The following is a 58,097-nucleotide window of genomic DNA, read 5'->3' as shown; positions in this document are numbered from 1 at the left end:
ACCTTATGCTATTGACCCTCTGGCCACGCCTTATTCCTGACATAGGATTTTAATTTTCCTATATATCTGCATGTTTAATTAATAATTAATAATTATCTATAATTGAAATTAAAATGTGGGAAATAGAAAGAGATAATATAACGCACCTTTCAATAGGGTACATCCATCGATATTGAATTGGGCCAGCAAGTGTTGCTTCTCAAACAACATGGACTGTAAGATGAACCATGACAGTGAAGAAAGAAAGAGAGGAAAAATCATCTCCAAATGACAAAGCATTAAAATTATTTTCTTTTGTAGTTGGTCTAGCTCTTCAGGTATTAAAACCTTCACACATAACTTTTTGAAAAATAAATACATCTCCACTAAAATCATAGAGACATCAGGAGGGAGTGTGTTTCTAAGTGCCAAAGGAAGTAATTATTGCATCAAAACATGCGAGTAATGACTCTTCAACCCAGTAACCTTTCGAGCCTGCAAATCAATACACCTTGAGATGTTGCTAGAATATCCATCAGAAACTTTTATTTTATTTAATGTTGACAGGAAGATATCCTTGTTCTGCTTTGTCAATATGAATTTAACTGGTTAGAACCTGTCATTATCATCAGGGCAAGCATCTGGATGAATTCCAAGGGCCTGTAAATCTTTCTTAGCAGAGAAGTGGTCTTTAGACTTTCCGGATTCGTTGAACAATGTGTATAGCACATTATTACACACATTCTTTTCGATGTGCATAACATCAAGGCTGTAGCGGATCAAATTAAATTTCCAATACAGAAGGGTGAAGAAGATACTTCTTTTCCACCACTGCATTGTCTGACCATCAAATGTGCCACAAGAATGTCGTTCGGCTTGTTCAACTTCGTCAATCTTGCCAAACTCAACATCAACACCCTCTTGTTGTTGAAATATATCCATGCCAGATAAAGTAAGAGGAGAATCTCGCTTTTCTTGTTTACTATTAAAGTGATTCCGTTGTAATCTAAATTTGTGCTTCAAATCAAGAAACCGTAGATGACCCATGAAGCACCATTTACGACTATGTAGAAGGCGCACAGGTTCGGAGTCAAAGTTGCACTTAGGACAGGCTGACCCCATATGTACGTTCCAATCGAATAATGTTTCCAACCCAGGAAAATCACTAATTGTCCACATTAATGTTGCGCAAAGGTTGAAAAACTTTTTCTCATATGAGTCATAGGTTTCCACATTAGTAGTCCATAGCTCGATCAATTCCTGTATCAATAGTTGTAGGTAGACATCTATATCATTTGTAGGGGCTTTCTTGCCAAGAATGATCATGGACAGCAAAAAAGAGATCGGTTTCATGCACATCCAAGGTGGGAGTGTACAAAATTAACACCACAGGCCATATACTGTAATTGGTGCTCATGTTACCAAAGGGATTAAAACCATCATTCACCAATGAAAGTTGGACATTTCTAGGATTGGCAGCAAAATCTATAAACTCTGAGTTGAATGCTTTCCATGGCTCAGAATCTCATAGATGTCTTAACTTGTCATATGGATTTTTGTCAACATCATGCCACCGTATATGCTCCGCCATTTTTGATAACATATATATATATATATATATATTCTCTACAGCTGCGGCTTTAAAGGAAAGTACCTAAGAATTGAAATATGAAAATATATAGTAGTTTATTAATAAAATAATTCTAAAAAAACAATGAAGCAAATATATTACTTTGGTAATAAAATAATTTTAAAAATAATAAATCAAATGTATTATTACCTCCTTAACGATATAATTTATAAAGAAAAATTAAAGCAATTATATTAGTTTATTAATGACATGATTGGTAAAGAAAATTAAAGTAATTATTATTAATTTAATAATGACATAATTTTAAAAAAATTTAAGCAAATATTAGTGCAACTAATACCTTAGAATCTTTATAGGTTTCTTCTTCTGCTTTTTTCCCTTCTATGTGGGCTTGTACCTAGATGTCTTGCACCTTATACAAGTCTCCCTGCTGGCATATTCTCCGTAATATAACATACAATCATTTGGGCAGGCATCAATTTCCATGTAGTTCAAGCCAAGCTGGTTAATCATCTTCTTTGCTTCATGAAACGACAATGGGAAATCCATATGAGGGAATGCATCTGTCAATAATTCCAGGAGCATTGACATTGGCTTGTCTGTGATACCGCATAAGCATTTTATATGGTATAGCTTTACCAAGAATGATAACTTTGAGTCCTTTGTACACCCATGATATAAAGGCTTATCTACATCATCCATGAGATCAAAAAAACTTTGAGCCGCTTCGTTTCTTAGGAACTCTGGTTCAGGTCCCTGTACTTCTTCAATTGATATATGTTCATGAATCCCAAATGCATCACACATAGCATCATTAATAGGGTCAAACTCCTCCGCTTCAACTCCCAATGGAGTTAACTGAGCAATCATATCATGTTGTTCACCATAGAAAGTGTATAATTTTGGGAGAAAGGCTTCAAAATTAAATAGTCTCTAACAACATCTTGTGGGTACCACTTATTAAAATTGCATTTATGACATGAATAAAGAAGCTTACCATTAGTAGTTGCATGCGCAGAAGCAAATTCTATGGACGAGGTTAATTTGGCCAAATACCGTTGGGACATATGTGGCAACTTGACCTATGACTTATCCATGATTTATGCAAGAGCAGGAAAAGATTTCAGAGAGAAGCTCAAATGGAAGTGTAAATTTAAGATAGTTAAAAGGAAGTAAAGCAACGATTGATAATCTGTAGCGGTTAAATAACTACTACAAAATGAAAAAAATCGCTATTAATGCCAACAGTCAAATATTTGGAGCGGTTAAATAACCGCTGTAAAATGATAAACCGATGCTAATGCCAACGATCAAATGTTTGTAGCGGTTAAATAAACGCTATAAAACAAGATGGCGACAAATTTCATAGGATTAAATACTAACAGCAACTTCCTCAGCCAGCTCAGATATAGGAGTGCCATCCCTATGCCTATGAAGCTATGGCCATATCTCATCATATGAGGGTGTTTGTCCCTCCTCCTGCTGCATCTTCCTTCCTTGTCAATTTATAATAAAACAAAAGAATATTTTTATTATTTAAATTCACATATATATGTACACATATATATAATTTGATTAAATTTGTAGTATTACTCACGATCTCATTATAGGTCACAGCAAATGTCTTCAAACCAGCCGTATGTTGGATATTCTGATGGCAGCGGCTCATGGTGTTTCTATGAGAAAGACGCTACAACAAAAATATAACAGATTTAGTTAACTTGTATGGCAATAACATAACAATAATGTAATAAATTAAAGTTATACCCTTTGCTTAGGTGTCTCCCTAAGCTAGACAAATGATGCCCAGTCATTGGCAGTGACACCATCTGGCACATCTGCCTGCATCTCCTCCAGGGATCTCGTCTCATCGCCTTTCTTTGCATTGTACAAGTGACCCCTCTAGTTCTTCCAGCCCTCTCCTAACTCCTTCACTGCATATGTCTTTATGTTATCCTCGACAACAAATTTTTTTGCAATTAAATAAGAAAATTATGATTTAATTACTAAGAAATCAAATTCATAATGTAACTCATAATTATTTTAAGGAAAATATTTAATCCTAACAGCAACTTATACTAAATAATTTCCTTCAACAACTCCTAGGCATTGTTCTTGTTCTTCTTTGACATCCTCTTCTAGTTTGGCTCGTAGATGGGAAACAACATGTACTGTCCACTTAGATAAGCCAGATACCGGTTGAACAGATGTCCTCCTAGCTCAATCGGTTGACTATGCTCATTCAGAGGAACTGTGACACGTGGATCCTATATGTAATGCATGTCCTTCATGTTCAGTCTCCTCGTGGACCTATTACCAGCTCGGTCTTCACAATTAAATTGATAATTAGATAACATCAATAACATTTAATTATTAATATTAAATAAATTATTTCACTTACCCACAACCTCCACCTCCCAACCGGTCAACCGTCCACTAGGTCAACGTGGCTGATTCTGCTGCTGCTGTTGGTGGTGGTGGTCCTCCTCCTCCTCCAAGCCCTACACCTCTCCCTCCACATCACTCTCAAATCTGCCTTCATCCCCCACCAAGTTGAGATTGAAATGCTCATCGATCTCATAATCTTCCACGCTAATCATGGGCCCCACATCCTCCTCTGTTAGCTCCTCGGACGGCTCAGGCTACCTAGGATGCAGGGGGCTCTTGTAGGCCTAATGGGCTCTTTACCGTGTCGACGAGTCATGCTACTTAAACCACAAATAATTAATTAAACAATACAAAATACAAAATTGTTTAAACATGACATTAATAAATTCTAAACATTTTACAATTACATTTAAAACCATAAATAAAAATTTAAAAATAGAAACCAACTTCAAGTTTCTGAAATTAAATAAAATACTGCAAAATGTAATTAAAATAATATCACTCCTAATATCTAATAAAATTAATTACTAAATAAAAATATTTTATCATTAAACAATTACAAATAACATGAAACTAAAAAAATTGAAGGCAATAAGATATATAATCGTCACAACCAACTAATTCAACAATCTAAATCACATGTAACTAATTAAACAAAATATAAAATACAAAACTGTTTAAATATGAATTTAATAAATTCTAAACATTTTATAATTATCTTCCAAATCATAATTAATAATTAAAAAACCAGTGAATTATAGTTTCTCGGATTAAATAAAATACAAAAAATTGTAATTAAAATAATATCACTCCTAATGTCATTTAAATTAATTACTAAATAAATATATTTTATTATTAAATAATTATAACTAACATGCAAACTACAAAAATTTAAAACAATACTAGATATAATCATGAAGTCAAACAATATCAATGTCAATCAAATAAGCAAACTAAAATAAATATTAAATTAATACAACACTAATTAAATATTTAAATGATGTAACTATTAAACAAATTAACTAATAAATGAACATATATTCGCACCTAGGTAGCTGGAATTGGATCTGGAGCTATAGTGAAATTTAGGAAAAATTTCAGCAGAACCTCCCTACACACACACGCCAAAAGTGAAACAAGGGGGAGCGCTTATATAGATGCCGAAATTTTGTAACGATTTTTACAAATGTTGATATTTGTAGCAGTTTGCTGAGAAATCGCTACAAAATTTAACACGTGTCGTGTCTGCGTTGAATAACTCAACACTTTATTCCAATTGATTAGAAAACCGCTATAAATTGCCAAAAAATTTGTAGCGGTTAACCTACAACCACTACAAATTTTCAAACCGCAACCACTACAAATATAAAATGGTTCATCTTCTGCCTATTGAACAACCACTATAAAGAAACCACTACAAACAATTTGTTGCAGTTATTATTACCGAACTGCAACTAATAAACCACTAAAATTGTGGCATCAATCTTCCGCCATGTGGTAAGAAGTTGGCACCAAATTTGTAGCGGTTATTTGAGCGGAAAACCGCTACAATGTGTGACACAAAGTGAAAGTTGGCCAAATCGATACAGATTTGTGGCAATTTTGTGTAAAACTACACCAATACCTCTGTTTTGTAGCGATTTAGGGTAACCGCTACAAAAAACTACTACAATTTTTGGTTTTTTTTTTGTAGTAAAGCCACCTACTTTGATCACATGAGCTTGGATACAAGGTTAGTAGGAGGTTCTATCTTGTTTATTGCTTTGATTTATTGGATTGGGTGGTTGGAAAAATGTTGTTCCCTTAAGGGGAGGTGCTGGCCGAATTGTGTTAGAGTTTGGAGAGGAAGATTTTGATGTTAAACCTAGTTGAAACACATTGGTTATAGCTTGTTTCAAGTGGTATTGTGTTGAAATTTAAAAGATTGTATGATATGGTTGTTAGGTGTACTGTTTGACCGACTCTGATTCTTTACCCTAGGATGTGATTTTGTGAGTTTTAATGCTTCCATTGGGTTTAAGATGGAAAATGGTATAGGATAAACCTAAAGAACAAGCTTTGGAAGCATTGGAATTAAAGTTAGAACTTTAGGGTTTTTATGTCACCCTATTCAGCCAGACCTATTTGGGAAGCAAGGAGTTTTATTTTCATGAATCCAAGCTCATATTTGGATTTTACATGAATAATTATATAGGATTGACCTAAGAGGATAATTTTTAGGTTAAAGGAAACAAAGCTCCAAAATTCAAAGAATTAAGGGTCAATGGTTACTTAAGTTTTCATTAAGTCTTGTGTGGTTTAAGTTGTAATGTGGTTGCCCCTTTTGTAATGTGATATTTAGAATTTGATATTTGTGGAGGGAAAAAGCAAGAACCAAGACCAAGGAAGCAATTGGATCAAGGTAGCAAGATTTAATTAACTTTAATGTTGATATTGCATTGATTGTTGATGCATGGATGATTGCTATTATGTGGTTGAGATGAATGTTTATGTGGCTACTCCTTACATTGAATGCCTTGGCTATTGCATGTTAAACATTGCCTATTTATGAGGAAGAATTAGTTCCCTAATAATAGCAAATGTTGAAATTCTTGATGATAGTGCATGTGTGATGTTATGGTTGATTTTACTTTGCTATTAGGATTTTAATGAAATCTCATTCCTTCCAAATGCAATTAATTTTTTTCGGCGCTGAACCATCCAGGAAGAAGAAGAAAATCATGAAAGAATGAAGTATATTTATGAAACCCCTTGACTTTTGATAATGTATATAAATGTATGCATGGATGCTGTAACCCTTTTGAACTGTTATCTTGGAGTTGTAATTTGACTATGTTTTTGGACGTATTAAATCATGAAATTTGGTATGATTATAGTTCATGTCGTAAACTTCAAATCAATAGGTAGAACGTTCAATTTGGATGTATGTGCGATTTATGGTGGTTTCTCAAAGTTAGGGTTTGAAATTTGAAAAAAGTTTCTGACCAATGGAACAATAGTAACTTTCGTACAAATCTGGCACCATTTCGCACTGAATTGGTCCTTAAAATTATATTTTTTCTTGAAAGAGAATTCAAAGAGCTTTCAGTGGAACTTGGAACTACTCTGTTTTGATTTTTCTAGAATTAATTATGAATTTTCAAAGTTGGATAAAAATTCTAAAATTACCAAATAAACAGTGAATCCATAAGTAACGTCCTAGATACGTTTTTCTTGAGGTTAAGGCCATCCAAAGTAGTTTGAATTGATATAAAATGAACTCTAAGGTATTATAGAAGTAACGTGTAACATTTGGTATGAGACATAAATGCTAAAAAATTTTCCTGGTCATATCAATATGGTCATGAAATTTCAATTTATTTATCTTTTATTTTACATCTAATGGATACCTAAACTAATACATGATTTTCTTTTAATCTTTCTGGGATCAGGTCTTGTATTAGGAAGTCTTTTTTACAAATGAAGACAAATTTCCCAACATATTTACTTCATATACCATAAAATCACTTTTAAAACTATAGGTTGATTTCTATCCAAAGACCCCATTGATCAAATATAAGTGTATTAATTTTATCAGACTAAATATTTTTCTTTTCAGTGAAAGGACAAAATGATAATACTAAGTGAACAAATTATAACAAACTACGAAAATGCCAATGGCTTTGTAGCCTAGTGAAATGTAAGTTCTATTTATAAGTGAGAGGTCATAGGTTTGATCCTGCTTGTAAGATCAGGCCGTTAGTGCATGCCCCTTTAATTTTTTAAAAAAAAAACATAGATAATACAAATGTGGAGTAAGTAGATAATTCAATAATACTAACAGAAAAAAGAAGGCTGTGAGATTTTGACTGTGAGATTCATCTTATAGAAATAGAAATACTCATCCAAATTTAGATAATTTTGAATAGTTCATATTTAATTTAATTTTTTCTATGTTTTGAGTAATTTTTATTTTAATAGATCTACAAAATTCAAAATGAAGATTATTTTATAAATGACACTTCTTAAAAAATATATTTATGGGTGAAAAAATTATTGATTAAAAAATTTTAAATTTTAAATATTTAGATTAAATTTTGGATGATCAAAATTTCATCACGCTATTTCATCACACTAAATGAGAAAGTCATAGGAAATGATAAGACTAACAATTTTAATATTCTCTTTCAAACATGTATCAAATTGGTATCAATCCATTACGCATACTATTTGCAAACTATGAAATATATTTGTCTTACTCTGGCTTTTTTTCTTTTTTTGCCATCTGTTTTAATCTTATCTCTATCTGTCTCGCCCAGTACATAAGATATAAACTCTAGTTGTAGTTTTTTTATTCAAAAAAAGTGGTTGGGGACACAAAGTCTATCTTAATAATCTTTACGTCTTTTAAAAAAGAATAGTTTCAGCCATTGACCAAATAATGATTCCTTTTAGGGACTGACCAAAAATGAGAAAAAAAACAGAAGAAGAAGAGAGATCACAACTCTTCCTATTTAATTCTAAGTATAATTATTAGAAGAGAGAGCTAGCCTTACACTTTTAAAATCCATGTTGTGAACTATTCTAAATTTTTCTAATATAATTATCTTATATGCGACACTGCTAAATAAGATAATTTGAGTGCGATCGAATTTAATTAACTTTCCAGGCGTAACTTTTTATTTTTTATTCATTATTGATAAAGTAATATTGATTGATAGAATAATAATAAGATGCTCCTTTGATTTTTACTATAAGAGCTACTTAACTAATTTGGATATATTTCAGCCCCAAAGAAAAAAACTAAGGAAAAATCCAAAAAAATTAACTGTTGAATTTCAAAATTCTAAATCAATATTGGTTACTCAACTTTTAAAGAAAATGACTACACTCAAAAAGTAAATAACAACACATTTTTGTAGTAATTCCTAATTTATCATTTTGAAATTCAATAGTCATTTTTTTGGGATTTTCCCAAAAACTAATTTAGATATATTAAGAAGGATGATACTTACATCAATTTCTTTATATCTATTATATCAAGTTTTTTAATTATACATGACCATGTGTCTTATTTTTGAAATATTAACTTTTAATAGCATTTAACTATAAATTCACACAAAACAAAACAAAAAAGACACATGTTCACATGTAATTGGAAGACTGGATATAAGAAACTTGACCTAAATTGTTTTCTATTAATAAATCTAAATTAATTAATTTAATTTTAAGAAGTATAACATGATGATCTTCCTAAAATACCTCAATCTAATATTAAATTATATATTAGTTTTTAAGTTAGATAAATCAGTTTGATGAATAATACTAGATTAAAATATTACTTTAGATTCAAAATTAATTCCATATCTAATTTTTTAGATTTAGAATCGGAGGAATACTAGTTTAAGTCACATAAAATTTTATTAGCCAGTTTCTTCACAAGTTGACGGTATGTTGCCGCCATTGTCTTTGTCAAAAGCTACTCTCTGTTTTTGGAAATTTTTATGGTTTGACTATTTCGCCTCTTATTCATTTTTTACTCTAGCTTATCCTGAATTGTGATGAGACTACTGACCCCTCACAAATTGTATTTTGTTCTACTTTTCAAAAGGAATATTGTTTTTCTATTATTCTACGATGTTTATTGTGTTTATGATTTAATAATTAATAATTATTAATGTCATATCATGAATTACTAGTAAATTAAAATTTCATTTTCCAATTTTTTAAATATTCCAACATATATGTTTTTGTAAAAGCAACTATATATATACTAAACTAATTTTAATATATTTCACTTCTTATGTAAAATATATTTATTCATTGTTGGCAAAGAAAAATATTTACTTACATGTTTCATAAAATTAAATATAGGTTGATTATGAATGAATTTATTGTATAGTATTTTCAAGTAATGTAATTATATATTTAATAATTATTTTATGAATAAAATATACATTAATTACGAATTTTATTTTTTTTCCTAACGTATTTGACGATGTATATCTATATATTGATGGATACGAATTTTATCAAACTGAGGTTGACTGTTATGCACGAAAATGAGTGTTATCAAATTAAGTTTATGCTCCATTTCAATCTTAAACAATGATGTTTAAAATTTCCAAACCTCAAAAGGCTCGATATATAATAAATATTGAGCCAAATTGATTAGATATTTTATTAATTAATTAAAATTCTTTGATTATTTATTATACTTTAAGCAGGTGGAATAAGTTTCAGAACATGAAAAAAATATTAAAGATTCATATTTCGGTGGCTATTAAATTATTTGCAGTATATTATCACTTGTTGCGCAAGTACTTTTGTAAGATTTATATAGGAAAAATAAAAAATGTGGATCTTGACAAAATAGTGCAAGATTCCTGTCAATTTCATTGATTAAACTATGAGACTTAACAATAAATTTCTTTAAACTCTTGTAATTAGGCAGATAATTTTTTTTACTAATGTTTTTTTCATTACTTATATGTACATTATATATTAAAGTTTTAGGGAGTATACATGTACCTCAAAGCGGGAAGAGTTATATGCACAGAAACATATAATTAAGAGGGTATATAATTAATGATTGAGATTTTTCCATAAAGAGTTGAAAGTTTAAAGGGTATCTTATTTTATTAAGTTTAAAATGTTAAAAGATTATTTGAAGTTCAAAAGTCAAGAGAGTTTCGTGAAGTTTAGCCTAAACATAATTAAAAAAAATTAAAGTATAAGATCATAAAGTGAAGGCTTGAGTTTCCAAGTTCACTTCAATTTATAATACCGGTCTTAAATGTAGAGGCAGTTATTAGGGAGTTGATTTTTACTTCTAAATATAAGATATGAATCCATTTTATTTCTTATATTTATCAAAATTTTCAAACTAATTTGATTATATTAGGAAAATTAAATAAGTTACTTAATTATAATAAATATGACATATCTTTTATAAAATACTATAATCATTTTTCTTAATATCCCCGATCCTTCTCCTACTTGATTACTGAGAGAGTATCACTACGAGTAATTTGAGAAAAAATTTGATAAATACAGAAAATATGTATTATATTTAGAATCAAGATTAACTTCACAATCAGATCATATAATAAGGACCAGATTGAAGAGTATAATTTAATATTACATAGGAGTATTTTAGGCAGATCATGTCACATTTCTTAAAATTAAATAATTTATTTAGGTTTTTTTAATTCATTCAAATTAGTTAAAGGATTAAGTTGCAATTTTGACCTTAATTTTATTTTTAAAGTACAATTTATCCCTGATCTTTTAGTCGCGCAATTTTGCCCATAAACTTATTTTTCAAATACAATTTTGCCCCTTATCTCTTTTTTTTAGGTGCAATTTTTTCCCTCATCTTTAGGTTCAGTTTTGCCTCTCAGGGTTAAAATTGCACCCAAAAAACAAGATCAAGATCAAAATTGCACTACTAAAAAGATGAAGAACAAAATTGTACCTGAAAAATAAGATCAGGGTTAAAATTGCATCTTAACCCTTAGTTAAATAGCTCTTATATTAGTAGAAGAAGTATCTTTTTGTCCCAAATTTTCTAACGGCTCTTTGAATCTATAGGTGACGTGCCTGAAATGCAACAGTTTTATTTTCGCTCTACGCTTGAATCACACCATGAGTGATGCTTCTGGTCTCGTTACATTTATGAGCACGTTAGAAGAAATCGGTCGCGGAGCGCGTCAACCTTCGACTCTCCCAATCTGGCGTAGGGAGCTTCTAAACGCAAGAGACCCACCACGGGTAACATGCATGCATGGTGAATACGAAGAAGTCTCTAATATCAAAGAAATTTAAACTATCATCCCCTTCAACAACATGGTTCAACGTTCTTTCTTCTTTGGACCTATTGAACTTGCTCTAATTGGCACTCAAATCCCTTATCATCTTCATCAATCTTCTTCTAATTTTGAAATCATCACTGCTTTCTTATGGCGGTGTCGTACCATGCCTCTGCAACTTAATGATAACGATAAAGTTCGTATATAATGTGCTGTGAATGCTCGTGCCAAATTCAACCCTCCCCTGCCGGACGGTTATTATGGCAACATTGTCGGCTTTCCGATAGCTGTGACCACCGCCGAGAATATTCTGAGCTACAAAAATAAGAGGCTTACTATTTTTATTATGTAATTTGTCATGTAATTTTCCTATTTAGAGGTTTGATTCAATGAATAAAGAGCATCAATTCATTCTCCTACTTTTCTCTCTATTTAATTGAATTAAGAGAAATAATCGAAGAGTCCTCCTTGAGTGGCCAAACGGTGAAAAACCAGTTGAGAAAAAGAGAAACCAATTAACTAAACAAGCTTGAAATTTTAATTTTGATTAGATTGCCAACGCACATGACAAAGGATAAGGCTTGACAAATATATCTTAATAAATTCGATATTCAAATTTCGGATTTCAAATTTTAATTTTGGTTAGATTGTTCTGTTCTGAATCTCTGGTCAGTTCTTATAAATATATAAATATAGTCATTTCGGGTGTGGTCTAAATGAAACTTGAGATACCGTTGGAAATTTATTTGTTTTATTTTATATTTGTTTGATTATATCCCATCATATACGATCCAGCCATTATCCCATAATTAAGCATTGTTGCATGAGTTTCTGTACTGTCATATCAGTGTAGTTTTGCATTTTTCCATGTTGTCACCTGTGAAGCGTGCCTAACTTTTAGGAAGGGGGTTATTATTTTATTGTTTAATCTGTCATGTGATTTGCTTATTTGAAGGCTTGATTAATTAGTGAAAAAAGAGCATCGAGTCATTCTCTACTTTTTTTTATTTTATTAATTCACCCAGAAGATAGCATAATGAAAGAGAAACCAAGAGTGCTTTTTTGATAGACCCGCGGTGAAAAATAGGGTAAGCAAGAAGTGAAACCAAGAGCAAGTACTAAGGCTTAGTGGCATGTCACCTACATATTATAAGTAAAAAAAATCATGAGTTTAATCACACTTGTAACACATCATTGTTAGTATCTATCTCTTAAAACAAAAAAGAGTCAATCAATTAGTCTTTATTTTACTACTTCCCTCTTGTTCAAAATACTACCTCTGGTTCTAACTATAAGACCTAGCTGACTAATTTAAAAAAAATTAAGGAATTTAGTTAATGGAAAAAAAACTATCACCTATTTTCCAAAAAATAACCCTTATGCAATTTTTAAAAAAAAAGCTCTACACAATAGCTTATCGCTCGCACCATTCTTCCAACTGTACCAAACCTCAACTTAACAGCACCTAATCAGATCGATCTCTCTAGTTAAAATTTAACAATTTGAGTTATTTATTTGTTTTAATAATTTAAAATTTTCTTCATGTATTTATAAAATATTAAAACTAACCCAGTCAAATTTTAATTCGATAGTTGAAATGAGAAGCGGAGAGAGAGAGGAAGTAGAGTTTCTCTATATGTAATAGTATCTCTTTGAATTATTGTGGTAGTATTTAATTATAGTTAATGGAATATAAGTAAGGGTAGTTTGGAAAATAAATAAATAAATACATAAGACAAAATGGATTGAGGTCTTATATTTATGATCAAATTAAGAGAAAAACTGGCTCTTATAATAATATTTTTTCACTGTTACCCCTTGTTAGTTGTTACAAGTAGAGGAGAGAATTTTAAATGTTGTAGAAATGAGAGAATTTTCTAATCGCATAATTCTTTAATAAATGTAAAATAGGTAATTTTTATCAATTTAAAACACATTTAATGACTTAATTAATTTTTCTCAGTTTGTGAGAAAGTTTAACTAACATCTTATATTATGAATACTATTAACCAAGGGTTTTTCACCAATTTCAATGCCTAAATTGATATATATATATATATATATATATATTTGCAGACATGCAATGTTAAACGACATATATACCATGATGGGTGAGATTAAACAGGAAGAAGGACTAACTGAAGAAAGTAGTGGGATAGCACCAAGATTTCTTATTATTTTTCATGAGAATTAAACTGGTGAACATCTCACGAGATGTTTAGAATGCACGAGTTTCTATATGAGTGGTTTTTATATTAGTTCTATGTGGTTTCCTGGATTGTTGTTGTTTAATTTTGACGTTGAATTTATCAAAGACGTTCCATTATGTAGGTAAAAGAGAGCAGAAGGGTTGATAAACGTAGATACAGCTGCAAATCTTTCTTTTTAGAGATATAAAATGAGCAAATAACATATCTTCTAATCTAGGGCATTCATGCACTAATTTGCAAAATGCCAAAATCCAAAATTTTGTATTTGATTTGTTTCAGATTTAGTTCACATTCTGCATGACCAAGTCTATAACATCCTAATCTCTTTGCAGATCAGAGAAGATACACAGAAGGGGGTATACGTGGAAAAACTTTCTGAACATAGTGTGGGAACTATCGGTGATGTTTCTCAAGCTTTTGTTACAGGTGGGGTTTGTTCAAACGTGTACAATTACAAACTATCTTAGCGCCAAACGTGGCTTAATTTTAACACAAGCCTGATTGAAAATTGATCCAATATTTAGGAGGGTTTATAATATATTGGACTTATTAGAAATAAACTGGCTGACAAATAAGCTAGGAAGAGGAGCTTATTCAAGTTACGGAAGAGCTTATTCGGGGACCAACATGGGTGTGTCAAAGAATTTATTGGGACAGCTTCTCTCTCCTTTTCTTTTTCCTCCGCTGCCATCCGCCGCTTCTCTCTCTCTTCCCCCGTCCCCCCCCCCGTTTCTCAGCCTCCAATATCCAATGGCTTGCTGACACGCTAAACCTCTCCCCTTTCTTGCTCTTAACACGTCTTTCATCAATGTCACGGGACAAAAGACAAACTTGAAAAATAGTAGTATTTCTAGTATTTTTGCAGAATTGATTTATTTTAATTCACTCATTAAATTTCACTTATTCATATTAAATTAATTTAAATTCATTATGTTATGTACATTCAATTTTTAATCACAATTCACTTTATATTTAAAATATTTTTTATTATTTCTCTAAAGTTTTAAAATTTAATTCACTCATTAAATTTTACTTTTTCATATTAAATTAATTTGAATTCAGTGTATTATGTTAAATCATTTTTTTAATCATCTTTTATTATTTATTAAAACTCATACCCATTTTGGTAATTTTATAAACAAATTTACTTTTACTCAATCATAATCTAAACAATTTTTTTACCAATCTTACTTTTACAAACTAACTTTTTTAAACTCCAATCTAAATACAATTCAGGTTATCCGATTTAACTTTTACCCAATCTTATTTTTCTAAAAATCAGATTGAAAATAAGCTACCTTTTTCACTGTCAATCCAAACGGACTCTTAATTAAAATCATAGGTTGGTGCCTGACCATGTATGGCATGCTCACATCATCCTAAATATTATCCACAGTCTTTAATATAAGACATAGTTAATTGACTAAACGAGTATATGAGCATCTACTCTTCTATTAGGTTAAACCAGATGAATGTGAAACTTTTTTCTGGATCTCCTCTATTTTTAAATTCATATGAAAATAGAGAACAAAAGCAGACCTTTTTGTAATAGTGTTAGTTGATTAATTTGAGAAAATGAAAGAAATTAAAAAATTAGGCAGTTATGGTGTGACGACTGTTCTTTCAAAACCCATTTAAATTAAATCAAACAATTTATTCAAAAGATTAACCATGATAGAAAAGAAGAAATCTTAAAATTTAAAATCATTATCATAGTTAAAAGAAATAAACTTATATCACAAGCAACATTGATCATTAACTTAGGCCTTGGACTTCCAAAATCCAGAAATATCATTAAACTATTAGCCCAAACCAAACTCATACCTTTAAATGTACTAACTGATAAATCATTTTAATATAAACTATAGAGTCCATTAGTCAAAAGTCAACACTTTAAAAGAGTGTCACATGCTGAGTCTTACAAGTCTCTAGCCTTCTAACGACCCTCTCATATCAGATAGTAGTAATTAAAAATATTAGTTTACAACATTAGAGTGGATAAGCTTTATGTAGCAATATATAATAAATAAGCACATAGAACAAAAGCAGGGAGGCTATACAACCTATAACAGCATGCTATACCTCCGAAGCCTTTCCTGATGGGCCACCACCTGAACTATCACCTAAAGATAATAGAAACCACGGGGTGAGACAAACACCTCAGTAACCAGCTTTCCAACTCACTATACATACTAACATGTGCTTGTGAAGTGTCAAGTGAGACAATTAGTAAATCTCAAAAAATATAGATATATCAATAGATATATAAAAATATGTAGATTCAGATAATCTCAATCATCCAAATCTTCATTACGGGGGCTAACACATAAGTCACATAAGTCTATCCCTCACTATAGGGGATCAATCAGACATATAAGCCTATCTCACACATTAAGGGACGAATAAGAAGTCACAAAAGTCTATTCCTCACTTTAGGGATGAAGGAAGCCAACCAATGTGTACTAGTGGTGGCCTTACCACGTGGGAGGATATGGCTCAATTCAAAATCCAAATAACAATCAATTATTCATAATATAATGAAAAATGTCTCACTATTTTATCAGTTCTATAAGATATAAATCATATATTTTTCCAAACCAGTCATTCACAATTCCAAAACTCCCAGAAGACAACTTTCATAGCTCAAAAGGTATAACATATTTACTCGAGTTCCAAATAACACGTTATTATTCTAAAATAGCAAAATACTCACAAATAACATATTAGCACATATAACAAGTGGAAAGTGGTTACCTCTTGCCAAAGCAATAAAAAAGATTACCACAAGGTTAATCATTTACTCAACCAATAATTAATCTACACAATTAATAACAACATATTAATATAAGCTAATTAATTAATAATTGAGCTTATATATTATTTAAATTTCTAATTAAATTAAAATAAATTAAACTTTTATTTTAATTTCCCACAGCTTTCATAACCCAAAATTAAGTATTTTATAATTGACTTATAATTTTCTAACAAGCCAAATTATTTATTTACATCCTCCAAATTATTTACTTTAATAAAAATAATTTTTTCAAAATTTCTAAATATCAAATTATTATATTCTAAATTCTAAGAAAAATATCATTTGAAATTTAAATCTCAAAACTGAACCATAAAAAATTCAATAATACTTCAAATATTTATAAATAAATAATCTAATTAAAATTTTAATAGTATAACTATCATATATATATATATATATATTTCATAAATAATAAACTTTTTAGCTAAAATAATTATTTTAAAACCTCTATTCATCCAATAAATAAAACTAAACTAATTAAAATCTCAATAATATGTCAACCAACCCAAATAATTTACTTAACTTAAATTTAATTGGCAAAAATAAGATATAAATCATATATAACAGATTTTTCAACTAGAAAAATTAATTTAAGTACTAAAAACCAACAAATAGACAAATCTAAACCGATTAAAATTAATAACTCATTTATTTCTAAATTTCTATGGTCATCTTTTATCAAAACTCAATACTTATATCATATATAAGTCTAGAACAATTTTCTAATCAGTATAGTAATACTACTATTAGGAAGCGTAAAATATATAGAAAATATTCATGAAGAAAGTTTGATAAAAAGAAGTAATTTTATATACCTAAATTATCTTCAAAACTTGTTCTCTCTTTCACTGGTGTGCTCCTCTTTCTCTGTCATGTACTATTTCTCTCTTCCTCTTTCTCTCTGCATACACCTCATCTTCTGCGTCCCCTCTCTCTTTTATTCTTCACTTTTCCAACCACTCATCTCTCATTTTCTTCTTGCATTTAATCCTCCTCCCTCAAAGTCTTCCTTCTCATTTCCATGTCTCAGCTTTCCACCGAATTCCCCCTTTTTTTAAATATATATTAAAATATTATTATTTTATTATAATAATAAAATATTATAATTTTTTTATTATATTTTTTGAAATTTTTTACTAAATCCTAAAATAAAATTTAAGATATTACATATGGCATATGTTATATAATTTCTTTAAAATACTTATATATATCATTAGATTATATAACTGCAAAAACACATGTGATTAGCGATAAAATTTGATGACAAAATTTTTATTTAGTGATAGAATTAGCGATGGATTAGCGACGGAATTGAATTAGTGACAATTTGTTCCGATACTATTTCTTTTGTTACTAATTGGATTAGTAATGGAATTTCAATTCTGTGGCTAATCCCTAGATAGATAAATAAGTGATTGAAGAAGACTATTCGGTGTTGTAGCAAAAGATGTGTCTTTGGTGGTACCAAGTTTGGGAATCTATTCCCAGCAATTTAATCAAGCTCTATTCTTGCCATCCAAATCCCAAAAAAAAAAAGGGATAAATAGGTGACCGGACTTTTTTTCCCCCAAAATACCTAGCTCTCTGGACTAAGCGCATTATTCACAATCAAATATATTCAACATAGCTAACAAGAATTGGTCCAATTAGTAAAAAGTCAGCTTATAACCCATAAGATTATCATTTCAAATTTCGTTGCGGATGTGAGGACATATTGATGGATGATGTGTAAGTATTTTTGTAAGTGTTCTTTGAACCTAAAGACATATCTTGATTCTGATGAGCCCCCAAGACCCACGAGTTTAATCTCATTTATAACTAAGAGGGTGAGAAAGAAGAGAAACCAAGGGACAAGTGTAAAGTGTCACCTTTTTAATTTATAAATAAAAATTCGCGAGTTTTATCTCATTTATAACATAGTGTTGTTAGTGTCTACTTTTTAAAATAAAAAAGCAATTCTTAATTCTTAATTCACTAATGGTTTTTGCACCAATATAATTTCAATGCTTAAATTGATTAAAAAAGTTTGGACTTGAAGTTTAATTTTGGTTAGGTTGCCCACCCGCGTGATAAGGGATAAGGGGCTACAAATACTCTGTCTCAATATTCGAAGTTCAAATATATTTGAAAACTTAATAAATGTATTACTATAATAAGTGAATGATAAATTAATGTTTTGATGGTAAGGTGACGGCGAAATTTTGGGTGAGTAACCCCCATAAAAAACTAACCTAGATCTAATAAATAAATAAATAAATAAATAGCTATATTACTATAATGACCAGTTGAACCACGCAACCAAGTACCAACTATAAAATTAGACAATTTAATCTTTTTTTAAAAAAAGTCATTTAATAATTTAAAAAATTTACTCACATGAAGCTGCTCTACTCTCCCTGGTCGTTATAAATGAACGCCCGGATGCTCTTTAGCAACCAACCAAATAAATCATCTCCTGAGCTTTAATTTATATATTCCATATATAATGAAGCCGCCAGATCTTTCATTCACAGTGCGTCGGCGTCATCCAGAGCTGGTCGGTCCGGCGAAGGCGACGCCACATGAGGTGAAGTTTTTGTCGGACATCGACGACCAAGGTATGCTTCTTCGATTCCAAATGCCGTTGATCCAGTTGTATCGTGGCAATCCTTCGATGAGAGGAAAAGATCCCGTTGAGGTTATCAGAAAAGCTTTAGCCGACACTCTGGTGTTCTACTATCCCTTCGCCGGCAGGCTCCGGGACGGGCCTAACCGGAAGCTCATGGTGGACTGTAATGGCGACGGCGTCATTTTCATTGAGGCCGATGCCGATGTTACTCTAGAGGAATTTGGTGATCTTCATCCTCCTTTTCCGTGTTTAGAAGAGCTTCTTTACAATGTCCCAGGAACTTCAGATATTCTTAACACTCCACTTCTCCTTATTCAGGTATCTTCTCTTCTTCCTTTTCAATATTATCTCCGGTCCTAATTATAAGACCTTATTTATAATATACAAATAAGATTTTATAATTAAGACTATATTATGCAGATATATAGTAATAGTCTTCTAAGTTTTGATATTACATGTATTTTATTTTCCATCGACTTGGGTCCGTGTAAAATCTTCTCAGATCAGAAGTTCGATGATATAAATAAATAAATAAATATATATATATATATATATATATATATAACAAAAAAGCTTCTTGGGCGGATTCTCATACAATTCCCACCATGTGCTCATTGCTGTCATAAAATCTGAGTCATTCAAAACCTAACGTAAATGATGTAGATTTAAAATTTTTAATATGCAATTTTTTTAATGGTACATTCATTTTTTTAAATTTGAATTTTTATTATGTTTTAAATAATTTTTTATTCTAATAGATACAAAATTGAAAATGAAGATAATCATATATTTATCACTTCCCGGTACATGGCCAAAATATCAATTTCAATACGACAGAAGGTACACACAATTTTATAGTACTTGTTTGATTGAGAAAAATATAGTCCTTAAATTCTAAATATAAGACTCATTTTGCAATATAACTTATATTATAAAATAAGTCTTGCATTTAGGATCAGAGGAATAGTTTTTTAACAAATTTTTATTATTAATATTGTTAATAATTTCCAGCTGTTGGTTAGATACTATAGATGCACACAAAATCCAAAAGATGTTCCTCTTCTAAGTAAAATGTCGCAAATTCAATGCTTATGCTCTCGGCCTATTAGTGTTCGATCTGACCTTTCAATTTAAAAAAGAAAGTGCACACAAAATTATTTTAATTCCTTTTAGCGATGACTAAAATGGGGTGGGGGGGGGGGACAAAAGAAGATCTGTGATCCAAATAAAACGGAGAGCTCAGGGACACTAATTATTATAATTATTGGGGAAGAGCTTGCCTTATACTTTTAAAACTATTGCTTTAAAATTTAAACCCCAAAAAGCTCGATTATAAAGAGTCAAATTATCGATTGGGTCTTATTAATTAATAAAAATTCTTTGATTATATAATTTGCTTTAAGTGGGTTGAAGCATTTTGAGCATGGAACAAAAATTAAAGATCCATATTTCCATGGCTATATTAAGTTATTTTAAGTATATTATTACAACTTGCTGCGAAGTATTTATATAAGATCTAAATAGGAAAAAATAGAAAACATGTGGGCTTGACAAAAAAATGCAAGGTTCCCGTCATTGATTCCGAGATGCCTCTATTTTAATTAGGTTGAAATTATGAAAAAGAAGAATCACGGCATCAAAACTGAATCTGGGTTGACTAGTTAGATTAATAGGCTGTTGAACCAGTAGGGTCAGTTTTGTAAGAGTATGGCACAAGTGACTGAGCTGGATTTTATATTTTCTTTCTTTATTTTCATTAAGTTTGAAAAGACATCATTTTAATTAAAAAAAAAAAGAAAGCAACAAATATTCTATTGACTTGTGTTTTCAAATTTACAATATACTACCTCCGTTTCTTATTATAAACACTTGTTTGACTTCTATTTTAGTCCTAAATACAAAATCCCAATCTACTTTATTTTTCATATTTATTTATTTTTTTTGAGGTAGTCATTGTAATAGTTGCACATATTAAAAGTTAATCAAATAGTAATTCTAGCTAATATACATAAGTAACAAAGGTATTCTAGGAAAGACGACACCTATTTATAACAAATAACTACCTCAACTAATTTTCTTAATCTTTTCAAATTAGTTAACTAGGTTTTATATTAAGTACTGAAAATAATATTTTGTCCCAAATAATTCAGAAATAAACATTTTACATGCTCTCCAAATCTATAGGTAACGCGCCTGGAATGTGGTGGTTTTATTTTCGCTTTGCGCTTGAATCACACCATGAGTGATGCTATTGGAATCGTTCAATTTATGAGCGCGTTAGGCGAAATCGCTCGCGGTGCGCCTAAGCCTTTAACTCTACCAATCTGGCACAGGGAGCTTCTAAACGCAAGAGACCCACCACATGTAACTTGCAAGCATGGTGAATATGAATATGAAGAAGAAGCCCCAGATATCAAACAAACCATCGTTTCCTTAACCAACATGGTTCAACGTTCTTTCTTCTTGGGACCTAATGAAGTTGCTTCCATTAGCGATCAAATCCCTTATCATCTTCGTTATTCTTCTTCTAGTTTTGAAATCATCACTGCATTCTTATGGCGATGTCGTACAATTGCTCTGCAATTTGATGATGATGAGAAAGTTCGAATGGTATGTGCGGTGAATGCTCGTGCCAAGTTCAACCCTCCTTTGCTGGACGGTTACTATGGAAATGCCGTCGCCTTTCTGATGGCCGTGACCACCGCCGGGAAACTACGAAGGAATTCGTTGGGATATGCTTTAGAGTTGGTGAAGAAAATGAAAGGTGAAGTGAGTGAGGAGTATATGCACTCTTTGGCAGATTTCATGGCAACTAAGGGACGACGTTGTTTCAAGATCAAAGGGTTTTGCAATGTGTCAGACGTGAGGCGAGCTGGATTCAATGACGTCGATTTTGGGTGGGGAAAGGCGGTGTATGGTGGTTCGGCAAAGGTAGACGAAGTAGGAATCATGTATCTACCTTATAAGAATGCTCAAGGACAAGAAGGTCTAATAATAATTTCATGTTTACCTAGTGACGCCATGGAGAGATTTGTGAAAGAGTGGGATAGAATACTCAAAACTAGATTGATCACTTCTTCCTTATAATAGGATTCTCTATACCTAGATTTAAGAGTTGAGTCGTGTAAAACAATAAAATACTACCCCCAGTTTTATTTATAAGACCTCATTTGTAGACTATAAACGATGTTTTATAATTAGAACCGGAAGTAGTATTTAACTATTTAGGTCCATATATAGTGACTAGTGAGGCATAAGTATCTCTTCAATTTATTATTGTAATTTGTTCAATCTTGCTTTTCGGTATGGTTCTTAATATGTTCAAATACTTTGTAAGGGGCATGCAATATATGTTTTGGAAGTTTGTAATATACCGCTATATATTGAAACAAAATTCATGGCCCATCCCACTATTGAATTATGATTCTTTCTCTCGCTTCACTCCTATTACAACAAAGTTAGGGTTTTTTAAGGGACGACTCTTCAAACAAACGCTAAAAGTTATGCAATCCAAAAATAATTTTTAGCGTGAATTACAAAATTTTGTCACTAGTGTTGAAAGGAAAGTCCCACCTTGTGTAAGACTGAGAGTCTTAATTAATATATACACTAGCTCTGGTCCTTAAGAGTTGGATATTGAATTTGGTCATAAAGATAAGATTTCAATTCAGTTTGTTTTTTAAATTTATAATTTATAGTGCTTTCTATAGAATATCCCTACTGATTGTAAGAGGTTCTTATCAAGGGAAAGTCCCGCCTTGTTTAAGACTGAGAGGCTTAGTTAGTATATACTACTACCTCTAGTGCTTCATAGTTGGAGATTGATTTAGTCACATATATCATATTTCAATTTATTTTGTCTCTCAAATTTATAATTATAATTTGTAATGTTTTCTATAAAATATCTCTATTAATTGTAAAGGGTTTCTACCAAGAGATAGTTTTAATGCACATGATTAAAGAGGATACTTTTAAAAAATCAAAATACATTTGTTATAATTAATCAATCCAACTAATTTTTTTAATCTTTTCAAATTAGTTATTTAATTTTTATATTAAAAACAGGAGCTAGTACCTGTTATGATTAAGCTTGGACTAGCAAAATCATAAAGAGAAGAAGCGAATTCACGCACAAGAAAATGCGACTAGTTGCCCAATCAAAGTAACAATAACATGCAAATTTGTTCAACTTTTTCCTGTTGATAGTAGAAATATCATTCCTCTATTTAGGCTTCCTTTTAATTAAACCCTAAATATACTTCACAAAGTTCAGGGGCAGCTCTCATGTGTGACTTTCTTGATTCCTTCATAAATTAACTTAATAATTGCACCATATAATTAATACCAAGTCGGATAATAGTCAAATGCTCTTCTAATCTTATTTATAAATTATTTCCAACATATTTCATATACACAAAGAAAAGTTTTCAACTTTACTAACTCTCATTTAGAATTCAATAATTTTCAATTTTATCCTTATTTAACATATGTAGATTATATCCTATGAGAATAAGGTCAACTCAATACTAAATACTCCCTCCGTTCCTTATTATAAGAGACATTTGATGCTTATGACATGTTCCTATATATAAGAGACACTTAAAAGTTGTCTCTACTTTTTTGTGTTGATTTCCTATTTTACCCATATTTATTGTCTCTAATTCACACACACTCTCTCTCCCACTTCTCTTTCTTTCAATAATTTAATTGTTCTCTCTCATGCTTTCTCTCCTTATTAATGAGGGTATTTTTGGAAAAAAGATTATATTTTTTATACATTGATTGCTCTTAACTAATTTTAACTGCTTTTTTGATCAACGTAATTCGGTTATTCGTCTCTTATAATAAGGAACGGAGGGAGTAAAGAATAAAATTATATATTTATATATATATAAAATTTCTCTTCTTACCCTATAAATAGGACCAAAAAATTTCTTCATAGATTAACTTAATACTCTTTTTTTATATGTATAGGTATCCTCTTATTGGAAGCAATCTTATTCAAAATATTGTTGGACACTAAATGTGAACATATCTTTCAGTAAGGATTCAAACCTTAGAAACAATCAGACATAACAATATTCTTATTAACCTCACATAGCTAACAGGATTCGACAAGCCCAGCTTGGTATTAATTAGGTCCATATCTAGATAACCACTTAGATTGTGCCACTTGTATTAATTAGTACTTCTCTGATCCTTAATATAAAACCTATTTAACTAATTTGATTAGATTAGGGAAGTTAGGTAAGTTAGTTAATTATAAGAAATATAATATGTTTTTCCTAAAACACCATAATCATCTTTCTTAATATCCCATCTCCCTCTTTTACTTGATTATAGTTGAGAGAGACCTATAGGGATAATTTAGAAAAAATTAATAAACATGAAAAATAGGTTTTATATTTAGGATCAAAATCAACTGAATATATAATTAGATTCTATGTTAAGGACCAAAGGAGTATTACGCATCCTTATTATTTAACCTGTTTAAACCATAGTTAGTCAGGGTAGGGACCGCGTGACTAAACATGCAAAGACAAAACCCTAGAACCCAATCGTATTAGGCGGAGTTTGGGAACTACAAGAAGCATCTGAAAAAAATATTTTCATTGAAGTCGAGACAAAATTCAATCTCAGATGCTTACCTCAAACATGATAAAATTGCTTTTCGAAAGCTAATCCAAAAACTAACTTCCAACTCCTAAAAGCTCATTCAAGTCCTTTGCCCATGTTTGGTTTAGAATAATTGACTTTTTGTTCAAAAGCTACTTTAAAATTAAAACAACTTTTTGGGTTTTTGGCTTTTGGCTTTTTTCCATATTTGAAACTTTTAAAACTGACTTTTCAATAAATTATCTAAATAAATTTATGTCAAGCCAACTTTTTTGTATAAGGAACTTGATGTAAGTATTGTCCTTTTATTTTGAACAATTATATTTTAATAAATGGAGAATCAAAAGAAAATTATTGCTGTAACTATAAATCTGTCAATAGTTTCTGTTATTAAAAATTAACAGAAGTCATAATATGAGTTATTTTGAGTGAGTTGGCTGATAACTTGATGAGGTGGCTAATGACTAGATAGATAAATTTGAAAATGTGTTTAATTGTATAAAATAAAGAAAAAAAATCTGTGCCACGTGAAAAACAATTCGTTGTTGCCATCTTAATTATTTTGCTCACCTCAGTTTTCTGGGACCTAAAACAGTGGTGAACAGTGTATTATTTATTTATTTATTTATTTATTGTTTAAATTGTACATGAACACTAGTGCGTAAACTCAGAAATTCATAAACTATTAGCAGTAGTACAAATTTAGACGTGGGAATATGGGCTAGTCCGGCCCTACTGGGCTAGTGGGTTTAAAAAGGCCGGCCCTACAGAGCTAAAATTTTAAAAATACCTCAATTTGCTAGACCCGACCCTTAAGCTAATGGGCTTAGGGTCGGTCCACGCGCTTTCAGCTCGTTTAAAAAAAATACTATTTTTTATATTTCTCACATTTTTTATAAAAAAATGAAAATAAACTAATGAAATTATTAATAAAAAATAAACATGAATAAAATTAAGTCACAAATACAAAATATCATCAATATAAATATCCATCAATATCCAAAAATATCTAAAACATTCATTAAGAAAATAACAACATCCAAAAGTTTTATCTATAGTGCAAATGTATAATAAACAAATATTATCATTAATCTTTTAAAACTTCATCATCACTATAATCAATTACTCTTTTTAATAAACAAATATTATCATTAATCTTTTAAAACTTCATCATCACTATAATCAATTACTCTTTTTAATAAGTTTGCCTTTCTTTCGTAATAAAAATATCAAGTTTTTCTTCTTTATAAGAATTTCACTTTTAAATTTTCTAGTCTAGCTATTATTTTACTTTAGTTTGAAAAACATTGTTGTTGAAACTCATAAATTTCTGATTCAAATTATAGAATTACAAGTTATATAAGTATAAAAATACTCTCTTATCAAATATATATAGTTTAAAAATATCAACACATATAATATAAATCAAATCATTATTAAAGTCTAAATTAACTCATTTTTTAAAAATTTAATTGGACAAATTATTGACTAAAACTAAATAAATCAAACCATTTCGTGAAACTTAATTTTAAAATGGTAACAATAACTAAATATTTAAAATATCATTAGCAATGTAAAAAATTAATACTATTAGAATTACATAAAAGAATTTAAAAAAATAAAAAAGTTATAAAAGGGCCCAAACAGGCCAGCCCATTTAAGCCCTCGGCCCTACAAGATCAGTCCTGTAGAACCTATTTCTCATTTGAGAGAAAAAATTTCAAGCTTAACCCTCATAGTTTTTGGACCTAAACGGACTTAGCTCAACAGGTTCGGCCTATTTTCCTGCTCTAACTATAATGGGGCAGAAAAACACCAGTGCAATACAAGCACTTTTCCAACTCGCAATCACATCACTATCCCTCAACGGCGTTCTTGCTCGTTTTGGTAATTTCTTGACAGAGGGATCAAAGTCTCTGACCGTTGAAAGAATAAGGACTAAAAAAAATAGGAAAAATGACACTGAGGTCCCATTGAAGAGAAAATACAACAAAAAAGTCTCTGGAAATTTGATAATTATTTTGGAGTCCTAAAGGGACTTGAGTATCAGAAATTCTAGAATGAAATTACAATGCTGTCCTCAGGTAAAAAAGACACAAAATGAAGGAGAAAGCACCTTACCCTCTCCCTCACCCTTCTGCTACGAATTCAAGACTTTTCCCATCCTCACCACCGTGTCACCGGCATCACTCTCTTCCCACCAACATCAGCGACGTTGCTGTTTTTTAAACCACTGTCGGCTGTTTTCTTCTTTACTTGTTCTTGCTCTCTTCTTCACCGTCCATCACCATCGCTTACATAGGTTCAAGTTTGGGGAGGTTGTGTCCGTGCTCAAGTGAGCAATCCAAGTTCCCAATGTCTTCAAGGACTCTAATCAAACTCTTGCAATTTTCTTTAGTTATATGCAATTGGGGGATACCTTCTCCATGCTTGGGCAAGTCGACAAGTCAATCTTATACTATTATAGAGGCTTGAAAATTCATGTCGAAGCATTGGGCAAGACTCATATCTAATAGTAGGAGAAACTTGTAGGCATGTGAGTTTTCCCCCTTTTTATTTTATTTCCCATTTGATATACTTCCCGTGCAATTTGCACAATATCTTTGTATTGTAATTATACATGCAATCAATTGTGACATTGAATCTTATAGCCAATAATTTATGTGGATTACCAAAATTATTTTGATGTCTTAACCTACACTTTATTATCACTTGAAAAACTCATCAAAAGACATTACGACTATTTTGAAATTAATCTTGAATAGTTGCATCTTCCGGGAGGCATCTATTGCTCCCCACAATCCATGCTTTGTGTTAGTTGGTTATTGACCAGTACTCTGAGATAATCGCATCTGTAAGATACCTAACCTATTTAGTTATAATTTGAAGCTTAAATTTTTTAAATGATCTTCCTAGCTAATTCTATTAAAATATTATTTCATATACTTGGTAACTCAGATTTTGAGAGCTTTGGAATTTTAATATCATCTAATTTTTTGATTTCAAAGTTGATGACTTTATGACCATTTTTATTTTTGTTGGTTTGGTACTAATATTCCAAGCACATTGCTTTTATTGTTATTGTTCATGAATGAAATTAAATTTTTAAGCGAGGTTGTTTAATACTCCCTCCGTTCCTTATTATAAGAGACATTTAGTGCTTATAGCATGTTCCTATATATAAGAAACACTTAAAAGTTGTCTCTACTTTTTTGTGTTGATTTCCTATTTTACCCATATTTATTGTCTCCAACTCACACTCTCTCTCCTTCCCACTTCTCTTTCTTTTAATAAATTACCATTGTTCTCTCTCCTTATTAATGAGGGTATTTTTGGAAAAAGAATTATACTTTTTACATATTAATTGTTCTTAACTAATTTTAACTGTTTTTTTTATCAACGTAATTCGGTTATTCGTCTCTTATAATAAGGAACGGAGAGAGTAGTATTGAGATTTAGGATGATTATAATGAAACAATATATCATATCATAGTATGACAGATGAGAGTGCATTTATTGACAAGTTATGGTACTACTATTGACAACTAAGGGTGCGAGAAATGACAAGTATCTTTACATCAAAATTTAACAATATCAATAATTAAATAACCTATTGTATTCCAACTTGATATAATGTAATATCAGAATATATGTAAGTTGAAATGATATTATATCCTAACTCTTTTTATATTAGAATATTACATTACACTATCATTACATTACATTAATTCATTATCAGAGTTGTCATTTGTAGCATCTTGACTTGTCAATTCTGGCACACTAACCTGTGAACGCATACCCCCTCAGTTGTCAATGAAAAAATTAATAAAAACTTACGATATAATATCATTTTGGTTCACATATTTTGATCACACGTGATTTTATTTTAAATATGCCTATGCAATACATTTTAGTTTATATCACATTGTTTCAAAATTTCATATCAGACTTTTAGCAGCACAAAAATGACAACTTAAAGTGCAATCATTGACAACTAAATGTGCATACAATGACAAGGGAATGTGCTTGTGGTGACAAATCATTGGTAAAAACTTGCAATATAATCTCATTTTGGTTCACATATTTTGATCACGCATGATTTTATTTTAAATATGCCTATGCAATACATTTTAGTTTTTATCACATTGTTTCAAAATTTCATATCAGACTTTTAGCAGCACAAAAATGACAACTTAAAGTGCAATCATTGACAATTAAATGTGCATACAATGACAAGGGAATGCGCCAGTGGTGACAAGTCATTTATATCAAAAAATATAACTTTATATTTGAAAGATGCTTGCAATGACAAGTATACGGTACTTACATTGACAAAACATTTAATACAAAAAAACATAACTTTATATCTAACTTTTAGCATTATGGAAATAATGAGTTAAGGTGCAGGGATTGACAAGTAAAGGCTTTTTCAATGACAAGTTAATGTGCTTTAAATGAAAAGCCACTATATATCATAATCTACAACTTAAATAAATGCTTGCAAGTCTTGGTAGTGTGGCTTGCCTTATAGCATCTTCTACAAAAATAATTTTTTTTTGTTTTGGGTTAAACCTGATTGTGAATTCTGTAATAACATCTTTAGTTGTTAATATTGGCACCCTCACTTGTCAATAGTAGCACTCTAACTTGTCAATTTAACTACTGATGTATGTTATTCTATAAATATTTTATTTTGTTTGATTTTCAAAATTATTCTTGGTTTTTTATTTAAAACCTAAATAATCTAGCAATAGGTAATATACCACATGTCAAAGTAAGTAATAATATTATATAGTAGTCAACATGATTTTTTTTTGGATATAATTTGATTTCAGTTTCTGATACAAAATGAGTTGTGAATGAGGTAACTGTCGCTTGTCATTTTTGACATCCTCAATTGTAAATACACCCACCCTAACTTGTCATTAATTAGCTTCTTGCTTATATAACTAATAATGTAATCATAAGGGTTAATGCAAAATGAGTTGTTATTTACTAAACAAAGCTGTCATTTACAATGATTTGTCAATAACCTTGCAATTAATGTTAGGCCCATATCTTTAAAAAAGAAAAAACAATTCCATAAAAACATGTTCATCTATATCTATGCTCTCTTCTTAATTTGGTTGAAGCATAATAGCATAGACAGCACTTTATTCCCACGTTCATTATAAATTATAGGCATCTAACTTTTAACTCATGGAGTTCATTCTTCAAATATTGTGGCATTGTATGTCCTTAAGTGATGGAAACAATCTCCCTATAAAACATGGAAACCATAAACAATCAAATGGAAAGTATTACATGACAAGTATGATATCAGGAAATGATAATTACTACATACACTCTTGTTTTGATTCATTGTTTTATTTATATTCATTCTCCTACTCATTTTCAAAGACTAGTTATTATCAAAACCAAAATGCAACTTGAAGTTGCTTGCATGTTGTCCAAAAATACAGATATTAGAATTCACAATGCAAACTCTCATGACCTATCTATTTCTTTTTATTTCTTGATACTTCCACCTTATCAGATATGACATCACTTGAGCTCATAGCTACATCCAATGAAATATAAAGAGATCACGAAGCCAATCTTGATACTTTTGCCTTATCAGATATGACTTCACTCAAGCTCATAGCCATATCTAATGAAATATAAAGAGATCACAAAGCCAAGGTAGTAGATAACAAAAGGTATGTTGAGGAGGATCTCACTAGCTAGTAACCAGACAATTCTTTTACTTGTCTTATTTTAACTTAAGCTCCACAAATTTCAATCAGTAATAGCAGTGTAGAATGACATGCTGCTATATATAAATAAAGAAATCATTGGTCAAATAATAAGTTTATGAATACATACTCATCCCCTGCCGTGACCACAACATTAAATGATAGTAGATACCTTGAACTAGATAATTGTTTGAATAAGTCATTCTATGCAAAAATATCATAGTACTATAACAATTGAAATACTCCCAAAAAAAAAAGAGACCTAATTACTAACCAGAAATTGCATGCCTAGACAAAGCAAATACTTGGCCACATTTCAATCAGAACAAACCCAAATGCAAATATGAAATACGTGAAACAAATCAAGAACAAATTAGATACTGACTAGCAACAAGATAAACAAAACTATTACTTTCTACAAAGTACACTTTACCAAATAATCCATCCCCAATAGAGCTATTTCTCAAGATGAAATATGCACCAGCAAAACTGATTTGATGTGATAATGAAGGAACTTTATAAGAAGGGGGAGGAGAATGCATAACACATGACGACATACTTCAATAACTTACAAATAATCAGTTTCTTAATTATTTGTTATCGTATTATTCAACAAAATATACACAATAGTACCATATTATTCAAATTATATGCATGCTTACTAGCAAGCTTGATAACAAAGAACTAAAATAATTACAAACTGAAAAATCAAAGTCTTATAACAAAAAAAGTGACCCAACCAAATGGGTTTCCTAATATAAATGCTAGGTTCAAGGGACGACGAGCACTAACCCCTTCAACAATAGGTGACGACACCGACGGCCACCACCTTAAACAATGGCGAAACCTGGTAGATTTTCATTTGATGCGAGTGATTGGGAAAGAAAATACCAAAACTTCTGCTCTGTTTTTGCCAACACCTGATGTGAGTGGAGTGGCAGAGATTTTCAAGTGGGAATGGGAAAGAAAAACGGTAAAGCTTGAGTTCCTCTCTCTTGTTCTCTTGTGCGAAAAGCGACCGACATATTCTAAATGAAAATAGTGCTTCGGTTTAGTGTGTTTTATCAGGGGCAAATACGTCTATTCAAACCTTTCTAAATTGCACTGAAGTCCCTTTGGGACTCCAAAACAATTATTAGATTTCCCGGGACCTTTCTGCTGTATTTTTTCTTCTGTGGGACCTCAATGTCATTTTTCCAAAAGAATATGAATATAGGGACTAAAAAAATATGAATAAAAAGCATAATGACCTAATGAAAAATTAGGGTGAAAGAATAAGGGCTGATAAATATCCAACTAAAAAAGTTATTAAAAACACACAATACTTCCCCTAATAAGAAGGACGTATAATGTTTTTGATTAATCAAGGCTTTAGGAAAGGTAAAAGCAGAGGGCGAGGCTTCCCCCCCCCCCCGCGTCTAGGGTGTGTATGGATTAGGTGGAAGGAGTTATTTTTTCCTAATCTAATTTTTACAAAAGTCAGATTAAGTAAAAGTCAAATACTGTAATATAAATTATGTTTGGATTGATTTTTGTAAAATGAACTATATTGAATAGTACATATTTATATGATATGTTTATAATGTGATAATTGCCAGAGAATAATTAAAATCATAATTATAAAAATAAAAGTAGTTATTTTTTAGCATAATTAAAACTAAATATGTTTAAATTTTAGGAAAAATTGAGAAAAAGTCCTCCTATTAAAAATATAATCAGGGAGAAGAATCTAAATCATAATACAAGCATTCTATATGTATAATATTTATACTTGGTATATAAAAATTTATCAATTACTTCTTACCAATTAAATTTTTAATAGAACATTTTTCTCAGTTATCCATAGATTTTATAAATATGATAGTAAATAATAAAGAATAATAAATTTATTTTTAAAAAATGGTCTCATTGTTAAAAAAATGATTTTTTTAATGTTAAAAACCAACTTAAGTATGTGGATTAAAAAAACAAAAGAACTCATGATCACGTATAATGTATTCTCTCTCCTCCCTTACTCACATCATGTGACGAGGTGTTTGGCAAAATCTGAAAAAGTACTTTTTGGATCCAAACCATGGTTTGAGCTAGATATTTGCCAAACACCTGTAAATTTAAGCAAACTATAATTTAGTCCAAAACCATGATTTCAAAATAAACAAATTCATTATGCTTTCTTGGCACAAATCTGGGGTTGTTGGTATCATGATTATGCCTTGTCAAAGGACCCTCAACCGTATATGACAAAAAACACCCCATATTCAATTACAAACTTCCTTCTTTTCATTCTTTTCATTCCGTCTTCGCTCCTTCAAAAGCATTCATCTTCTCCAAAAATATTTTTAATCTTACATTTTATAAATATATATATACACATAGTAATAATTAATTAATTAATTAATTGTATTAAAGATCAGAGGTAGTATGTTGTTAAAAAAATTAGTTGTGAAAAAATGTTATGGGATTTTATATTTAAAATCTTTAAGGCAAAATAATATTTTTCTGTTGGTGGAAAAAAATCATTTTTCTATAAACATATTTAATCTTATATTTTATAAATATATATACACATATTAATTATTTCTTAATCACTTTTTCTTATATATTATTTATTATGTTGGCAAAAAATATATTATCAACAAATTTATTACTTCAAATTAAAATATATTATAAAATCTATTTTTATGTAATTATCATATTAACTTATGTCATTTTTAGTAATTTGCATATACAAAAAGTGCTTCTGATAACAACTATCCAAACACTCTCATTTTATCAGAATCACTTTTTCACAAAATCTATTCTTAAAAATAGCTTTTTTTCCAGAAGTTATTCTCCAAACTATGGTTTGGTTTTATCCAAACACCCCTAAGTCGCACTTATCCAAAATCTTGCAATATATTAGCCGAAAGCACTAAGTTGGAGCTTTTAGAAAAAAGTATCTTTTAAATATAAACCCATTTACTTTCACATCCAATCCAAACATATATTTTAAGTATGAAGTTAACTTTTTAGTGAAGAAGTCAGTTTGGGAGCCACTACTTTAATTCCTTTATATTAGTAGTGGAAGAAGTTACTTTTTTTTTTTTTCTAATATCACTTTTGCAAAAGTCAAATTAGGTAAAAATCAGGTAGTATAATGTGATTTATGTTTGAATTGACTTTTGTAAAAAAATCAGTTTGAGAAGCTAAAACTTGCTTTGATGATTAATAAAATACGTAAATTTAGATATAAAATGACTAAAAAGGACATGAACTTTATTAATATATATTTATATTATATGTTTATAATGTGATAATTGCCATAGAATAATTAAAATAATAATTATAAATATAAAAATAGCTATCTTTGAGAATAATTAAAACTGATATATTTAAATTTTAGGAAAAATTGAGAAAAAGTCTTTCTATCAAAAATAAAATTAGTGAGAATGATCTAAATCATAATACAAACATTCTATATGTATAACATTTATACTTAGTATATAAAAATTTTCAATTACTTCTTACCAATTAAATTTTTAATAGAACATTTTTCTTTGTTATCCACAAATTTTATAAATATGATAGTAAATAATAAAGAATAATAAATTTATTTTTTTTAAAATGGTTTCATTATAAAAAAATGATTTTTTTTTAATGTTAAAAACCAACTCAAGTGGCTAGGTTAAAAAAGAAAAGGAACTCAGATCATGCATAAAGCATTATCTCTCCTCCCTTGCTCACATCATGTGGGCTGCACTTATGCTGTGTAGAAGCTGAAAACAATAAGTTGGAGCTTTTAGAAAAAAGTTACTTTTAAGCATTTCCATTTACTTTCACAATTAATCCAAACATATATTTTAAGTATGAAGTTATTTTTTTTTACCTTTTTCCAGTAGAGAAATCAATTTGGGAGCCACCATTGTGTTTAGGTTCACTACCCTTCTTTACGATGTCGTTTTTACAGTAAATGGTGGGTATTGAATTTTTTTTCTTAAATAACATCTAGAATCTTGAAGTCAATAGCATCAAGTAACATAAAGTAATTTTTTAATGCTAAAATAATTTTTAAGATACCCAGCACCATAAAATATTTTTTTAGCAGGAACATCCAATATTTTAAAATAATTTTTATACTAATTTTTGATATACTTCATATCTTAAAATATTTTTTTAAGAGCATCCAGAATTATAAAATAATTTTTAATACACTTAACATCTTAAAATATTTTTCCAACAACATCCAACATTCTGGGGTATTTTTCTCAGTAGCTACTAGCACCCAAAACTTAAGACATTATGTGTTGCTCCAAATATACTTTAAGGTCTCAATTATGTTAGGATATTGGACACTGTTGAAAAAATATTTTAAGATGTGAAGTGTGCCAAAAATTATTTTAGCGTATTGAGTACTCTTCAAAAAAAAATATTTTTAGATGATAGGTATACTAAAAGTTATTTTAGGATACCTCATCCCACTAAAAAATAGTTCAAGATAGTAGATATTATTTTTTGAAAAACGAACATTCAATATGATTAAAAAAATTTAAAAAAATACTTCAAAATACTAAATTTTTTAATGTCATTTTGAGTGTAAAAATGGCACTATGTCGACTGTGGAGTAAAGGAGGACAACGGACCTAAAAAGAGCAACGAAGTGAAGCTGCTCCCAAAAGCCCAATGAGAAATTACTAAAAGCACATACATTGATAACAACAACAAAAAATTTAATTAGTGCTCCAAAATGACTAAAATGATACATGTAAAATTATAAATATAAATTAAAGAAGTAGCAAAGGACAAGAAGTGGGTTAAAGCAATGCAGCTAGATATTCAAGACACTGGATTTTTTGGGAGCAGATAAAAAAAACAAATTTTTTGGATACGAAAAAGAAACGTTTTTAACTACATCCGTTTGGGCTTTATATGACCTGTATACCAGCGGGTACCGGACCTTTCTTTAAGTAGATATAGAAATCCGCTACGTTTTAGTCAAGTAGATCTAGCCCTGAAGTGCAAGTCCCATGCCTTAGCTTGGGTCTGAGTCTACAGCTACATACAGCATTGTCTTTACGCTTATGCCTCAACCCTCAAAGTGCGTGACATGACTTTTTTTTTTTTAACCAAAAACAAAATAAAATAGAAAAATGACCGGAAAAAAAAAACCCTTGAATTAGCAAAATAGCCAAATGCACACTTGAATAAACTTAATTGTTTGGAAGGATTGGGTCTTAAATTATAATTATGAAATTAAGCAAAAAAGATTAAAATGACCCTCTTTTCTCTCTCTCTGTTTTTTTTTTTAATCACCCCATCTCCTTCTCTTTCCTTCTTCTCTTTCTCTTTCTCTTTCTCTCCCTCTCTTCTCTGCATGCGATGGAGGAAGCTTAATTTGAGATTTTAAAGCCCTCTGAATTTGTTAATGGGTTGTCTTATTAGAATTCAAGCTATTATTACTTTACTTTAGAAGCTAAGTTTTAAGCTTTACTTATGGGTTTGCTGTTCGTTTCAATTTAACTCTGCATTTCTCATGCTATTCTTTCTCTCTCTCTTTGTCTCTCTCCCCCCCTGTTTCAAGATAATAGCATTGATAGGTTGCAGCAAGAATGCCAAGAAAAGGAGCCTGAGAACTTGCAATTTTTTTATGCTAATCTTATAAATCTCAAGCATCCTATATCCCTAAGGAAAAACAGGTTTATGAGAGGTCTGATTATGGGGAGTTTATCATGAGAATAGAGGAAGATGTTGGCTCTACTAGAAGGCAAGATATGATTATTTGTGAAAGTGAAAGTGTTGAGGCGTTGTTCACGGGAACTAATGGTTTGAATAAAGAGCAAAAGAAAATAGAAAAGTTAAATCAACAGGTAGTGAAAGGAATTGAAAAGCTTGTTGACAATGGCTTAATTCCTTTGAACTTCGAATTAGGTGAAAACCAGAATAGAAGCCAAAAATGGTTGTTGTCAAACATATACTGGTTTTTTCTTATTTCACATACCTTTGTTGTAATTCCCTATGATAGTGTTTTAACTATAGACTTATTATTATGATGGCAGTAACATTACATGATGATCTGGAAATGATGCTACTTTGTTGATGTGTAGAACAATGAACGTATTTCTATATTTATTAGTTCTTAATGGTAACCATGTAGATGTGCTACATTTTCTAAAGTGTAAGTCAAATTTGTTGTATTTTTGTAGTCCAAAGTCGTAATTTTCCATTCGCGAATTGTTATTTGGCATACTACACTTATCAATAGTCAACGAAGAGTGGAAATCATGTTATTTGCAAGAAAAACTTAACTTAATATGAAATGCTTTTTAAAACTTGTTATTTTTCTTGCTATACTTGTAATTTTCCATTCAAATGTGGGAAAAACATCATTTTAACACAACTTAACTTATTATGAAATGCTTGTCATAACTTGTTATTTTTCTTGCTACACTTGTAATTTTCCATTCAAATGTGGTAAAAATGTCATGTTAACACAAACTTAACTTATTATGAAATGCTTATCATAACTTATTATTTTTCATACTACACTTGGCTAATCAAATGTGGAAATAATCTCAATTCAAACTGAAATATTTAATAATAACAAATTCAACTATCATTTCAGTAATACTAATTTATTTGAGATAATGTATAATTTATTTTTCATGCAGTTCACAAAATAACCCATCTAGGTTTTTACCATTAACAACTGATAAATATAAAATAAGGACATTGTTGTGCCCATCAACAAAATACTAAAATTTTCAGAGTATCATGTAATGTTATTGCCATCATAGTAATAAGTCTGTAGTTACAACACCACCATGAAAAATTACAACAATGGTATGTGAAATAACAAAAAACTAGTATATGTTTGATAGTAACCATTTTTTGCAATATTTAGTGACAAGTGCACATTAAGATAGTCGATCTACTTAATGTTCTCTTATCACCAAACACATTAAGTACATGCAACTACTGTTTGGTAAATCTAGGCCGTTACTGAGCTATCTGAGTTGGTATTTTATTTCACTGTCAAATAACAAGAATGGTAAGCCAAATGACAAGAGTGGTAAATAAAATAATAATTTTATGATTGAGTTTCTCATGCGATTAAGTTTCATGAAAAGTTGTTATTATTTTCACATTTGACTACCAATTGACAAAAGAGATAAGCTAAATAACAAGTTTGGTAAGCGAAATTACAAGCATGTAACTGGGGTTCTGATGAAATTAACTTCCATGAAAAGTTGTCATTATTTTCACATTTCACTATCACATGACAAAAATGGTAAACCAAATGACAAGAATGGTAAGCAAAATAACAATTCTGTGATTACGTTTCTCATGAAATTGAGTTTTATGGAAAATTGCCATTATTTTCACATTTCACTGCCAAATAGGAAGAGTAGTAAGTCAAATAACAAAAGTAAAAAACCAAATAACAAGTTTGGTAAGTAAAATTATAAGTTTGTGATTGGGTTTCTCTTAACTTCAAAACATTAAATAGATTTATATTGTTACCATTTAGAACTGATAAATAAAAAATATTAGCATTGTTTTGTCTATAAACAAAAAACTAACATTTTCATATCATCATGTCATGTTGCTGTCATTATAGTAACAAGTCTACAGTTACAACACTACCAAATGAAATTACAACAATAGTAAGCCAAATAACCAAAAAAAAAAAAACAAATGTGCTTTGACAACAACCAATTTTTGCAAAATTCAGTAACAAGTACATTTCTAACTAACTGCAACCTCCTCCAATTAACATCTTCCATCACTAACTTCACATCTCATTCTCTTTCACTGCATAACTTAGTGACCCACACTGCAAGCCACCAAGATGAAGCCATGTCAATCGTGAAGCATACTAGTAGTTTGGGTAGATGGAATTTCATCCTGTCTAACATTGATTATGTATACAATCTCTAAAGCACCATTGCTATTAACTTAAATCTGATTACTTTTGCCAACTAGCATTAATGATGGGTCACCAGTTTTTTTTGTAATAAAGATCGATGACATGGCCACAAGCTCAATCCCATTGATAAATGCATAGGTAGCTAGATGATTGGCGTTGGAAGGGAGAGGAATAGAAGGACAAAAAGAGGGAGAGGGAGAGGAAGAGGAGGATGGAGAGAGGGAGAGAGAGGAAGAAGAAGGGAAGAAGGAAAGAGAAAGAGATGGGTTATGCCATTGATGGGTTAGATTATTTAATTGGATGTTAGAGAATACTTAAATCAAGTACCCTAAGGAAGATTATGATTAGTTTAACTAGGTCAAACAATTTGAATTGCAAATCCTGCCAGCTATAATATAAGTTATATTAATTTATATTATCCATATTAAATATATGTTAAATAAATAGTGATATATCTAGAATTAAATCTGGATTCAAAATTCAAATTCATAATTCTGACAAGTTAAGAGTTATTTGAATATTCAAATTCAAACTAATGAATTTAGTGGATATTTTGCCTTCTTAAAATACCTTTGGCCAAAGCTACAAATAGATGCCTCCACCCATTAGTCCAACTCACCCCAATCGTTGAGTTATCCAACTATCTCTCATCTCTCTCTATAATGTTCTCTCTTGTGTGGTGCTCTGTTATGCCACTCAAGTTTAGTCTCTAGTAGTCTAAACCTTGTGTGAGCCTGAGCAGATCAAGGGGAATGACCTAGATCCAAACATGAATCTGAATTGATATGCGCTTCTTGTTTATATCTATATTTTTGACATAAAATGAAACAACTCTGTAGGTTGAAGCAATAGATCATGGAAGATCGATAAATAAAATAATAGGTAGTTTCTTAAACACAAAAATTTCTAATGAACTTGCCCTTTTGTGTTTCTCTCATGTTTGCAATATAGCTCATTTTTTGTATTACTAAAATAGGGGAGACCTTCATAATATACATATTATGCATAGATATATACATAATAGCTATATGATGGAGGATGCCCCTCGTCTAGGCGTTATTCCTCATTTTCTTATATTTTCGGTGTATAAACCTGCTTTGGGAACGCTGTTTGATATGCCTCTTCGTTTTGTCATGCTTTAAGTGTATTTTACCTCCTAAAATAACAATCCACACTGGGATCCATTTTGGAACTCTTTTTCCTAGCTGCGTACATCATCCATCATGGTTTTCATAGGGTCACGAAAAAAGAAAAAGAGCTGAGGGACCTAATTCAAAATGAAGCAAAATTATAATGTTCTCCATATTAATTTTTCCTTTTAAATTTTTTTATTATCCCATCAAATTATCCATTATCCCATTATCTCATTGAGTATTGTCGAATGATTTTGGTAATCCCATATCAGAGTAGTTTTGGATTCTCCCATGTTATGAGTCATGCCTAACTTTTAAGAAGTGGGCTAATTATTTTTATCTTTTAGTTTATCTTTTAAATTTCCTATTTGAGTTGATTCAACGAGTAAAAACAATATGTTCATTGTCCTTTTTTTCATTTTATTAATTGTTTTATATTTATCATAAAAAAATAGGGTTAAGGTGTATCCAGCACTATGAAATATTTTTTTCGGGTGCATCCAGCATCTTAAAGTATTTTTAGGTACATCTAGCACCCCCAAGTATTTTTTAGAGGCACCCAGCACCTTGAAGTATTTTTTTTTGTCTTGGTACTGGCCGGATGCAACAAAAATATTTTTTGGGTGCTGGACGCACCTAAAAAAATACTTTGAGATGTTGGATGTACCAAAAAATACTTTACTGTGCTCAATGCACTTAAAAAAATATTTCAGAGTGCTAGACGCATCGTAAAATACTTTAGGATGCTAAACATATTTGAGAAAATATTTTAAGAGTGTTGGATGTACCTTAACCCTACAAATTATTAGTTGGTAGAGCTTGTTTTGTTTATTAGAAAATTTTATATTTAATTAGGAATATTTAGTGAAAAAAATTAATACTTTAAAAAAGTTATTATATTATGAAATATATTAAAAACTTAATTAGCCACTCTGTTAGAAGAATGCAGTTCATCTCTCCCCACATTTTACGCCTAAATTTATGACACGTATTCCAACATCGGCGGCTACAATTAAGCGCTGCATCACATAAAAACAATATTATCATTAATATTATAACAATAATAAAAGGCATTTGCCTGATTTGGGAGATATATTATATCTTTTTGAATTTTCCCCAAGGACAAGTGTCATGATTCTGGAACATTAAAACTCTGCCTTGCCCTCTTCACAATCTTAAAGTAACGCCTTGCTCATTGAATTCGTATTGTCAGCGCGCGCGCGCGCAGAACCAAATGCCCACGCGATGAATGAGGTGTTACTACTAATGCATTACTTAAAACTAGTATGAGTGTCTAATAATCAAAATAATAAAAAATGTATCTTAATAAACTTTATAACGAATCAGATGTTTAATGATAAAGAAGAAAGTCAAAAAAAATTTACATAGTTAAGGCTTTTAAAAATCATAAACTAAAATTATCATCAATGCTTTTCAAAGTAAGAATTATTTATAATTAACTTTTTCGATCTAATAATGATGTAGCAAAATAATTTTATTTTATATCTTAAATGATCAATTGATTAAAAAATATTTGTTAATATAATAAAATATGAATAAACTCTGTTACTTGTACAATCATAAAAATAACTTCATTAAAAGGATAAAATATCTTTTCATTTGTTTATCCTAACTAATATCTGGCAATAAAAATTCATAATAGATCCAAATCGATAACATCATCATTGTAACGTAAAGAATATATATATATAGAGAGAGAGAGAGAGGAGAGACACATGATGAAATTATTATCGAGCTTATATAGTTACTAACTAGAAATTATTATCCACTTCCGTATCTTTTGGATCTTGACTTGAGCATCGTTTTATTCATTTAGCCGGGCAGACCCAAGGCTGGGCATTTCTTATATATTATCTCTTAGCAATTCATTCCCTACAATGCACGTCGTTTCTCTTACTTTTCCTCTCTTCGAACACTATAAATATCGCCAATCTCTTAAACCACCAAGCAAAGCAATATATTTCAATACCCCACAGATCATTACACAGACAAACCATGGTTTCACTTAAACAAGGCGCTTCTGTCTTCTTACTACCTCTCTTGCTCGTTTTTTCCATCTTCGAGAAGTCCCACGCTGCAGGAATCGCCGTCTACTGGGGCCAAAACGGCGGCGAAGGCTCCCTTGCCGCTGCTTGTAAGTCGGGAAACTACAAGTTCATTAACATAGCTTTCTTATCCACCTTTGGCAATGGCAAAACCCCACAACTCAACCTCGCCGGCCACTGCAACCCCGCCGTAGGCACCTGCAAAGGCATAAGCGCCGACATCAAAACTTGCCAGAGAAAACGCATCAAGGTGCTTCTCTCCATCGGGGGCGGCTCTGGCAGCTACTCTCTTAACTCTGCCAAGGAGGCCAAGAAACTTGCGAAATACATTTGGAACAACTTCCTCGGCGGAAGTTCCAAGTCACGGCCCTTAGGCAACGCCGTTTTGGACGGCGTCGACTTTGACATCGAGGCTGGTGGGGGGCAGCACTGGGATGAACTTGCTAGAGCTTTGAAGAAGTTCAACAAGAAGCTGATCCTCTCCGCCGCCCCTCAATGTCCATTTCCGGACTCTCACTTGAGCTCCGCAATCAACACTGGCCTGTTCAATTACGTTTGGGTTCAGTTCTACAACAACCCTCCATGCCAGTATAGAAGTGGGAACACTAAGAATCTTGTGAATTCATGGAAACGATGGACCAAAGTGAAGGCTAGCCGGGTGTTTTTGGGGGTTCCGGCGTCAACCGCGGCAGCAGGTAGTGGGTTTATTCCAGTTAATGTTATGAAGTCTCGGGTTCTTCCGGCAATCAAGGGGTCTCCGAAATACGGCGGAGTCATGATCTGGGATAGGTTCAGCGATCGCAAAAGTGGGTATAGCAAGGCCATTATCGGTTCTATCTAAGGAACTCATCAGGTGTAAGCATTTGAATAAGTAGCAGATTGGTGGGTTTTCTCCTACGTGTTGTAAGCTACACAAGTGATATAAAAACTTCTATATGCAATATCTCCATGTAATGTGAATTTGAAATAAACAATAAAATATATAGTGTTTCCACTTCAAACTTTCATATCGTTCTGACATTATACTTGTAACATCCCCTTTTTTTATCATTAAGATTTAAATAATATTAGGAAAAACTTATTTCATAGTAAGTGAAATTTACCATACAATTATTCAAGTAAAGAACGCGTACCCAAAATTAAATATAAAGCTTATTTATATATTATGGAACTTACCATATATACTATTCAAGTTAAATATTAGGGAATTAAATATAACATCAAGTCATAATTTTTTAAAAGCATAACAAATAACAAAGTTGAGTAAAATAGATAAATCATTTTCCACTTTAAAATATTTTAATTATCTATATAATATGGAACGTATTTATCAGTTAACATTAACCCTTTGAATTTTGAAGAAACTTGGAAAATCATAAAAACTCAAGAGTTAGGAGTAAAAGAAATTATAAAATTTGGATTAGTTTGTATGATTTCAGGTTGAGATTAAAAAAAAAAATTAGTTCTTCAATTTTTAACTCATTTACAACTCATAATCCCTCAACTATAATTCGGTGGTCACTGTTACTCAATCTGTGAATCTTTAATTTGCTTATATCTCAATCCCTTATTTTTTTATTGTGAATATAAATTTATCCTTCACTCATCAAATGTAAGTGCCATACCACATTTCGCATCCCAGTAAAGCGCCATATCACCTTGTGAATCAGAATCAGTATAAGCAAAAAAGAAAAGCTTTTTTTCTTTTGGGAAAATTTCATTTAACCTCTACTATAGCTAATTTATATCTAAATGCCCCCATAAAAATCTGAAACTTCACTACAGTCTCATAGACATAAGATGAAATTACTTTTTGAAACAAAAAGACATTATTGTCCTGAAATTTGTTGCATCAAAAACTCACTCATCATGAAAGCTGTGAAAATTTTTCCTAATCGTCATTGTCCTAGAGTTTGAAAACCAGGGAATTGCCTTCAAACCTGTCATCATGGGCAAGTAAGAATATTAAAATTCCTATGCCACATACAAAATTCGTATGAACTGTTGATATCTATGATCATCGATTATGGTCTAAACTGCAAAACGACAACTGGGAAATCATGTAGGGGATTTCTGGAGACATGCATACTCAAACAATTTACCAAGAAAACTTTGATTTCTGAAAGCACAAATCTTTTTGATATGGTGCCAAATAGTTTGATTGTCAACTATAATACAAACAAGATAAACTAATGAAATAATCGAACAAGAAAATGCCTATTTTAAAATTCTTTATCCACCATTTTATTCTAAACTTGAATGTGGGATTTCTTTTACTCCTTCCATCACAAAGTTGTTAGAGTCACAAGTCATCTTCTAATTTCACACGTCTTTTCATAAATTCCAATTTGAGAATGAGGCTGGGTCAACATCCAGAACATAATTTCCTTACCAGTGATCTATATCTAAACATGGATAACCTTGAGAAGACACATATCTAATATCCTAATTTTTATTCATACTATTCAAATATTTAGGAAGAATAATTATTTTATGGTAAATATAATTTTACCTTATAATTAATTGAGTAAAGAGAGTTTTACCTAAAATACGATTTATAAAATAAAAAATATTATAAGATGAATTAACATTAGGTAAAAAAAAGATAGAGATAATTAGAATTGGAATAATTTATTAAAAAAAAGAGAGAGGGTAAATCTGCAAATTTGGGCTTTGGGCCCATTAGGGTAATTTGCCCTAATCTTTCAATATATATAAGCCCTGGGGTCCGACGATTCGTAATTTCTTTCTTCCCCGTGTTGGTTCGGCCGCCCTCCTCCTTCCCTTTTCAGTCTATAGTCTAATTTTGCAGATATTTCTAACAAGTAAAATAATTTCTTTTCATTTAACTCTCCTTATAAAAATTATTCTACTCATTTAGATCTATCTAATGATAATAATTTTGTGCTGCTTAGAGAAAATTTTTTGATCTAGGATTTGGGGCAAGTATGGATTTTTGTTTATTGATGACCATAGTATTATAGAGTTATTTAGTTAGAGCATTTTTACCATTTAGTTTTATTTATTGGGTGACTAGATATTTTTAAAATAATTATCTTATCTTAAAAGTTTCTTATTTGATAGAAATCTGATATTTATACTATGAAAAATCTGACTAAATTATTTATTTATATATACTTGAGATACTATGAAAATTTTGATGGTTTAGTTTGAAAGTTTAAATGCGAAGTGAGGTTTTAGAACTTAAAATGTAATAATTTCAGATTTAATAATTTTGGGTTAAAAATTCTTTTATTCAAGCACATAATTTGGAGGATGTTACAAAATTGTAACTTAGTGCTAAAATATTTAATTTTGGGCTTTGAGAGTTTTAGGAATTTAGAAACCTTAACATATATATATAAGCATAGTTAATTAATTAAATAGCTTATACTAATATGTGATTATATTAATGGTGTAGATTAATTATTGGTTTGAACATAGGGTTGACCTTATGGTAATCATTTTCTTTGTTCTGACGAAAGGTAACCACTTTCTACTTGTTATATTTGCTAATATATTCTTAGTGAGTTTTTTTGTTGCTATTTTGTAATAATGATATGTTATACCTTTTGAGCTATGAAAATTGTCTCATGGGATATTTGCAATTGTAATTGAGAAGTTTGAAAGAAATATTTAACATATGATTTGTATTATGTTGAGGAAAAATTAACACATTTCTAGTTATATTGTAATTAATTGGTTGTTATTTGAATTTTGAGTTAGGTCCTATTCTACCACATGATAAGCCCACTATTGGTGCACATTGGTTAGTTTTCTTCGTCCCCTATCATGAGTGATGTAACATCCTGAGTTTTATCGGGTTTTAATAACCTCTTTTGGTTGATTTTGAGGATAAATTAGCGATTAATGTTGATCTTGGTGTTAGGGTTGTATTTGAGGTATGTTGGAGGAATAGGTGAACAAACCCCTCTTAGGATATGTTCTCGCCGCGGCGAACTGGGAGTTCCAGGGGGAGCTTTGTCTTTCGGGCAGGTTTGGCCGCGGTGAAGTTGTTCAGGTGAGCAACGTTTCCCTCTCGGGAAGGTTTCGCCGCGACGAAGGTTTCTGGGCAAGCGAGAATTTCCCTTGGGAAGTTTTCGCCGCGGCGAAATCAGGTTTTCAGGCGAGTAATCCCTCTCGGGATTAGTTCGCCGCGGCGAAGGGTGCCGAATCTATATAATCGCAGGAGAGTCTGTGGGTGCGAAAATTAGAAAATCTGAAGGAGGAGAGAGAAGCTCTGCTAGGGTTTCGGTGTTGTGGCTTGGGAAAGGCATTTCTAAGGATCCATTACCTCAAGTAAGTGATTTTAACCTCTAATCTACCTTCTTTCTTGGAATTTCTGAGGATTTATGGTGAAACCCTAGAGTTTTCTAGGTTGTTATGGAATTGAGGTTTTTGACCAATTGTTTTGAGTTTAATTGATTGCTTTGGGTTGGTCTAAGTATTTAATCGGTGTAGTTTTCTTGGATTTAAAGAACCTTGAGTTTTGAAGCTACGGTTTATGGAAATGGGAGGTTTGTGATTGAGGATGTCAATGTAGAGGTTGATTTTGAGTTTAGTGATTTGGGTTATATTAAGGAGAGTTAAATTGAATGTTTAATCGGTTTAGAATGTTATTAGGACTTCAATTGTTCTAATGGGATGTTTGAGTGTTGAATTTCTTATAGTGGGTCCTTAAGGTTATGAGTTTTAATTGATGTTTAGAAAGGAATTAAGGTTTTAATGGGATTTTATGACCTTGGAGTGTTGCCTTGATAGTTATACCCTTTGAGTTGGGTAGAGTTTGGTTGGAGTTAGGAATTTTTGTGTCCCCTAGTTGTTGTTTTGGCCACATTATTAGTTGAAAGCTAATACATGGTGGTTGTGTGTTTGTGTGCTTGTGTAGACCGGTTGTGAGCCTTGTTGGTGCACGGGGCCTGTTGTTGGTTTGTTTTTCCTTGCTCAGGCAAGAGGTAACCACTTTCCAATCCTTTGTACATACTTTTGTGGTATTGTGAGTGGATTTATGTTTTGTGCTCCGGATAACAAATGTGTTCAAAGTGTATGTTGTATATTGAAAAGGAAAACCGTCTTATGGGGTTTAAATTGATATTGATTGAATTTGTAACTTGTGAAAGATAGGCCACTGAAAGAAGTAAATTGTGAAATGATTATTTACTTTTGATTATGGTTTGAGCATGATGCATGAATTGGGAATTGGTGAGAGTTTTGATTGTTACTACCACGTGGTAAGGCCTCCATTAATGCATGATGGTTGGCTCTTTACGTCCCCCATAGTGAGGGATAGGCCTTTTGACTCCTTACGTCCCCCATAGTGAGAGATAGGCCGGGTTTGGCTCTTGAAAATCCCCCAAAGTGAGGGATATAGTTGATGGGATTGCATCATTGCACTTGCATACTTGTTGTGGCTATCATTTATCATATTACTTGTGAACTGCCCCACTTGACACCTCACGAGCACCTATTTAGTAGTACCTTGAATTGGAAAGATTGGTTACCGGGACGTTGTCTCACCCCGTGGTTTACAATGTTTTCAGGTGAAGGTTCCGGGCGTGTGCCATCAGGAAGAGACGCAGAGGCTTGAGCTTGGTTAGCTTTAGGTCTCTAGCCCTTGTATATGTATGGCTAGTATATATTGCCACATTTAGGATCCCTTTTAAAATATTTTGATTACCTGGCCTTGTTGTAAACTGGAGAGAATGTTATCTCCTTATTTTGGTTGGCCGGAGGCCATTTCTAGTGTCTTAGGAAACTCTGATTTTATTTTGCTGGAAACTATTTGGATGGACTGATGTGATGTCTGTTGTTACCCGGGCCGGAGGCTCGGAGGCCCAGTGAATGTTAATGAATGATTTCTAGTTGCATGCAACAGAGTGTGGTTTTGACTCTTGTTTGAATATTAATTTCTAAAAATATGCAAAGTTCTTTCTACTATGGTAGTTCCTTTTAACAGCTTTCCTGTTCTACCATAGTAGTGATTTTTATGATGAGTTTATAATGTGTTGAGGTTAAGGTTTTTACAAGTGACAGGCCTGTGCGGCTCCTTATTCATCCCCTGAAGTGAGGGATAGGCTTATTTATTTGATTAATCCCCTACAGTGAAAGATAGACTGATGTGGTTTATGTGTTAGCCCCATAGTGAGGGTTTGTATAATTGAGGTTATCCTTACATACATTTTTATAAATCTATTGATATCTATATTTTTAGAGATTTGATAACTGTCCTATCTAATACCTCACAAGCACATATTAGTAGGTGTGATGAATTGAAAAGATGGTTACTAAGACTTTTGTCTCGTCCTGTGGTTTCTAATATTTTCATATGATAATTCAAGTGTTGAACCATCAAGAAAGGCTCTAGAGGCTTAGCTTGCTATGATAGCTTGTATAGCCTCCCTCTTGTTGTTTTATGTGCTAATTTATTATATATTGCCAAGTAGGGCTCATTCACTTTGATTTTGTGACCTAATACTTTCGATCTTTGCTAATTACTAGGAGTGCTATTAGAAGGCCAGGGGTATCTAAGACCTGCATGTGACATTCTTTTATAAATATTGTCTGTTGATTAATGGAGCTTCCTAGTTTATTTTGAAAGGATTTATAAGTTTTTATGTTCAAAAGTATGAGATTTCATTGGGCTGATGGTTGACTGTTATTTCTAGACTTCAAAAGTCCAAGGCCCAAGTAATGATTGATATTACTCGTGATATAAGTTTATTCCCTTTAACTATGATATTAGTTTTATTATTTTACAGTTTCTTCTTTTCTATTATGGTTAATCTTTTAGCTAAATTATTTGATTTAATCTAATTTGGTTTTAAAAAGAACGGTCACTACAATTTGGTATTAGAGCCAAAAATTCTATGAACTGTGTTGCATTATGTTACATTTAGTGGCGATATACATTAATCTCATAACCTTCCCTGTTAACTATTGTGTGTGTTTGACTTTTTTTTTTTCCTTTTTGGTGGCTTGCATCCTTAGGTAGGGAGGATGGTACGAACAAAATCCTAACAGACTAATCAGGATAATGGACAACCTATAAACCCATCGAACCAACCACCAAATCAACCTCTTTTTAATCAAGATACTTTGCTACAATAGTTAAGGGATTTTGTGGCAATGATAATAAAAGAGAGAGTAAGGAAGTTAGAGAAAGATCTAAGAGGTAAAAGAGTTGTCGAAGAACCTGAAGAAAATGAGTTCATAGAATAAACAGTGGGTAATTCTAGAACCTGCAAAGGTTCTGTAACATCTCAGATTTTTGGCCTAGTAATGCAAGGAATAGCTTAAAATGGATAAGCTACTAAGTCCTTATTAGCCAAAGTTCTGAAAACGTAAAAGGAAGGTTAAAAGGCTTTTAGGGACTAAACTGTAAATTCAGAAAGTTTTAGGGACTAAAATGTAAATAAAATTAGAGACTTTAGTATTCTAGATTTGTAAAAATTATTCTCTTATGCCAATCCTACATAATTTTGCCCAAAAAAATCCAAAAATGAGCTTAGATTAATGAAAATCGAATTCCTTCTCCAAAAATCAGTTTGGTCGAAAAGGGGGGTTTATAACTCTAAAAATCCTAACTTTAATTCCAATGCTTCCAATGTTTGCTCTTTAAGTTTACCCTACACTATTTTTCATTTTAAACCCATTGGAAGCATTAGAATTATCAAAATCACATCCTAGGATACCAAACTTGAACTAGCCGAACACTACCCTTCCTTAAACAATCATAAATTCTTTCACATATCAACACAAGACTACTTGAAACAACCTTGAGCCATTGTGTTTTATTAGATATAACATCAAAATCATCCTCCTCTAGCTCTTATTAATTTCAGCCAGCACCTCCCCTAAGGGGATTCCACATTTTTCAACTATCAAACTCAAAAATACAAAGCAATATACAAGGTAGAATATGAAACTAATCTTATATCCAAGCTTAGGTAGATGGTTTCCTCTTGATTATGCTTTAAGAATCAATTTTGCAAGAGTTTTCCCTCTTCTTCTCTATCTTGGCCGAAATGAAGGGAGAGGGAGTATCTATTTATAGCCAAAACGTTAGCTTAAATGGACTAAAATGCCCTTAGTAACTAATAAAAAGGCGGATAATAGATTAGCAATGACCTACTGTTACCACCAACAAGCTTAAGAAAGTTCTGATGCGAAGCACATGCTACTGACTAACCACTCTTTTCACGTACTTTTTAGAAGCTTATAATTTTTTCATTTATTTTATAATTCTGATTTTTTAACTTTTTATGATTATGATTTTAAAATTAAAAGATTTTGAATTATAGTAACAAAAATTTCTAAAAAAATATAATAAAAATAATTAATTCTTCTAATAAAATTGTATTAATTTTTATATAATTATTAATTTAAATTTAAAACATTAATATTAATATTAATATTTTTATTTTAATATTATTTTATTTTAAAAAATAATTATTGAAATTCATTTTATTAATTTGAATTTAGAATGTCTACAATTTCAAAATCTCAAATTTATCTAACCTCTTATAAGAAATAATTATTACTTTTTCATCAAGAAAACAGTTGATTGTGTAAATGATTAAAAAAGATATTTGAAAAAATCAATGTGTATTTTTTTTGTGAATGTCGATGTACATTTTTTATAAATAGTTAACTTAATTAGTTTTCTTAATTTATATATATTAGTTATTTAACTCCTACATTTAGTGTTAGAGTAAATACAAGAAAATAATAAATTAATTACACCCTTAATAAAGTATAAATATCTTTGATTTTCCTTGTATATGTAGCCTAAAAAACATTCAGGTAATACTTTAAAAAAGTTATTTCAATTACTCAATCTTAACCGTTCACAAAATATAATTGAGATATGTTGTAAGGAAATTTTAGTAGTCTAATGGAACCCCTAAAGTGCATTGTTTTATGAATATAATTGTTTATTGTATTTATAATTTTGATAATTTATTGTTTTGATGGTATATTATTGTTTTCTTAACCTAAAACCTAATTTTCTCATAAGGTTTATTTTAGAAATAGTTATTTCAGTTATTCAATCACAGCCATCCATAAAATATAATTGACATTTGCTTATCATATTTGGAGGCGAGCCATCCGTTGTAGAGGAAATTGGGTGGTTGAATGAAACTCCTAAAACACTATTCCATCCTACCCGTTCAATAATTATAACAAATATTTCTATATCATATCTCGAGGTGATTTGTCCGTTTTAAGGCAATTTGAATGGTTTAAGGAAGCTCTCGGCGCCCACCGTCTTACTAGAAGATGGTTTTGATAATATATTGTTTTGATGGCATCTTGTTTTCTCGACTTGATATTTGATTTTTTTACCTACAAAATGCCCCTAGCTTATATACATTAAGACATCAACTTATGTAAATGTATCTTCGTCTTATTTTATCCGTTCCAGTTTTTGTGAAGAAATCAACCATGAAATTTGTTGCGGATGAAGAAGAACAAGATGACAACACTACTAACACAAAGCTTTGCTATTAGAAAGAAATCAAATCAACAAAAAATACCAAAAAGGTATTAAATTTTCTTGCTTTTTTGTTATCAATGGTTTGGTATGATTCATATTTCTTTCAATTCAAAATATTTGATTCCCTATTATTTCTACCATTTTGTAAATTTGAAGCTAGCGATTTTTAGATCTTCTTTCATGAAGGTTGCTCCTTGCTTGATGAGTTCATAGTGGTTTTCAATGGCAGTGGGTGATGGTTTTGGCTACAAGTTATATATTCATTTGTTATATAACATACGAGTATGCTTATTTTCTTAAAAGAAATGCAACATAATATGTTGTATGTTTATTTGTTTTTCTCTATTTATAATTTCAGACGAAAATATGTGATGAAAATAAGTTTTTTTGTGATAGTGAGAATATATAAAAGTTTTTTTTTTTGCAGTGTTAATACATATTATAATTCAAAAATTGTGTTAGGCTTTCATGGTGGTACCAAACAAATGTTAGGAGCCCATTGCCACTTCTACTTGTACTCTCATTTTCATTTCCACAGAAAACTCTTCCAATGTATCAAAAATACCCTAAAACATTTTACTGAATGTGAAAACACTTTGCAGGCTGGCTGGCCAAATGCTCTCGCAGCCTTGACGAAATAGTTGCTTAAGCCAGATTTGCAATATTATTGTTTGGCATATATCTCAATCCCAACCTACTATTCCAATGTTGAGTCCTAATATATAAAATATTACATCCGGTCTTTAATAAGAACTCATTTGATTTTTATTTTAATTCTAAATATAAGATCCCAATTCGTTTTATTTCTTGTATTTATTCATTTATTTCGAAGGTCGTTCTTGTAATATGATAATTATAACTAATACACTTGATTAATAAGGATACTTTAGGGAAAAAAACACCTATTTATTATAAATGACCACTTAACTAATTTTTTTAATCTACTCAAATTATTCAACTAGATCTTATGTTAAAGACCGGAGATAGCATAAGAGTTATTTTGACATTCAATTTGGTCCTAAATATAACACCCTAATTTGCGTCGTTTTTTATATTTATTATTTTTTTCCAAAATATTTCTTATAATAGTTGCATATATTAAATATTCTATCAAATAGTAATTCTAATTAATACACATAATTAACAAGAGTATTCTAGAAAAGATAACACCTAGTTATTACAAATAACTTATAAAATTTTTAATTTATTCAAATTAGTCAACTAACTCTTATATTAAACACCAGAAGAGCCACTATGATCTTCAATTTGTCTATTCTAAATTGCCTTTGTCTCATCGTCCTCTTTCTAGTATATTGTGTATCCTTCAAGAGCTCATTAATTGTCACTTTACTAATCGTTGTTCATCGTCAGTGTCGCCAACAGTTCAACGGGAATGCTCGGACTGTTCCACCCTAGCCGCAGGTGACTGTTGGCCGCGATTGGAGTGGTCAAGGCCGATTCTTCTCTGACCAAACCAGAGAGGGCCAGGAAAGGTTAGCAGCCAGCTCATGGGCAGAAAATTCGGGGAGAAGGAAGAAGAGGGCACGGTAACGCTGTCTTTCCATATTTTGAAATCGATCTATTGATATGTCTGTAAAAATTTTAATGTTAAATATAAAGACCCAATTATTTTGTCTTTTTGCATTTATGTATATTTTTTCCAAGATAGTTCTTGTAATTATAATAGTTCTAACTAATACACTTGATTAGCAAGAATATTTTAAGAAAGATAATACCTATTTATTACAAATAACTAATTTAACTAGTTTTTTTAATCTGTTTAAATTAATCAACTTGCTCTTATATTAAAGACCAAAGATAGTATTATTTAATAAACTCTATCAATCATTTTATATATAAACTTACTTTTCAATTAGTCATCTAAACAAGTTTTAATTTGTCAAATTAACTTTTATAAAAATAAATCCAAACATAAAAGTACACCACACTAATATACATTTGCAAAAATCAAATAAAATAAAAATTATTTTTTCCACCGCTAATCCAAATACACCCAAATATAATGATGTAATCCTGAAGTGGCATCAGAATTGACAACCAATAATTATATGAGAACTCAATAATAAATTAAAATATTCATAACTTGTAAATAGTGTGATTTCTTTCTATTTTTATAGATATATTGTCGATTATCATTCCTTTGATGTACACATACACATATAGATATGTATGTCTGCATGTATATTAGTTGAATGGGATAAAGGTGGTGGCTTTTCACATATAGATACTAAATTCAGCAAATTGGTAACGAATTGGCATCCAGCAGCTATGATCCCAATGAACAGATCGATAATGGCTGGATTGAGAACAGAAACCAGACCAGAAACGTAATTATAAAAATAGAGATGAAGGATGTGTAATGCAGAGAGTATTCAAAGGAGGCTGAAAATAAAATGGATGTCTCAACAATTGTTTTCAAATCAGAGAAGCCCATCTCTTTACTCATAAAAAGAAGTGTAAGAAATTTTATTATCAATGAAATGTCAGTGAAACAGTAAACAAACAAACAACAATTTATCTATACAACAGGGTCCATGATCAAGCTTCAAAATTCAAGGAGATCATGGACAAACTCTACATGATTCAGATTTTTTTTTTTTTTAAACCAGCACTACATGATTCAGATTTACTGTAATCTATAGAAAAGAATTATTAAAATTGTTAAAACATAAGCAAATATATGGGTGGGTTAATTGTAATCATCAATTACAGTGCGTCTATGTTATCTGCTCAACTAAAATAATTAGTAACCACTATGCCTCTTGAAATACATAAATCATTATGTTGATCACTGCAATCTACTGATGTTTACCATAAATTTTGTTATATACTCTCAGAACCATCACAACTTGTCCCACCAATGAACAAGCTTTGACCTGTTAATATAGATTTTGTGCTGAGACTCGGATTACTGATGCTTTCTATATGGGGTGAGGAAAGGCCCCTGTCCTTAGAAGAGCCACTGTCTGTTTTGCAGCTTGAAGGAGATTGTTTCAAAAGGCTGTAAGGGGAAAAAATAGTTTAATTAGATCCAAAAATCTTGTAACATAATCCCAAGACAATTCATGATGCTTCATCCCATTTGCCAAAATCGATTACTAACTCAGAACTATAGTTATCTCATAAGTCGCCAAACACTCCTGTGCACATCAAAATCAATTATGAAATTAAAAAGTTGATAACAGTAACTTGTAAGATAACCATGGTTTTGGATTCATAATTGATTTTGGCAAGTATAAAGGCGTTTGGTAACTTATGAAATGATTGATTTTGGCATGTATGGGGTGCCTGCTCATAATTGATTTTGGCATCTATAAGAGTGTTTAGCTATTTTTCAGGAAAACTATGGTTTTGACTCTTATAATACAATATCCATATTTTTTCGGTGATAAAAGTAGCAATGCAGTACCTTGCAAAGTCAGATCCAAATCCTCTGAAGTTTCATACAAGTTAGAGCATAATTTTCTCACCATCTCAACCCTTCACTGATATGGCATGGCTTTGGTTCAACTTTGGCAGTGGAGGGTTTAGATGGAAGCGTATTTACATTTTGTTTCTTATGAAACTTTGAGGATCCCAATCTCACCAGCTAAAACTGCCACATCTTACCAGAATTAACGTACTTAGCACCTTAAGCATCTAATATCAAATTGAATCAAACTTTTCTCTACAAGTATTTTCTGAATTACTCACCTAAACTCAAGTAGTTTTACTTTCAGCATAGCCAACTAACTGACTTTAATATAGGATGCACGTATTGTATTTTCAGTAGGCAAATAAACTGAAAGGATAATGTAACCAAAGAAAAATTAAAATAAGTTAGAACAGTAATTACCCCTCATTAAATATGAGTTTTGCAAGACTTCATGTTCTGCCATTTTTACTAAAAAAACAGCCAATGCTTCTTTTTGGGGACAACAGAAGGAACATCTGCAAAATCAATGTATGATTAGGAGAAAAGAGCTTCTTTCCATGGAATATATCAAGCCAAATTCGTAAAACCAATTCCCAAAAAAGGAGGAAAAAATCACTAATGTTAGGGTTACTACCTGCAGTTGCGTACAACGAATTATAATGCACTTCACTCCAAAAGCTTAGCCAAAGCTCTACAGTTTCCAGAGGAAAAAAAATGAAAATCACGAATAACCTCAATAAAGGAATCCAAACACATATATAACACTGAATTAGGGGCTGGCATTACTTGCTAATAAGGAAACTCTTAAACATTGCACTAAACATTGAGAAAGAAAGGAAATGCAAATCTCAGGCTCTTCAAAGATGTAACTATTCAACACAGCCTTTCCCTCTATCCATATCCAATCAATTAAATCACGACTGTAATGATAACAATCATTCAAACATTTTAACATCACTACCGTAAACAAACTTGTTGAAAGTGAAGATAACATTCCCAAACCAAATTACTTGATAAAAATGTGTGTGGCAGAGTTTACGATAGAGATACCTAAGTTGTTAAACCCAAAAAAAAAAGGAAAAAAAAAAAAAAAAAAATACTTGCCTTTAGTGGGGTTTTTGTCAGTGGGACGTATCTCAATATAGCAAGTGTCTTTAAAAGAGGTGACTAAACAAATTTTGGCGCCAAACTGTACAAAGAGACACAAGTAATTAGAAGTCACTTGCAAGAATATGAAAAAATAAAAAATAAAAGGGACAGACAACATGACTTAAGACAACAACGATGTCAGCAATTGATGAAATTGAATAAGAGCAGACAGACCATTACTAATATGTAGTCACGATGATTGTGTTTTATAGATTGATTAAGTCATAAATTGATAGTCTACGAGATACTTACTCTACTGTTGTAGAGTGAGTATTATCAATTGTATTTATTGATAAAAAAGGAAGCAAAAGGTCTCCACTTTTGCAACAAATGCAAACTCCCAATCCTATCAGTTCATATAGAAGGGAACATCGTAGGAATCAGCCGATGTTGACTGAAGTTCGTAGTAAAGTGTAAGAATTACAAGCGGTGAAGAGGGCTTGAAATTTCTTTCCATTTTCACGTAATCTTAATAGTATGGGTCATAACTACCATCTATCTCTCATTCAGCTGGTTACTTTGTGTAAGATAAAGCAATCTTAGGGTCCCAGAGATTTATGCAACTGCTGAGCTCCTTTCAGAATCAGAATTATTACTTCAACACAGAAAGGCAAAAGGATCACTTAACTACCAAGTCAGCATCAGTCAACACGATTTACCTCGCTGCTAAGAAGTGAAGAATAATTTAATATGCACAGAGGGAATTTTTGTTACAGAATAGGTTTGTCACACCTGCAAACCCATCAAGGGTCGTGCATAGCATGGCTGATGTGAGAAGCAGGGGGGAGAACAAGTCAGAAACAAGCCTGATACTAATGTGTAATGTCCAACTCAGGTATCAACAGCCACACAATAAAGAAGTGATTTAGCCCCTCCTACTTCCTCATAGAAGTATTATTTCTGAATGCAATCAATATGCACACAGATTCACATATACATGATTTTTTCTTCTTGATTTCAGTATTACAATGAGCAGCTATGTGATAACATTTATTAACCAGAATGACAAGTTTGCTCAAGAGAAGATTAACATTAGACAACTTACTCTATCTGCAGCCGCTTGTAGAGTTACATGGTCTCCCCACTCCCCTGATCTATAGGCAAACAACGTTCAAATATCAAATTAGCACTCACCCTCAGTATTACATGGTCTCTAATGTAGCAGGAAGAAAACAAAAATTGATCACAACTGATTTCTAACTTTTTCATCATCTTCAGGTAGCTTTTGTACTTCATTGGTACATAACCTTCATATAACTTTCTGTAATGCTTTAGCTGAAGAAACAAGAGATAGAAAAATTAACAAGGAGAATATCAATGTGGAATTAGACAGAAGGAAACATCTATCCACACAGAAACAAATTTCAGTTAAGACCATCCATACTGCTGACACAAACAAAGATAACCAAGGGAAGAGCACCATAGAAGGAAAAGGAAAGCAGCATCAAACTTTAAGATGTACTCCCTCCAGTTCTTTTTATGAGGACCTATTAGCTACTTTACGTAGATTATGAAATTCAGTTAAAGTTGGTTAAATAATTTCGATCAAAATTTACTAATTAAAGAAGCTTGTTTGGTTAGTTAGGAGTTTGTTAAGGAACATCAAAGCAAAGGACATTTGGAGAAAAAAATTAATGTTTCAGATAAAGGACATTATATTAAGAAGCATGAGGAAGGCCTTATAATAAAAGACCGAACAGAGCAACATATTTCCAAAGCACTAGCCGTCTCTCGTTATATTTGCTTTTCTTTCTCTCTTTACCCTCACGGTCCATTGGACTGACCACCATGATACGATCAGCAAAATATTTACAAGAAGAAATGAAGATATGCAGCTATCAGAACAGAACCTTTTAGAAGGAAACTATCTACTAAAGCCTATTATCTAATTCATATATTATCATGTTTGACTCGACAAAGATTCAAATAACCACCAAAGCGAATGCACAGAAGAGTATGCCCCAATAAAACAATACAGCTATGCCATACCTGCTTAATAACCTGCCTCCTTACATGCTTGTGATACTCAGGATTGCGAAATAATTGATCTGCTAATGCTCGAACTGCTCAGTAATATTTCACAGAATGTATTTAATATGATCAGCAAAATAATTGATCAAAGCACACACACAAGGGACAAATGAAAACCAATGTATTAAAAAGTTCGAAGAAGTTCAAAACC

The 58,097-nt window shown here is 31.1% G+C and overlaps 3 protein-coding genes across 3 annotated transcripts; 2 read left to right on the top strand and 1 right to left on the bottom strand.

The window, feature by feature from the left end:
• The first annotated feature begins 19,258 nt into the window (after positions 1-19,258).
• Positions 19,259-22,468, top strand: LOC114750006 (benzyl alcohol O-benzoyltransferase-like). The gene is made up of 2 exons (XM_028938548.1): positions 19,259-19,699; positions 21,566-22,468. The coding sequence occupies exons 1-2, from the start codon at positions 19,259-19,261 to the stop codon at positions 22,466-22,468; spliced, it is 1,344 nt and encodes a 447-aa protein (XP_028794381.1).
• A 19,269-nt stretch (positions 22,469-41,737) lies between these two features.
• Positions 41,738-42,843, top strand: LOC114750008 (acidic endochitinase-like). The gene has a single exon (XM_028938551.1). The coding sequence runs from the start codon at positions 41,785-41,787 to the stop codon at positions 42,673-42,675; it is 891 nt and encodes a 296-aa protein (XP_028794384.1). The 5' UTR covers positions 41,738-41,784; the 3' UTR covers positions 42,676-42,843.
• Positions 42,844-53,788: 10,945 nt separating this feature from the next.
• On the bottom strand, positions 53,789-57,981 carry LOC114750007 (OTU domain-containing protein DDB_G0284757-like; the record flags this gene model as incomplete). Its single annotated transcript, XM_028938550.1, has 7 exons — positions 53,789-54,352; positions 55,187-55,281; positions 55,401-55,457; positions 55,871-55,955; positions 56,961-57,009; positions 57,117-57,190; positions 57,905-57,981. Coding segments are annotated over 6 exons (389 nt in total), but the record flags the coding sequence as incomplete, so codon positions are not given.
• Between the last annotated feature and the right edge of the window lie 116 nt (positions 57,982-58,097).

This window comes from Neltuma alba, unplaced genomic scaffold, assembly GCF_004799145.2.
Source record: "Neltuma alba isolate B1F8T4 unplaced genomic scaffold, ASM479914v2 tig00006282_pilon, whole genome shotgun sequence".
Taxonomy (NCBI): Eukaryota; Viridiplantae; Streptophyta; class Magnoliopsida; order Fabales; family Fabaceae; genus Neltuma; species Neltuma alba.
The sequence above is the reverse complement of the archived record's forward strand: the minus strand, read 5'-3'. Positions and strand labels throughout refer to the sequence as shown.

Coding starts and splice junctions, on each gene's coding strand:
- LOC114750006 (XM_028938548.1), top strand. CDS start 19,259: ATGAAGCCGCCAGATCTTTCATTCACAGTGCGTCGGCGTCATCCAGAG. Junction 19,700..21,565: donor CTCCACTTCTCCTTATTCAG/GTATCTTCTCTT, acceptor CCAAATCTATAG/GTAACGCGCCTGGAATGTGG.
- LOC114750008 (XM_028938551.1), top strand. CDS start 41,785: ATGGTTTCACTTAAACAAGGCGCTTCTGTCTTCTTACTACCTCTCTTG.